The 70,537-nt window shown below is 52.2% G+C and overlaps 1 protein-coding gene and 2 pseudogenes across 1 annotated transcript; all 3 read right to left on the bottom strand.

Annotated features, from left to right (window-relative positions):
- Nucleotides 1-405: 405 nt before the first annotated feature.
- Nucleotides 406-28,050, bottom strand: ITGA3 (integrin subunit alpha 3). The gene is made up of 26 exons (XM_070394931.1): nt 27,416-28,050; nt 20,297-20,424; nt 19,897-19,976; nt 17,720-17,969; nt 15,285-15,371; nt 14,720-14,927; nt 14,067-14,263; nt 12,384-12,472; nt 12,123-12,259; nt 11,870-11,956; nt 10,623-10,690; nt 10,401-10,537; nt 9,702-9,851; nt 9,501-9,598; nt 9,024-9,171; nt 8,721-8,789; nt 8,049-8,128; nt 7,858-7,935; nt 7,235-7,337; nt 6,900-7,082; nt 6,596-6,718; nt 5,779-5,892; nt 4,822-4,920; nt 1,739-1,864; nt 1,231-1,371; nt 406-494 (listed from the first exon to the last, which is right to left on the bottom strand). Exons 1-25 carry the CDS (start codon nt 27,619-27,621, stop codon nt 1,261-1,263), a joined length of 3,156 nt encoding a protein of 1,051 aa, XP_070251032.1. The 5' UTR covers nt 27,622-28,050; the 3' UTR covers nt 406-494; nt 1,231-1,260.
- A 23,524-nt stretch (nt 28,051-51,574) lies between these two features.
- LOC138995025 (transmembrane protein 230-like) lies at nt 51,575-54,038 on the bottom strand (annotated as a pseudogene).
- LOC138994539 (glucosamine-6-phosphate isomerase 1-like) lies at nt 52,393-53,357 on the bottom strand (annotated as a pseudogene).
- Nucleotides 54,039-70,537: the final 16,499 nt, after the last annotated feature.

Raw genomic sequence — 70,537 nt, forward strand, 5'->3', positions numbered from 1 at the left:
GCCCTTGGGCTTGGTTTTGGCATCGGCAAAGGCCGGCACACGCATGTCCACGCACCCTCTGTGGTGCACAAGCACAGTCCACAAGCAGTGGGACCCACGCGTGTCCAGGGCACGGGGCTGCAGTGTGCTCGGCGTAGCAAAGCCCACGGCCCCAGCCCTCCTGCGTGGAGAAGCCCGTGGTCAGATGGCATGTGCATGCGCTCAAGGAGGTGTGTGTGCCCGAACCCACTGGTGCCAGCCACAGGCCGTGGCCCCTGCAGACTGTCGGGGCATAACTTAACTTATGACAAAAAGAAGAAGGGGACACCAGGGGCGCAGGGGCGGGATCAGGGAGGGCGTCAGTAGTATTGATCCCATGTCTGCCAGCTGGTCACCCAGTGCTTCTTGGTGGGCAGGGTGCCCCCTGGAGGTGGGTAGCGTTCCTCCTCCCGGATCCGCACGGCGTGGTACTTGGGCATGATCTGGTAATAGCGGGTCCGCTTAAAGAAGTCACACTGGAGTTGGGGGGAGGAGAGGAAGGACATCAGCGACCTGTGGGAAGACGAGCCCAGCCCTTTCCTCCCCCACCCAGAGGTCCTCAAAGCCAGGACCCCCGATCCAAACCAAACACACACCAATTCTCTGCACCGAGACCAGGAGGACAAGGTTCCCCACCGTCCCCAGAGGAAGGAGGAGCGAAGGAAGGCCGAGAGGAGAGGGAGAGGCAGATGGAGGTAGGGGCGGCCGCCGAGGTTGCTGATGGGAGGGCTAGGTAGGGTGGGGATCTATCCTGACCACAATGTGGGGAGGGGTCAGGGGTCACTCTGGTGGGGGTTCCCAGGAGGGACAGTGCTGGTTCCCAGGAGGAAGGACTCTACGAGCCCCCTCCTTCTCTGGAGGTGGAAATGGGGGTGTAGAAGCATCTGGAAATTTGCCTTGTGAGCTACAGAGATGAGGCCTCGCCTTGGTCTTGACCCTTTTCCAATCCCTAGAAAGCATGGGAGGGTTTTATGGCTAACTCTGGGGTCCCAAGTCCTCGACGGGCTCAGTGGGGAGGCTGGTGAGGGAAGACACCACGAGCTCTCCCGGGGCGTGGCAGGGAGGCCGACAGAGTGGCCTGCTCTTTGGGGTGGCGCTGGGGACAGAGTGAGGTACAGAGAGGCCCCATGAAGGAAGAGGAGCAGATAGGACAGAGTCAGAGGCCCCAGCCAGCTGGGGGGCTCAGGGAAGAGGGCCCAGAGGCCAAGTTACCCGGGTGGGGTGGGGGCGGGGGCTGCCCCCTCAGTAGTCTTCGGTCAGCCTCTCTGTCTCTGACGGCTGGCTCTTCATCTCGGCCTTCTGCCTCTTAGCTTCATACAGGGCGCGAGTGCGGGCTCGCTTGAAGAAGCCGCACTGCGGAGGGGAGGGGTGGGAGGGGCGGTCAGGGAGAGCTGGGGGTCCTTGCCAGCAGCACTCTTGGATGGATGGGGGCTTAGGACTGGAGAGCCTGGAGGCCTGGGTTCCAGCCCCGGCGGGGTGGTGTGGCCAGAAGCCAGAGTTCCTGGGTTCCCCTTTCCAGCCTGCAGGTCCCCCCATTAACCCAGGTCGGAGCATCCTCGTGGGTGAGGTGAGGATGGGCAGGGGGTGAGACTGAAAGCTGGGGAGAAGGCGGGAGGACATGGGAGAAGGTGGGGGTGCGATGGAAGTGAGGGATGGGGTGAAGGGAGAGTGGCTGAGGGTCTGCTGGCAGGCGGTCCCGGAGGCCAGCTGGGGTCCTAACCTTCCATAGCAGGAGGATGATGAGCCCCAGCAGCAGCAGCCCGGCCCCCACGGCCACAAGCACCAGCCACAGCTCGATATCGGTTGGCAGCTCCTCCATCAGCTCGGAGTCAATGTCCACGGAGAACTGGAGGGGGGAAAGGGGCTCAGGCCTGTGCACCCCCCTTAGACCCCATGCTCCTGCTTCCCCCCCGCAGCTTGGTCCCTGACCCTGCTGTTTGACCTACTGCCAGTAGGGGGCGCTCGGGGGCTGGAAAAGGCCCCTGAGAGCAGCCGATTCAGCCATGATCTGGTTTCTCCAAAGGCACAGCCTCAGATCTGGGAAGCAGCCTAGAACTTGGGTTTGTGATACACACATCCTGGCTTGGGTACCAGCTCCATCCCTGACGAGCTGTGTGACCTTGGACAGGTAAGCTCTCTGAGTCTCCATTTCATGGTCTCTGATCAGGGGATCATAATGCCTGCCTCACAGAGTGGCCAAAAGCATGTGTTCTGGAGCCAGACTCTCTAGAGCAGTGGTCGGCAAACTCATTAGTCAACAGAGCCAAATATCAACAGTACAACGATTGAAATTTCTTTTGAGGGCCAAATTTTTTAAACTTAAACTATATAGGTAGGTACACTATTATTAACTTAAGGCTTAGGAAGAGCCACACTCAAGGGGCCAAAGAGCCGCATGTGGCTTGCGAGCCGCAGTTTGCCGACCACTGCTCTAGAGGGTTCAAGTCTCAACTGTGCTATTCACTAGCTGTGTGACCTCGGGTAAGTCGCTTAACCTCTCTGTTCATCTGTAAAATGGGGACTGGATAATAATACCTACCTAATAGGTTGCTGGGAGGATTGAATGCATTTAATGTGAATAAACTGCTTTGAACAATACTTGGTACACAGTAAGCAATCCATAAATATTTACAAAACAATAAAGAATGCATAGCAGATAGTACCATTCTTTTTCTTCCCCTACAATGGAGATACACACACACACACACACATATATATGAAGTATATATTATTATATTACATGTAACAATATATGACATATATTGTGATACAAAATTACATTATATATTAAATATATTTCACATATAACTAGGAAGTTTTTTTCTGGTTATACATGATTATTTCTTTAAAAATTATTTTATTATTTTTTAAACTACAGATGCTACAAAGAAAGCCAAAAGCTCCTTATAATTTTACTCCTGAGAAATAACCATCTCCAACATTTTAGTGACTCTCTTTCCATATTTCAGTGCGTATGTTAAATATGTGTACTTTTTTCTCCCACATAAATGGGATCTATATGGACTGTACACACTCTTTTGCGACCTGCTTCCCTTTTCACTTAATACCATCACCCTTTGATGCCATGAATAAAGATCACCCTGGTCTCTTCTGATAACTGCATCGTCATTGGAAAAACGTGCCATAATTTATTGAACCAATCCACTGAAAGACACGTAGATGTTTCCAATTTCATGTCATTATAAACGCTTTAAAAGAGCCCCATATATTTATGTTCACATACTTATCCTATTAGCTCCTTAAGTCTGTGCTGGGCAAAGGAGATGTGCATTTTAAGTTGTAATAGATATTGACAAACTCATCTCCAAAAAGAATCCATCCATTTAGACTCCAATCCAAAGCATTTCCTTCCGGCGCATCAGCACCACATAGCATTACTCTTCCTCATATTTTCTCATCTGATAGGATAACAGTCTTATTGCTGCTATTTTTATTTCTTTACTATTGAGTTAAACATTTGTATTTTACAATATGTACACTGTCTGTTTATTTTATGTTGCTCTTTACACATTAACTATATATGTCAACACTTCGTCATATGTGCCATAGACTTTTTTAAAAAGCAATATATCTCTGGCCCTTTTCGTTTCCTTACCAGCTCTTGTGCTGGACAGGTAGGCTTCATTTGAATGTGCTTCATGTTACTGGACTTTGAAGATATTGCATTTTTTTTACAAGCTGAAGGTTTGTGGCAACCCTGCATTAAGCAAGTCTATCGGCGCCATTTTTCCAATAGAATATGGTTAGCATTTTTCAGCAGTAAAGTGTATACATTGTGTTTTTTGATACAATGCTATTGCACACTTAATAGGCTACAGGATAGTGTAAACATAACTTTTATATGCACTGGGAAACCAAAAAAAATTCATTGTATTGTGAATAAAAAAATTCTGTGTATTGTGATATTCACTTTACTGAGGTGGTCTGGAACCAAACCTACCATAGCTCCAAGGTATGCCTGTATATAAATTTAAAGTTTCATGTAGTCAAATTTGTCAAATTTTCCCTTTGTGACTTCTGGGTTTACTAAAATAACTCCCTCTCCACATAATTAAAAATTATCATTATTCTTTTTCTAAATTTTCTCTGGTATATTAGGCTTTATTTTCTATTTTAAATGTTTAGTCTAACTCAAACGTATATTTTTATTTATGGTGTGAGGTAGGGGTTTGTCTTTAACTTCCAAGTGTGCTCTTCCAACATGACTTAACAATCCACCTTTCTCTACTGATTAAAAATGCCATCTGTATAATAAAATACATTTCTGTGCTGTTCCATCCATCTTTCTATCCCTTCTTCCAGTACCTTAATATATTTTAAGAAATGTACCATAACATATTTAACCAACCCTCCATTCGTCTCCTATATGTATTTCCTACATATCTCCATTTATATCCTTTTCACAATTTATTAGAAACTTTGTCATATTTACTCTTCCAGGTATAACTCAGAATTAAGTCTGGGAACCTTTTTCCCAAGTTTGCTTGGAGATGGGACATCCTCGTGGAGATGTTGTGTGAACCAAGTAAGGTCAAGCAGAGGTTCTCAACCACGGCTGCCCATTAAAATCACGGGGTGGTGGGGTTTTTAAAGGAACCACTGCCGGGTCCCACCTCCACAGACTCAGATCTCATTGCTCAGGGCTGTGGTCTAGACATAAGAAGTCCTCCAGAGGATCCCAGTGTGCTGCCAGGACTGAGGACCACATAGCTAACATGTGTGAAAGTGCTCTGAGAAGATGCCCTGTGCTCCAGGCTCTGGCCAGGCAACATGCTCACTCACCCGCACAGTCTTGTTCTCCATGTTGATGGTGGGGACACTGGTTCGGAGGAACAGGGTAGCCCAGCTCGTTACCCTGACTCGGTCAAAGTCTCTGTAATCCTGCAGGGAAAATGGGTGGGTTAAAAGAATCAGATGAGCCTCCCTCCTGACCCTAAGCTTCCGCCCCCCCCCCCCCCAGGGTACCCTCTCACCACACAGCATCCTTAAGCAGCACCCAAAGGACCTGACAGCCAGGCCTCCCCCCACACAAATGCACATCATTCATTCATTTGTGCATCGGATCCTGTGCTGGATGCTGAGAACAACGGAGACAATGAAGGCCACAGTCTAGGTCAGGTCTGTGGCCTAAGTCTGGCCTGCCACCTGCTTTTGTAAGTAAAGTATCTGGGGCACACAGACATGCCGAATCATTGACTGTGGTCTACGGCAGCTTTGTGCTACATGGAGGAACTGTGTAGCTGCAAAAGAAACTGTATGGCTCACAAAACTGCAAAGATTTATAATCTCGGAGGACAGATCATTTTCAGCTGGAAAGACCTCACTGGTGGTGAAGCATCTGAGGGGGACTTTTAAGGGTGAATAGGAGTTTACATCCAGAGATAAAAGAGGGGGAGCTGGCATTCTAGAGGCAAGGAGTAGCATGTCAAAGGCATGGAGGTGGGAAAGTCGTGGGCACATGACGGAACAATGGACACATGAGAGAAGGTCATTTTGGCTGGAGACAAACATGTCATGTCCACATACAGGCACAGAAACTAACACGGACACAGCACACAATGACAGGTGTCCAACCTGTCCTGTATAAAACATGACGCTGTCCTTGACACACACGCGCACACACGCACACACATGCACACACATGCATGAGGCCTTGCTGTGACCTTGGCCTCACCCTCTCCCTGTTGTTCTCCCCACCCAGGTAGGTGGCAGGGGAGACCTCCAGACCCAGGCACTGACCTCAATGAAGGTGCTGTTCCACACTCGAGCCCGCACTGTCACGTTGGTGAGGACAGGGACATCAGGAATGGGGCACTCCAGCCACACACAGCGGGTGTGGGCACTGCCACAGCTCTGAGGTAGGCAGGGAACACAGGGCACGAGACAGGCTGGGTGTCCAGAGTCTTTATGCTTCGCCCCTTACTTTTGACTCCTCCCCTGCCCATGGCTGACCCAAAGGGCCCTGACCTCAGCCCTTCACGCATGCATACCCTCACCCTCCATATTTACCAGTATATGTTTAAGACATATTCTTTGGGTCAACCACTTATAGATGCCAGGGACATGGATAACATGAAATCTGGTATCTGCTCATGGAAATGGGGCCCAGTCTACAACATCCCTTTCCCAGCCTCCTCCCACACTGATACTGTCCCCACCTCGGATACTGCCTCCACCTCCACCCAGCTAGGCCTCTACTTCCTTCCAGTTCTCTTCCTGTCTCCCTTTGGACAGGGCACCCTACTCCGCCTTCCCCATTCCAGCCCTAATGTCCAAGGCTGAGCAGCTATATCACCCCAACAGGTTGGGGGTCCTGGGACTAGAGCCAGTGTCTCTTCCTTTGGTCCATTGTAATGACTGTTCCCCCAAGGGCAAGTGCAGTGAGGTGCCCTCTGGGGGCAGCAGGTGAGTCCAACTGCTCTGACTAGGGGCTCCTGAGGACATGGGTTATGTCACCTCATCAGACTGGGGTCTCCTGGTGAACAGTCCCTATTCCCCTTGTTCCACAAGCCCCCTGGATGTGTGGCCACAACCCTCTCCAACCCTGGCCACTCACCAATACGGTCTCAGACTTGGCTTTTTTGGCAGCAGCCAGAGGAACAGGTGGGGGGCCCTGGACTCCCCCCGGGTCCAGCTGTCGCCGCCTGCGCTGTGGTGATGGCGGTCTGTCCTCAGGGACCTGAAGAAGGAACAGGAGCTTTGCTGGGAGGAAGGAATGAGCAGAGGTGAGGAGAGGAAGAAAGCGCAGGGGGAGAGGCAGGATCCCTAAGAGTGTGAGGGGAGGGGTGGGAAGACGCTGGCTTTTCTGCCCTGCAGCATGCAAATGAGATGCAAATGAAAGATCCCTGCGGTGTTCTTACTGAGAGAGTGAGGTTGAGAGGGTTGACAAGGTCTCCTGGTGGTTGGCAGGTCCAGGACCCGTTGCCTCGGATGGTGATCTCCGTGGGGTACAGCAGCCACTTGCCATTGGCGACTTCATAGGGCCACTCCAGCCCTAGGACCAGGGTCCCCAGGACTGCCAGCCCTTCGCCCACTGGGCCCACCTGTGGGCACAAAGGGTGTCAAGATTACTATCTCCTAGAAAACCACCTCCATCTCACCAACCCCACCCTCACAGCCTGAGATCCCAGACAGAAAGAGCTGCCCCATCGCCCTTCCCAGAAGCCTCCGGCCCAGGGTCCTAGAGTCCCCTTACCTGGAACTCATACTTGAGAGGGCTCCCCACGTCCTCCACAGTTTTCATGCCAGACTCGCCCATCACCGTTCCCCCAAAGTAGCTTTGTAGCCGTTGACTCACCCTAGTGGTAAGAAAGATGCTGGAGTCACGGGAGGCAGGAGGGGCTCTGGCAGAGGGGGTGGGCACCCAAGTTGGTTAACTCCCTCGGACATTAGGCAGATCTAAGATAAATTCCAGTCCGGCCATAGCTGTGCGGCCTCAAGCAAGTTATTGACCCTTTTTGAGCCTCAGTTTCCTCATCTGTAAAGTGGAGTTAATAACTGTTGCTATATCATGGGCTGTTGTGAAAAGCCAATGAGATGATGTATAGAACATCCCTAGCACAATGAGCTGTCAAGAGATGGTACCAACGCCTTATTCCCCAGAGTTGCTGATTCCTCCACTGCTGCTGGCTTTGCAGGAGGAATAATAACCACCACAACAATGACAGAGGTTGTTGTGAAGGGGAGGGATGATCCAGGGGATGGAAAGGCCTCGGGAAACCAGGCCAAGAGAGGTGTGTCAGAGAAGCTTGGAGACACCTTGAGGACAGGGAGGCCCTAGCTCAGGAAGAGAAGACTGGGGGCCATGGTAGTACCTACATGCTAAGCGAGGCCTGGAGAGTGTAGTCCACCAGCAGAGTCAGGGTCATGGGCAACAGGTTGTCCTGGTGACTTGACCTTGGAAGGAAGTGCGGGGAGTGGGTAAGGAGATATGTCAGCTGAGGCTGGGGCTGGGGGAGGTCCCAGGACCCCTTAACCCCAACACAGACTGGCTTTGCAAGGTCACTTACGTGGAGAGCTGCAGCTGCGCCTGGAATTCCCTTGTGTGCAGGGTCACCCCAATGACCTCGAAGGCGATGAGCAGCTCCATCTGCCATGATGGCCAGGGAGGCAGAGAGGGGTGTTTGGGGCCACGCAGGGGTGCTGCCCTGGGGCGGGGGCTCAATACTATGCTAGATCGGTTCTCCGGCCTCTTCGTCCCCCTATCCTGGGTGAGGGCTCTCCACCTCCCCACCCATCTCCACTCTTGTACCTTCCCAGTCACATCTCCGCTTCCCCTTTCCTCTTCTCTGTCAGTGACAACTCGGCTACTTTTGAGCTACATGACCTTAAGTCAGTTATTGAAACTCTCTAAGCCTGTGTTTCCGTTCTGTAAAACAGCATCTGCCACCTCAGAAGGCTGTAAGAATTAATCATATAGAAGAAGCAAAGTGTTGGGCTTGGGGCTTGGGGCCTGGCCCACGGGAGGTGCTCCGCCAAACTGGTTTCCTCACCCCCACCTCCTCTCGCTTTGTGCACACTCACTAGTGGCTCCACTTTTCTCAGTCCCTGGATCTCTCCGCACCCCTTACTTGATCTCCTCCTCCCCCACGCTGGCCCTTTGCTTCAAGGAAGGCCAGGATGCAGGCAGGCAGAAGCGAGAAGAATAGGGAGTTGCCTTGGAGAATGCGGCCAGGGCTTACCCTCTGGTTCCGTTTGAAGGGGTTCCCCAGCTCACAAAGGATGGTCTCGTTGGCCTGGCAGGTTCCAGACTAAGGAAAGAAGATAATGAGGTCTGGGTGGTCAGAGGAGGGCTGGTCCCGCCCCGTCCCTGTATCACAGGGTCTGAAGCCCTAGAGGCATGAGAACAGGGTTCCCTTAGCAACAGAGATGCCGCAGGCACCCGAGGAGGCCCAGCCCAGAGAAGAGGGGACACATGACAACACGTGTAAATGACATGCATCTAAGGATGCAAATACATGATGGAGCCTGGGCTGGGCACTCACAGGGCGCACTGAGGACAGCAGCAGGGCGGGGGGCACCGCCAGGGTGAGCAGCGCCTCATGGGCGTCTTCCCCAGCCCGCTCCCTGCTTGGGGTGTTGGTCACGTTGATGCTCAGGAACAGTTTCCGGAGGTCTTTGCTGTACTGGAGCCTGAAAAGGGAGGAGCCTTAGACTGAGCCCAAAGCCCGCCCCGGCCCCGCCCCGCCCCATTAGGCCCCGCCCCGCCCCATTAGGCCCCGCCCCTCTGGTCTACTAGCTCTAGAAAGCCCCTACTCCGGACAGCCAGGCCCCGCCCTCTAGTCTCGCCAGGTGAAAAAAGGCCAGTGAAGGTCAGTTACACATCCTACCTGGACAATTAAAGTCCAGCCTCTCAGCCCCGCCTCCCTCTGAGGCCCCACCCCTGGGATCTCCGCCCCTCAATCCCGGTAGCTAATGAAGGCCACCCCACCCTTGGCCAATAGGTGTGGCCCAGGGTGCACCTGCTCAGCCGCTGCCCCTGCTCCGACACGAAGGCCGCCTGCATCTGCAGGTTGCTGTCGCACTTGTTGTCCTGCCCGCACTCCTTCTGGAAGTGGACCTGGGGGGACAGAGGCGTGAGCAGCGCAGGACCCACCGAGGCGCCTTCTCGTCCCACAGCCCATAGCCCTTCCGGCCCTGCTCTGCCCGCCGGCCTCACCCACCTCCGTGTGGTTCTCCAGAGCCTGTGCCTGGTTGAGGACCGGGTAGGCGTCCAAGGACCGCAAGCCCAGCCGGGGTTGGTCAGGCAAACGCAAAGGTAACGAGTAGTTCATGGAGATGACGATGGGGCGTAGTTTGTCGCGGATGTTGTCCTGGGAAGGAGGGCGAGCTGAGCCCAGCTCTGCACCGCCCTCCCTGCTGAGTTGAATCCTGACACCACCCGGAGTCCCCAGGGAGGAGCGTGGGCCCCCCTCCACCTGGGAAGGCCCCCCAGGAAGGCTGAACCTCCTCTTATCTTATAACCAAATTGATCCCCTTCCTACCACCTTGATCCACAGGTGAGAAGGGGTGCAGAGATAGCTCTGGGGAGGTGTGAGCCTCCCTTCATCCCTGGGCTCCACAGTTGAGGTCTCCCTTTCACCCCAAGGTCCCAGAGGGTGGCTGAGTTTGCCCCCCACTCACAGACCCATTTCCCCAGAGCCAAGCTGAGCCAGGAGTCTCAGCCCTCACTCTTCTCAGGTCTCCATCTCTCCTCTACCACATGCTGGGGGCTGTGTACTGTACCCCCGAAGACCCATGGGTTTCCAGGCAACCTCCCCCACCTCTGTCTCTGGGGAGACCCCAGTCCCTCGCCCTTGGCCTGGGGAGGGGTGCTGGCTACCTCTTTGAGGGACGTGGCCCTCCCCTGGCGCCTCCCTCACCATCAGGAGCAGCTCTAGGTTCTGGCAGCGCCTCTCGGGCATGGAGAAGAAGCCATGGAGGACAGCTGACTGGCTCTGCGCAAAGCGAAGCCGGGGTGGGCGGCGGTCCCGGTCTGCCTCCAACGTATAGGCCAGGGCTGCAGGTGGAGGGCCAGGTGGTCAGCAAGTGACCCGGTGAGCATGCCCCCCCCCCCCCCGCTCACCTTGCACCCCAGCACTCACTGATGTTTCTCCTGTAGTTGGGGTTCCCGGCACTCTGGTTGTAAGCAAAGCACAGCTCCACCTGCACACTGTTGGGGGAGGCGGGGACGTACAGGAGGGCCGGGTCACAGCGGGACCCAGATATCCAGCCCTCGCTCTTACTCCCTTTACCGGGCAAGGGGAAACTGGGCCCTTCGGGGGAGAGGCAGGGGCAACCCGGGGAGTCCACATAGCTGGTCTGGGGTGTCCCTGGCTCCTTCCCTCCCCACTCCCATTAGAGCCATAGAAAACAGGGATAGAGGTCCCCAATGGGGAAACTGAGGCTGAGAGCAGAAGGGGTTGCCTGAAGTTGTGGCCCAGCCAGTCTTATTCAGGATCCCTAGTCCAGATCTCCTTCTTTTTTTAAACCAATTTTTTAAAATATTTTTATTGATTTCAGAGAGGAAGGAAGAGGGAGAGAGAGATAGAAACATCAATGATGAGAGAGAATCATGGATTGGCTGCCTCCTACATGCCCCCCACTGGGGATCGAGCCCACAACCTGGGCATGTGCCCTTGACCAGAATCAAACCCGGGACCCTTCAGTCCGCAGGCCAATGCTCTATCCACTGAGCCAAACTGGCTAGGGCCAGATCTTCTATGCCCCGCTCCCCCTGCTCTGTCTCCCTCTGCCTTCTGACCCAATTTCCTCCCTCACACAAAGACCTTGGGGCCATCCGCACCATGGTCACCATCCTAGCAGCTAACATATTTTGAGCATTTAGGGTGCACAGGGTACCATGCTAAGGGCTTTTTGTACATTATCTCATTTAACGATCACTACAATCCTGCGAATTGGTTATTACTAACTTTGCTTTATAGGCCAGGAATCGGAGACTCAGAAAGATGAATCATTTGCTGAAGGTGGCTCTCTCCTTCCCCACCTCCATCCAACTAGGTGTTCCCCTTGTCCCTCCTCCCCGGGATCTCACTCCCACCCCCACTCCCTCCCCCCTCCGTACCACTGCAGTGGGCATAGCTGGAATCTGAAGCAGGCAGTCCAGAGCTCCCACTCCTAACCCCCATGCCTACTGCCCCGCACCCCAATGCAAGGAATTTTGCTTTTTAATGAGGTTGGGTAGGCTGGGCAAGCTTACCCCAAGAATCAACCCTCTACTGGTGGTTTATCAGGAGTTGGGGGGGGATGTGGGGGGGTGGGAGCCAGGGCCCTCCTGGCTTGCCCATATATAAGGAGGGAGGGTGGGCAGAGCGGGGACTGTGAGTCTCACCAGGAGGTGGCTGTGCAGAGCGCGGGGTCCAGCACGGACGGCCTGGCCACCAAGGTCCTGTGGAGGATGTTGATGACGGGCCTGGCCCTGCATAGCAAACACCCAGACATCAGCACCCCACCTGCCTCAGGCCAGGCCAGGCTGGGGCTCAAGCTTGGGTGGCCCTGGTGATGAAGGCAGATGGACGGAGAAAGGGCTCCCTGCAGGCAGGGTGGGAGGAGAGAGGCCCCTATTCACCGTCGCCTTGGCTCACCGCAGCAGCACGACGCGGTCCGACAGGCTCCCCACGAGCAGGTCTGGGTAGAAGTTCTCATCCACATCCATCTTCCCACTCAGGGAGTAGCCGAAGGAGGCCAGGCCAGGGAGTCCCAGCTGCTCTCCGCGGATGACCTGGGGGCAGGGGGAAGCCCTGAAGACAAGCTCTAGGGTAGGATCTGGGGAGAGGGGCCCAGAGGGGGTAAGAAGAGGGTGGACAAGCCAAGGAGGGAAGGCCCCGGACCCTGTCCATTCATACCTGCTGGGGCTGTTGCAGGAGCCCCCTGGAGCTGCTGTGGTAGATGTATACCGTGCCCAAGCCCTCAAACGGAGCTCCCACAGCAATGTCTGGGGAGGAGAGGCAGAGTGAGGTCACCCTGGGGACTGTGGGCCCCCTGTGGCCCCAATCCTGTGCTCCAGCCACAGAGCCCAGCATGGCCTTGACCCCACCCTGCCAGGCAGTACTCAAATCACCAGGAAACAGCTCTGTGGCTCAGGATTGAAACTGGGACCGACGGGCACCCAGCTGCCTCCTTGTGTATGTGGGGAAGAAGGTCCAGGAGAGGGAAGTGACCTACCCAGTCAGACAGCTAGTTAGTGTCTCAGACAGGCCCACCCTCCCGATTCCTGCCAGCGGCTGCTGTTTATTTCCCCTTATTACAGTGCCTTCCATCTCCCCCACCAACCTCCCCTCCAGACACCTGCTTCTCCTAATGTCCTTTGCCAGCAGGGTCACAAAAGCCGGGGCTCCCCATGGCTGACTGTGCCAGGTAGGTATCAAGCCACTCATTTTGTTCAATCCTCACAAGGGTGCTGGCTGTCGGTACCACTGTCCCCACTTTATAGATGAGGAAACAGACTCAGAAAACCCAACGTCACACAGCTGATGAGTAGAGAAGAGGATCCTGGAGGCCATGCCTCTCTAGCGTGAGGGAGGGGGGGGCCTGGGATTTTAGTCACAGCACTACAGTGTTAAATGTTCAAGTGTCCAGACTTGTAAAATTCCAACCATTATTTCTACGCATAAATCCAAACTGCTTCAGCTTCTTAAACTTGACTCAACTCTGAGTTTGCTGCCTTTGATCTGATAAGGCCTCCGTACACAGAATGCCAAGCTTGTTGGAGAAGTATGTGGAGGAAGAACAAGTGGGTCCTAAGTGGAAACCGGGTGACTCCCGTATCAGTAAGGGCTTTGGGCTGCATCAGCTGAACTCTCTGTCACCTGTTTGGACTATTTGGAGGCTCCTTTGCCTTCCGTTTGGTTTTCAGCTATATTCTGGGAAACTGAGGATGCCAGAGAAGGGACTTTCAGATACACCAGGTGCTCCCATGGCAACCAGGAGAACAGCCAGGTCTGATCGGTCCCTACGTGCTGCAGAGTTCCGGTGACATCCTCTATATCCAGGGCTCCCACCTTTTCCGGGCTCTTAACATCCCCCTCCTGAGACACTGCATTCTTGATTTTAACACCCCAGCCTTGCTCACCCCCATCCGTCCCACATCTCCTTCCAGGGTCCAGGGACCAGGGCACCAAGTTATCATATCTGATCCCTGCCCCCACACCTTCTCTGGACACCCCTCTATCATTACCCAAATATAAAGCCTGGCTTTCAACACCATCCACCTCACCCCCACGCTACCTCTCTAGCCTCATCTCTGAAACAACCCCCCACACCTGCTAGACCTGGGGACCTCAGGCAGGTGTCCTATCTCATATTGTACCCCTCGGCTCCCTTCCACGGTGCACACTCAGCCCAGCCCTCGATGCCCAGCAGTATGTTCACTCCTCGCCTGTGGTGGCTCCCTCTACACATCCCCTCTAGCGCTGCTGTAAGCTCCCAGGCCTGGGCCCCATCTCCTCTCCTCTTCGGGCCCTGCCAAGCTTGGTATGCAGCTGGCACTCAGTCAGTGGGGGCGCTGGCGCGGGTGTGCTGGCTCATACCTTGGAATCCATCCTGGTTGATGTCACCAATGCTGGCCACGGAGAAGCCAAAGGCGGAGCCACTGGGGCCGTGAAGGAGGAGGGAGGGCTGGGTCGGGAAGGAGGTGCCTGCCTGGTTCATGAAGACATAGACGGCACCCCCTACCTCTTCCTTCTGCTCAAAGTAGTAGGGGGCACCCACCAGGAGGTCCTGCCACCTGCACAGAAGAGAAGGAGGGGGACATGGGAGTGTGAGGCCAGCCATCAAGATGCAGCATAACTGTGGTTTAGCAGGCATAACTGTGCCAGGGCACACAGCTGTACAAGTGGCATCTCTGGCTATGCGTCGTGGGAAAGCCAAGGAAATGCCAACATGACCCCATCTAATAGAAAACACATGCGAGGAAGACATGCATGCACAGATCACACCCAAACAGCCCACATGCGCTAGAGCCAGAGAAATGACCGGCATAGACACGGAGAAGCAGGTGTCATGCAACTGACATGCAAATGCCTAGAATCCCAGAAAGTCTGATTGCAAATCAACAGACAAGAGTAATTTGCAAATCCCTGCAACAGCGTGCGAACAAACGCAAGCCTCCCTGTCTCTGCCTGGGCGAGCCTGCTCCCCTCACCATTCTCCCTGGCCCCAGAGGACGTCCCTGGATTCTCACCCATCATTGTTCAGGTCTGCCAGGGCAATGGCGCTGCCAAAATAGGAGCCCACCTGTGTGCCCTCCAGCACCTGCCTCCTCCGCAGGTCTCCGCCTACCTCCTGGCTCAGCAAGAAGACAGCACCCATATGTCGGTGCCGCGGGGCACCCGTCACAATGGTGATGTCTGTAGGGTGCAGGATGGCACTGCCCACCTGCACCGTGTACCCTGGGATGGGGGAAGGTGGTCAATCAAGGCCCCAGGTAAACTTTGTTGCCTTCTACTCTGGATGCACCCCCGAGGTCACCCTCCACTATCTTCTATTCCTCTATTCTACGCTGGGCAAGGAAGTGGCTTCTGGATGCCCACCCCCTGTCCAGTCTGCCTACTGGACTGTGAGCCCCATGAGGGTAGGGGCTTTGCATCGTGGCGCTCAATAAGCGCTAGTTGAACTAAATGCCACTAGTTACATCCGTACCCTGGCCTCACCCTTCCACCAGGCACCAAAGGTGAGAGGGCCAGTGTGCCAGGGGCTGAGCCCCTCCCCTCCTCTCCCACCCTTTGGGCCACCACGACTGGACTCACCAATATAGAGGTTTCCTTGGTCCTCCTGGTCCTTGTAACTGTATTCGGATAAATCCCACTCCTTCCGCTGAATCATGTAGCTGTTTCCTTCAGGAGGATTTGGGGAGAGGAGTGTAAGTCACCACCCCTTCCTCCACCATGTCCAGGCCCCCTCCCCAGAGAAGGGTAATAATGACCTCTTAAAATATTTGTGCGCACTTTGCCAGGTGCAAATCATGTCCTCTTTATCTTAACAATTCTGTGAAGTAGTCTGGCTGGTGGAGGTCAGTGGTTGAGCATTGACCTATGAACTAGGACAGTGATGGCGAACCTTTTGAGCTCGGCGTGTCAGCATTTTGAAAAACCCTAACTTAACTCTGGTGCCGTGTCACATATAGAAATTTTTTGATATCTGCCATCATAGTAAAACAAAGACTTATATTTTTGATATTTATTTTATATACTTAAATGCCATTTAACAAAGAAAAATCAACCAAAAAAATGTCAAAGGTTCGCCATCACTGAACTAGGAGGTCAGGGTCCGATTCCCAGTCAGGGCATATGCCCAGGTTTCGGGCTTGATCCCCAGGAGTAGGGGGCATGCAGGAGGCAGCCGGTCAATGATTCTCTCTCATTGATGTTTCTATCTTTCTCTCTCTCTCTCCCTTCATCTCTCTGAAATCGATAAAAACATATTAAAATAAAAGCAGCCCTAGCTGGTTTGGCTCAGTGGATAGAGCATCGGCCCATGGGCTGAAGGTCCTGGGTTTGCTTCCAGTGAAGGGCACATGCCTTGGTGGCAGGCTCGATCTCTGGCCTTGGTCGGGGTGCATGCAGGAGGCAACCAAGCGATGTCTCTCTCTCATATTGATGTTTCTCTTTCTCTCCATCTCCCTTCCACTGTCTCTAAAAATCATGGAAAAAGTATCCTCGGGTGAGGATTAACAACAACAGCAAAATAGAATGATGGACGCCCCCCCCCCCCCCCCCCCCCCATTTTGCAGATGAGAAAAGTGAGGCTTAGGCATGAGGAGCTAGTTGTAGAGACACGACTGGAATCTGGTCATCCAGGCTCGTGGCGACTAGATGACACGTCCCCCACTCTGGACACTGATGCCAGACTTCATGCCATTATCTCCTCCTAGTCTTGTCCCCAAACTGGGGCTGCCCACCGGGCCCCTGCTCCCCGGGGCTACTGCTGGAGAGTACCTGCGCTCCACCAAGGTTCTAAAGGACCGGGGTGGGGGTAGGGGGCGGGGGCAGAACCACAGGAATGAGCAGAGGCCTCAGTTCAGGTGAGCACAGAGCTGTGACTAAGACGCAGGCCAAGGGCCAAGGTTCTGGGCTCCCTCTGCCTGTTGATTCTACAACAACAGGGCACAGGAAGAGGAGATGGGTCGCTGCTGCTACAACCTGTGTGGCGGAGAAAAGCAGAGATGCAGGGGGTGTGGGCCGTGAGGCGTGTGCGCCCCGGTAGTTACAAGCATGGGTCTTGGTACAAGGATATACTCTGCAGCTCCCAAAAGATTGACCTATATGTCTTGACATAAAAAAAAAAAAAAAATGCCCCCTGTTTATTGAAAAGTGAAAAGAGGAAGTAGTAGAACAGCCTGTTTAGTGTGAATCTGTTTGTGTGTGTACTACAGGTACCTCTATAGTCTAAAATAAGTCTAGAGCAGTGGTTCTCAACCTTCCTAATGCCGCGACCCTTTAATACAGTTCCTCATGTTGTGGCGACCCCCAACCATAAAATTATTTTCATTGCTACTTCATCACTGTAATTTTGCTACTGTTATGAATCGTGATGTGAATATCTGATATGCAGGATGTATTTTCATTGTTACAAATTGAACATAATTAAAGCATAGTGATTAATCACAAAAACAATATGTAATTATATATGTGTTTTCCGATGGTCTTAGGCGACTCCTGTGAAAGGGTCGTTCGACACACAGGTTGAGAACCGCTGGTCTAGAGGGTCCACAAGATGGAGTGTACACTGGGAAACGGGACAAGGGAGATGGGTGATGGCAGGGAGGAGAGGAGGGGCACTTTTACTCTTTATTTTACCAAACCCTACTGTACCGTTTAGTAGCTGTACCTGGAGCATGTTGTGCTTTTTAAATCAGTTTTTAAGTGGCTACACTAGACGCAGATGGACCTGCATTCTAATTCAGGTTTCATAGCCTGCTGTCGGCTTGAGCCATTTACTTCACTTCTCTGAGGCTCAGTTTTCTGTAAAATGGGTATAACAATACTTGCCTCATAGAGTATCTGAAGGTTAATTAGGATAATATGTGTAAGTGCTTTCAAATAGTAGGGTTTGTGGTGGTTGCTGATACTGGCAAAGGGGGTCTGTCTCCTCTGCCCCATAGTGTGGAGGGGCTCGGCCAGCTGTCCCAGTGGCTAACTGGGGCGGGTGGTCTCTGCTCCTCCCCTGGCCCTAGGGTCCTCACCTTTCCAGTTGTAGGCACCGGGAGCGCCGAAGTACACGGTGTTCTTGGTGAAGCCTCCGCTGGTGCCCAGCTGGCACATGCCCGTATCCAGGTAGTCAGTGTTGCTGTTGCACATCTCGTTGTGGTAGGTTTGCCAGTCGTCGCTGTGGTCCAGCTTTAGGTTGTTGCCCCGCACGTAGCACTTGCCTACCATGCGCCACTGCTCCTCCGACCCCGACCACAGCACCTGGGTGTAGCGGTGGGCACAGACCTGGGGACCCCACCCCAGCACACAGCCTGAGCCCGCAGCAGGGACTCAGGGCCCGCTGTCCCTCGGCCCTGTGCACCTCTGGCTTTGGGGAGAGGAGCTGAAAGGGGCCTCCTAGGGATGCCTGGACCCGCATCTCCTTTCCAGAATTCAGAAATCTGCTCTGAAGGTTGGAAACACTCTTGGGAAGGCCAGAAGGTACTGGATTTGAGAGTGGCTCAGAGATTCTGGCAAAAGGAAAGGGGGAAGGGATGAGGGAATGTGGGTTCAAGCTCTCAGGTCTTAAAGGAGCTAGATCGCCAGCAGATTAAGGGACTTGCTTCTCTGCTGTCCCCAAATGACCCTGCCGTCCCCAAATGACCCTGCCCTCTTAATAAAAGGACAACTAACAACAACAGCAGCAGCAGCAGCAGCTGAAACGGAGTGCTTCCTACATGCCAGACACAATCGCAAGCTCTTCACACACTAAGCCTTTTAAGCCTCTAACAACACTATGGAGTAGGGACAATCACTTTCTCCATTTTAGAGGCACAGAGAGTAAGTCTCTGTCTAAGATCTTACGTCTCGAGAGAGGCTGTCTGGCTCTGAAGTCTAAGCTGTTACGCACCAGGCCCCGCTGCCTCTCTCTCGTAGCCTCTCCCAGCACACGGCATCAATTAGAATAGGATGCCTGCAAAACAGCCAGGGGCCAGGCAAAAACCCCGCACCAGGCCTCGTTCGTGGTGGCTTACTTTCTGTGTCCCTTCCAGCTGTGAGCTTCACTCCCACTGGCCCAGCCTGACCTGTCACCACCAAGTTCCTGGTGCTGGCACAGTGCCTGGCACACAATAGGTGCTCGCTAAAAACTTGTTGAAGGAACAGATAGATGGGTGAGCAGACAACACTGAAGGACCCAGTATCTAGAACGGCCTTAAGTGGGTCCTAGCCCCACACCGTCCATAACAGAGGTCTGCATAAGGTGTTTGAGTGAAGTGATGCAAACCCGGAGCTTAAAACAGTGTTCAAATGCGGAGAGCGCGGCAGTGATGGGTCTGGAGGTGATGATTGGTTGAAAGGGGGCACACTTTCTAGAATGCGGTGAATACGCTATGTCTTTAATGGACGTTGGGAACACAGGTGTATAATTTTCAAAACTCAAGGCCACTTACAATCTGTACATTTTGCATCAGTTTCTAAAATCTCTCTCTCTGGGACTCAGAAACTGAGAGCCCCAGGGGCCAGCACTGAAGAATGTGGGCAGGATGCCCGGCTGGCGTGGCTCAGTGGTTGAGCATTGACCTATGAACCAGGAGGTCACGGTTAGATTCCCGGTCAGGGCATATGCCCTGGTTTCGGGCTCGATCCCCAGTGTGGGGCGTGCAGGAGGCAGCTGACCAATGAATCTCTCTCATCATTGATGTTTCTATCTCTCTCTCCCTCTCCCTTCCTCTCTGAAATCAATAAAAATCTATTTCTTTTAAAAAAGAATGGGGCAGGAGGTGACAGCTGATAAGAGGGAGCGGGCCCTCAGACCCAAACCAAGTGAGCTGAGGTCAGCAGGATTGTCCCTCTTCCGACAGCCAGCCAGCCTCCCCGGAAGGAGCAAGACCAGGCCACACGGCCTGAGGGCCTATCTGCCCTTTTCTCTTTGCTGTTCCTGTAGCTGTTCCCACGAAGGGTGAGCAACCCAGGGGGTAGCAGGGGTGGGGCAGGGAGGAAGTGTGATTCAGACAGGACCCAGGCCATGCTGGGTCTTGGGAGAATGCCAGACCCTCCTTCCCCCCCCCCTCCCCCATAAATGCAGGGTTGAGACACAGAGAGCCATAGACGTAGTCATTTGCAAAGCCCCTGCTCATGCACCAAGGACCCCCTCTGTCCTCTGATTTCTCTGCAGCTCCGGGGAGATGAAGGAGAGGGCTGAAGCAGGGAACCGACTGGAGTGGCCACTTACCAGGACTCTGCCTGCAGGGCCCTGGCTGGCCACAGTCACCCCAAGCCACATGTCCTCGATTTTGTGATGGTCAGGGTCATCTGTGGGCATGGGAGGGATCATGGGTCAGGGCACCCCATCCTCCCAGTGCCCAGAGCTTCCAGAGGGCAAGGGTTGGTCCCTCTCGGATCCTCCACTCCAGCAGGGCAGCCGCCCCTCCTCCCTCCTCCAGCCCCCACAGTCCGAGCTCCACAAATCCCATATGGTCCCATTCTCCTCTAAGACTCCCTCTTCCCAGCTGGACAAGAAGTGACTAGAAATTGCTCAGGTGAGCCTTCATCTCCTCCAGGTCATTTCTCCCTTTGCTACCCTCTCCACCAGGCTCCTGACCCAGCACTGATCCCCAGCCCCTTCCCCTCACTTTTCTCTGTGATGTCCATCCTCTCACAGTCGTTCTTGTGAGCACTGAGTGGGCACAGGTACACAGCACCGGTCCGGTTGGTATAGCCATCAGACATGGCGAGGTCACGGGGAGCACCAACCAGGAGCCTGTGGGGCAAGGAGGGAGGGGGCCTGGGCTCAGACTCCCCAAAGCCCACTTCAAACAGCTTGCTGTTTAACATGCATTTACTGAGCATCTGCTCTGCCAGGCTGTGTGCCGGGCTCTGGGGTCAGGAGATAAATGGATCCCAGCCCCTGACCTCCAGGAGCACGTACGTAGGAGAAGGCAGGCAGGAAGCAGACCTCTGCAGTCAGCGCCTCATGAGAGGAAAGCAGGTTGCAAACCAGCCCCGATTCTGCATGAGGGGCAGCCAGGGAGAGGGGACCTGGTCTGAGTCTGAGAATGATGACCAGGCCGCCAGGTGAGGAAGGGGAGGAAGGGCACTTCAGGCATATGTGTGGCATGGGCCCGGGGCCAGGAAGCATGAGCTAGCAGGATGACTCAGGTATCTGCAGGGTCCTGGCCCAGCTGGAATCCAGGAACCTGGGGAGAGACAAGAGTGCAGGGTGCAAAGGGCCTTGGGGAGCCACGGAGGGATATTGAGCAAGGTCAGATCTGGGAGTCACATGGTCAGATCTGAGAGTCACATGGTCAGATCTGGAGTGACATGGTCAGATCTGGGTTTTGGAAGGAATGCTTTGGCCTCTGAGATGAAGGTAGACCAAAAGAGAGCAAGCCTGGAGGGATCCTGGCACAGGGCTCAACTTCCAGGAGGACCTGGGAGAAAACGTGTAAGAGGTGGCGTGGGGTCTGTTGTTGGGGCCCTGGGTCCTTCCACTCGAAGCCATCTGAGGACTTAGATCTAGGAGGAGTGGACCCCTAAGGAATCTGAGTGATGCTTACACCCCCACCCCCACTGCCACCTTAAGACAGGCACACGGGTATTGGGTGGGACTGGGTACTCGACATTTTGGACATTCTGTCCCCAGGGCAGTGTTCTTGGAAAGTGGGAATGAGAGTGGACATGGGTCCCTAGCCTGCCCATCTTTAGGGACATTGACTACAAGTTCCAACAAGAATGCTTAAGATCCCAGCCACCCCTCCCTCCCAGAGAGGTGACTAGAGGACAGAAAGGCAGGGGATTCGCCTCGGAATCATATCTCAAGAGTCCTTGGACCACCAGCATCAGAAATCCCTGGGATATGTGTTCAAAAGGCAAATTCCTCAGCCCATCACAGACCACCTGAATTGAATAGGAATATTCAAACCTGCATGTTTAACATGTACCCCAAGTATTGTACACCCAGTCTGAGAACCCAGTTCTACCACTCCTTACTCTCCCCGCATCATCGCATCATCTCTCTGTAGCCCCTGGACCTTCAGCCAGGACCGCCTCTTTGATTCTCATGGACCCAGCCTCTTGGGTGGCAGGCACCTCCTAGGAGCCCCTCCGTTGGGCCCCAGCAATACTAGCGCCCTGAGGCTCCCAGCTCAGAACTCAGGCTCTGGGCCTCCTGCCAGAGTCTGGAGGTGCCATACCCCGCCTGCAGCTCTTGCCTGGAACCTGTGAGTGAAGGTTTCAGGGAGTGGGCAGGGCGGGGCCTAGGCATGCCAGGACTTGGGTGCCTCTGCCCACTGGGTGTCAGGAATGCACGGCCTGGAGGTGCTGGGAAGGGGGTGGGGCCCCTGCCTGCACCTTACACCTTAGCTCAGACCTCACCCTGGGGAAGTGTTAGGCGGTGCTAGGCAGAAAGGCTGGCAGGGGGCCAAGTGTGGCAGCCAGGCCCAGTTAGTCACCCTCTGTCTAAGCTCAGGAGGTGCCTGACCACCCATGGACACCCACCCCTAGGGAGCCTGACAGCTGAGAGAGGGAAGCCTTTCGAAAGGAGCATTCCAGCTTGGGAGCCTAAGGGTCCGGTTGTAAGGTCTGTTCTGCTTCAAGGGGCAATTTCCTTTCCCTTTCTGAGCCTTGAGTGCCTCATCTGTGAAATGGGGACAGCAGCTGTCCCAACAATCTCCAGGGTTGTTGGGGGAACCAATGGGTTCTCCCTTCGAAAGGACTTTCTGACTATGAAGCCATGGTCGGTGTGAACAGTGTCCTTCTGATTATTGAGACACCAGGACTGGCCCCAGCACACCCAGGCACCCGGGAGTTTCTGTTCCACCAGGTTAGCGAGCCTGGAGCTGAGGACACATAGCAGACGAGTCCAGTTATTTAGAGGGAGCAGAGGATTGTGCACAGCAGCACTTCCAATGCCTAAGGAGACCAGGCAACCACTAAGGTGGGGGTGGGGCCCTGGCAGCTGGAGTCATTCCAGGGTCGGAGCTCAGAGTTGGTTGGTGGAGGCTGGGGTCATGCTACAGTGACCCTGAAGGGGTGGGTCCAGGCCTCCGTGGGCGAGAGGAGGACAGGCTGCCTCCCAGGACTGCAATGCCATGGAAGTGTTGCTGCTCCTGCTGCTGCTTCCCAAGATGTCTGAGGGAGGGAGCTGAGGGTCCCCTCCTCTTAGCCTCCTGGGGAACCAGGCAGGCAGAGCTGGGCACAAAGGCAACTGAACTGAAATAAATCCCCTTACCATCTATACCCTCCCCGGCCTTGCCCCAACCAGTCTCGTGCATACTGATGGGCGGCAGGGCAATGCCAGGCCCACATCCCCAGCCCCACCCTCCCCAGAGATTCCACAGGGAGCCCCCACTCCCACCCCCTGGAGTATTTTTAGCTCCAACTTGGCTTGTTCAGAGGCCCTTTAAGGCCCTCTGGCTCCCAGCCCAGGATCCAATGGGTCTACAGTCAGAGGACTGCGAGTGGATGGAGGAAGGTGGTGTGCAGAGGGTCAGATCCAGCTGCCTCCAGCCACAGCCAGATGTGGGAGCACCCAGAGGGTGGGAGAGACCTTACTGACATGCAAATGTATTACACGTTAATATGCAAATGAGCACTCTGCTGCCTGCTGTTGGATCTGGTCCAGATCTGAGAATCCAAAAGCTGAGCCCTTCTGGACCACCACTGAGCCCACCCTCCCAGCGGCAGTCAGAAGGAAGGAGGCTAGGAGGGAGGCTTTGCCCAGCCCCTGGAGCAAGAAGAGATCAGATCAAACCTCTCCTGGAGTCTGGGCTGGGGTTGGTGGGCAGGGAGCCCCTCCGGGAGGTAGGGGAATGGGTAAGATGACCTCTTAAAGGCTTTCAAAGAGCTGCCTCCTCACCCTCTCCTGTGGCTCCAGCCAGACAGCCCCTCCTGGCCCCTGGGGAACCCCCTGAGCCCCAAGTTCTGGAAAAGCACTTCCTCACTCCTGCCTCTCACTTTGACAGTTCAAGGCTAATGCAACAGCCAAGTAGAAAGTAGTAGAATGGGAGGGGACTGGGGTATGAGGCCCAGGGGTGTCAGGGCACCAGGCTGGCTCACCCCAAAGAGAAGAAGGCCCCCCTGGGATACTGGAGTGTGGGGTGATGCTCAGAGAAACAGGCTCCTCCCCTCAGGGGGGGGGCGCTGGGTGGCTCCAGTGGAGAGGGCCAGAGGGTCCAGCACTCAGGCTAATGGGCCCCCATGCCTTACTCCTCAGGGCGCCCTTCCACCTCAGGGCTAGAAGCTGGTTGGGGAGGGGGCTGCCCCAGCTCTGAGCCCACAGTGGGGTGGCAGCAGTTCTCAGATGCCTGGATCCCAGCTCTGTGCCAACTCTGCTGCCGGAATTAGCCATCTCCCAGAGGCCGGTCCTGTGGTGGCTGAGACTGCAGCCCTCTCTGTCCTCCCCTTACTTCTTACGCTGCCCAGCCAGCCCCCTCTCCTCTCTGGTGACTCAGCCCTAGAACCAGAGCAACAAGCGGGAGGAAGGGATAGAATGAGGGAGGACGGGAGAAAGAGACGTAGGCCCGAGCCTCCAATAAAAGGGAACAAGCCCGGTTTTCTCATTTCTTCTCCCTCTCTCTTGCTCCTTAGTATTTTTTCCATATTTGATCCCTGAGGGCATTCTTCATGTCATCTAACCTCAATTCCTCTTGCTGCAGCGGACATCCTTTCCCCTTTGTTTAGCTCTGACCGAGCCCCTCTCTTTTTCTACAGGATCGGGCTTCCCCTGCCTCCCACCCCATTGGAAGCTCCTAGGCCCGGACTGGTCAGTGGACAGAACCAGAGCAAAGGACACTAGGCCACATGCAGCCTTCTGCCTGCAGCGGCAGCCTGCTTTGCCCGTTTCCTTTGGCACGAGCCTTGGAGGCTGCCAGGTGGCTGTTCTGCCCGGGAAACATGTTTGAGGAGAGCACAGCAGGTAATCCTGGTTCCTGCCTCCCTCGGGGATGACCTCATCTTCCAGGAGGCCCAGCCACCCTCACCCCAGGCTTCCCAGAAACCTTCATTGCCTGGCAAGGGCGAGAGGGAGAGAGGGCCCCGGAGGTATCTCCCACAAGGTCAGGCCAGATCAGGACACTGGATTCCCAGGAGGCAATGAAGAGCAGGTGCTAAGGGCGGGGAGCCAATGGCCATCTCCCTGAGGAACAGTCCCTCTGTCTCCCCAGGGGTCCTCATGCACCTCACCAAGAAGCCCAAAGCCACCGGGTCCCTGCCCCACTCCTCACCCCTCAGGTCCAGCGACTGAGAAATTGGGGCCTGGGTTGGGGTGAGCCTCTTACGTTGTGGGCAGGGAACCCCAGCCCAGAGGTGGAGCTGATGGGGAACAAAGAGGGTCCACACCTGGGTTCTTAACCATTTCTGGAATAAGGCCTTCTTTGAGAATATGATGAACGCTACGCTCTCCCAGCTCCCACCCCCAGAACAACACACAAACACACATGATTTTACATGTGCTTTCGGGGATCTCTGCCCCTCTGGAAAACCTCCTGTGAGCCCCAAATGAAGAGTCTGTTCAGGACCATGGACCCTTTCCCTTTTCCAAAGGGACCCTGAGGCGAACAGAAGAGAAGACTGTGACTTGATTGCTGGTTCCCCTGAGCTGCGCACGCAGGCAGCTGTTCACATCTGGCTACACAGCTGGCTACCGCCAAGCCCAGCTGGGCCAGCTGGCTCTCCCAAAGGGCCAAGAAGCAGAAGTCAGTGAGACCAGGAGATGAGCCAGGATCTAGAACCACCCCTGGGGAAGACTGAGTGGCCCAGAAGTCTATCTAGAACTACCTGCTTCTGAGGTCCATTAGTTTTAGAACCTCTGGGCTCTTGTCAGGCCTAATGCCACCTCTAGCTGCCCAGGAAAAAAAAAAAAAAAGTAGAACTTCTCTGCTCAGCCATCTTGGGTGAGGCCCATGGATAGTGAGGGTGTATCCAGGTCCTGGCAGGAGCCCTCAGCTGCAGAGCATTTGACACACATTCTCTCATGGAAGCCCCACTCTTACCCCATGAAGAAGGTGTGTGGTTCCCCTTCCCCTGACATGGGAGGAAAAGCAGGCCCCGGTATGAGTGACAGATGCGAGACAGGTCATTGTCAATGGAACTCTGAAGCTTCTCTCTCCACAATGCCGAGTGGCCTCTTCTAGGGCAACAGAGGCAGGAAGGAGCAATACAGATCCAGGTCCAACCCAACTCCTCTTTGGGGAAAACTGGCCCAGAGAAGGGAAATATCTTGCTCAAGGTCACCTAGCAAAGGGGGGGAGGGTGCTAATGAATCCTTTATTGACTCCAGCTTCCCATTATTTCCTCTTGCTTCTCTGATCTTCTCTTTACACGATGCTGCCTTAGCATGGAAAGCCTTTTTCCGGATCGGGGCAGAAAGAGCACCAATTTTAGAAACTTGTGTTGACGGTCACTTAGAGTGTCCAAAAGATGGAGGCCTGGCCAAGGCCGGGCCGCAGCCGCTGGGGCAGGGCTGCGAAGGCTGTGGTGACCTTAGCCTCTGCAGAAGCGACGTGGAATTAGGCCAGTTCAGGTAGGCAGACTGGGCAGGGGCTGGGCCAGGAGGGCAGGAGCCAAGTTTGGACTTTGACATTCCTCAAGTTTCTACCGGCCTCGGCCGGAGTTGGAAGAGGTTTCAACACACCCTTTTTATGACCACGTCTTCTCGCTCAGAAGGGTCAGACGCCAGGTGGGGGCAGAGGTCTGGTAGGTGACCCCACTCAAAGTGACAGGGCCTGCCTGACCTGTCCTAACTACCTTCCCTCCTGGGACAGCCTCACCCTCCCACCCCCCTTCCCTTTAAGAACATCTGAAACCTGGACATGCCCCTCAGGGCATGAGTGTGTGGTGAGCGTGGAGGAGGGGCACAGAGCGCAGGATGCAGCCTCGGTCCCCTCTGTCCCTTATGCCTAGCTCTTCCCTTCCTTCTTGCAGCTGGTAGGGAAGGAGAACAGAAGGAACAGAAAAACACCATTTCCCTCTTCAAACCAAACAAACACTCTCAGGGTTAAAGACTCAACATGAATCTGTGGAATGCAGGAAAGATGTCTGCTGGGAGGGTGTCACTGCTGGCCTGGAGGTGAGGGGGCAGGAGACCCAGCGGGATTTGGGACAGCTCCTCCTCTCTCTTCTACTCCCCCACCCTCAAGGGATCAGAGGGAGGCCCCTGGACAGCTCCAAGCACCCAGATTCATCACCTCAACCTCCAGCTGCGGAGAGGCCGGGAACCCCTCCAGTCTGTCTCTGCAGAGGGTGCGGCTGGCGTGGCCGCAGACTTAATGGGAGGTGTCAAGGGAGAGAGCTTAAATGCATGTGCCCATAGGTCTTCCCCAGGAACTGGGTGAGGGAGATCCAATAGGCGTCTATCCTGCAGTTTTCCCAGCTCCCATCCCTGGAGAATAAGGGGCATACGGTGTACTAGGTACTCAATTCACAGAAGGGAAGGGGCTCAGGGAAGCGGAACTCCAATGCTGCTCTCCAGAGAGGTTTAAAGGGCTGAGGGGCTGCGTCTAGACAGGTTCTGGCTGGGTCAGCACTTGCCAATGATGACTGCCCCACCCCCCCATCCCCATCCCACGCCTAATCCCTTCACTTCCCGCCAAATCTCGGCAGCAGGAGGGCTGCCCAGGTCCCCACCCGCTTAATCTCTGCTCACAGTCGCCGGAGGCCCATGGGCCAGGACTCCGACTCAAGTCCGGATCCGCACCGCACCCTGCACTCGCACACACTCTCTCGCCCACTGCACCCCCGCCGGCCTCACTCACAGGTTGCGCTGCTGCGGCTCCGTCTGCCGATGGAGGGCGACCGAGTAGCCGAAGAGGCTGCCCGGGTTCCCGGCCTCCTTCACCACCAGGAATCGGGTGTCCAGGTTGAAGGCGGAGGCGACGCGACCGCCGGCGGCCACAATCAAGGCGAGCGCGCAGAGCGTCGGGCGCAGGACAGGGCTGGCGAGGCGGGGGCTGGGTCCCATGGAGGCGAGCGGGAGCGGGCACCCGGGCGAGAGCGCGTGAGGACGCGGAGCTGGGCGTGCGGACCTGTTCACCTGCCCGCGCACCACCGCAAAACCCTCGGCCCGCCGCGTCCTTCAGCCCCGCAGCGCTGATCGGTTTCACATCCGCTCCGGGTCCGCGCTCTCAGGTGCGCTCCGAGGTCCGCGGGTCTATTCTCCGGCCAGCCCGGCGTCTGGTCGCCGCGCCCCCACCCCGGACACCCTGCCCAGCAGCTCGTCCTGGCCGCGCCCCCTTGGCCGCACGGTCGACTTCGATCCCGGCTCGGTGACCGATCTGGGCTGGCAGACTTGTAGACCGCAAGGAAGCCGGGAGGGAGGGGTGCTTCCGCGCGCCCCGCCTTCCCACGCCCAGCGCCGCACCTCCCCACCTTGCGCGCCCAGCCGCGCTCCCTCTCCTTCCGGGGAAAGAGAAAAGGTCCGCTCTCCGCCGCCGCCTCTTAAAGGGGCAGCACCGCCCCGCCCTCCTCATCCTGCCCGGGACGGCTCCGCCCTCTCCCCCCAAACACCTGTCGAGAGCCCCCAAAGGCTTGGATTCTCCCTCCCCGTGCCTTGCTTCTCCCCAGGAGCGTCGCCTTTCGATCAAGATGGATTGGGCGGGCGGGGCCGGGGGTGGGATCTGTCCTGCCGGTTTTGCTGCCGCAGCTACTGCTGTGGCAAAGGCCGTTCCAGGCGTGGCCGCCTCGGCCAGCCCTGCGGGAGAGCCTGGCGAACCGAGCTCCGCGCGCCGCGGGCTGCAAAGTTCGCCTCGCCGCCGTGTGCTGGGCGTCCCTGCGAGGCGGCTGGCGGTCTCTGGGCGTCCTTCCTCGCACGCAGCCCCTTCGCTGTCCTCGTGGAGATTTGTTTTTTCTCTTGCCCGCCCGCCCCCATCCACCCTGAGCCCAGCTGGGCATGGTCCCTCAGCAAAGCCAGACAGTAGTAAATAACCAAGCGGCCGTAGTAGTTAGCAACAAGTCAGCCTTTTCCCCAAGAGGCTGCGCCTTCTGATAACCCTTGGAAGCCCATGGATGGGGAAATGATTCTCTTCTCTTAAGAGTGCCCTGCGTGGCCAGGGGGCTGGACCCAGACTGCACCCATTTTCACCCACCCCTGCCTTCAGATACCAGCCCAGCACAATCCCAAAGTTCCCTTCTCCCACCCAGGCGCAGACTGTTTGGAGACTAGGCGGGGATGCCAGCCCCCACAGGTGTGTAATGGGTGGTGCCCGTTGGCATTAGGTGGGCGGGGCCTAAAGGTTATCCGCAGAAAAATCAACCAACTGAAAGGGAACTTCAGAGGTCACTGTGTACTTTATTAAGTCTGACTCAGGTTTCCCTCCTTGCAGCACAAAACTAAAGGAGCTTTATTATCTTGGCTCAGGAGTTCAGCCCGCAGCACTCACAACCTTCAAGTTCGGTTTAGTACTCCTATCTCTGAGCGTTTAGAGTGATAAGAAAACTACCATATGGTAAGTCCTTATGCACCCAGAACTGTGCCAAGGGCTTTACAGATATTATTAAGTTAAACCCTCACAACAGCTGATGAGGGGTTGTCGCTGATTCGGGAGGAGAGAACTGAGGTGCAGGGACGTAAAGCCACGTGGTGAAGGCCACGCACACAGCTCGGATTTTAATCCTGTGTTACCCGACCCCAGAGCCTCTCTTGACCACTTACGCCAGTGGTTCTCAACCTTCCTAATGCCGCGACCCTTTAATACAGTTCCTCATGTTGTGGTGACCCCCAACCATAAAATTATTTTCGTTGCTACTTCATAACTGTAATTTTGCTACTGTTATGAATCGTAATGTAAATATCTGATGTGCAGGATGTATTTAGGCGACCCCTGTGAAAGGAACGTTCAACCTCCAAAGGGGTCGCGACCCACAGGTTGAGAACCGCTGACTTACCCTAATAATTCACATTTGTATAATACCCAGGGCAGATCTAGTTTTGGTGAGGCCTGCAGCTTGTACAATTTGGAGCCCTCTTTAAGGAGAAGGACGAGGAATTAGGGGTACAAAATTAGATTCAGAGCCCGGGAGGGGCTCAAGCCTAACGTTACAGCTGATGAAACATTTCACACGAAGACTCTCATTTCCTCCTCCTGGCCTCCCTGGGAAGTCAGGATTATCATCCTCATCTGATTTATAAGGGAACGTAAATGTCCAAGATCACACAACTCACGGGAGGCGGTTAGGACTGGCAGCCACTGGCCACAGCTGTGTCTTTAAGAGACAAACTCCAGGCAGATGTTGGTCAGACAGCCAGATATGCCTAAACAGAAGCAGCTGCGATAACAGTGCTGTCTGTGGTTTTGGGGAGTGGACACTCACCCATCCCTGTCTGTCCTTAGGACAGCGTTTGTTCCAGAGCCACGCAGCCCCTCTCCATGGTCCACCTGCGGCCCAGAGCCCCCGGGGCTCGGAGATTGGAAGTCAAGGAACAGGAAGTGGACTTGGCTGGAAGTTGAACTTATCTTGCTCTCCTTACGATGGCGGCTGGCTCCTCCACCTTCTTCCAGGAGAAGAGGAGGCAGCCAGGGCCAGGAGCTCAGGGGCCAGGTGGACACTCCGTGTGGCCAGGGGTCCTGCCTATTTGAAAGCGCTGCGATGACACGGAAGGGCTGCATGCCCAGCGTTATCTCTTTGGCCATCCCCAACAGGAATGACCAGCATGTCCGATCCCAGGGCTGGGGGCAGGAAAGGGATGACGGATGGTTTTTCCACTCCAGGGGAGTGTCCAGAGGGAGTGTGGGAGCAGGAGCAGGGCGCCTGCTGGGGGAAGGCCCAGGCTAAGGAATGTGGGGGAGTGTCAGGCAGATCTGGGGGCGGTGGGAGGGTGAAGGGAGACCTGGAGACTGGAAGGCCTCTGGGCTGGAGAGTTCACGCCAAATACCCAAAATGCTCTGGTTTTGGTGACAGCATCCACAGCCTCATCCCATCCTCAGTTGACTTCATCAACTCTTCCCCATGGAGAAGGGGCTCACCTAGAATGTAGGCACAGAGAGAGACAGAGGCACAGGAATACCATGTGTAATGAGGCATCTGGGTCCAGTTTTTTTAAAAAATATATTTTTTATTGATTTCAGAGAGGAAGAGAGAGATAGAAACATCAGTGATGAGAGAGAATCATTGATTGACTGCCTCCTGCATGCCCCACACTGGGGATTGAGCCTGCAACCCGGGCATATGCCCTTGACCAGAATCGAACCCAGGACCCTTCAGTCCACAGGCCGACGCCCTATCCACTGAGCCAAACCTGCTAGGGCTTGGTACAGTTTTGTGTGTTTTTTAAAATATATTTTATTGATTTTTTACAGAGAGGAAGGGAGAGGGATAGAGAGTTAGAAACATCAATGAGAGAGAAACATCGATCAGCTGCCTCCCGCACACCCCCTACTAGAGATGTGCCCACAACCAAGGTGCATGCCCTTGACCGGAATCGAACCTGGGACCCTTCAGTCCGCAGGCTGATGTTCTATCCACTGAGCCAAAATAGTTAGGGCTTGGTACAGCTTTTGATGTTTGATTGCTGACAGCTCTTAAGCTGTCACCTCTCCTGCTTCCCCTTGTGTCCCACACCTGGACCAGCTGACGAGAAAGCCTGGGCACAGACTGCACTCCCTGCTTTGGCATCCACGGGAGGTTTGAACCATGCAAGCCCTGAGCTTCCCACACAAATACTCACCCTGACCTCACTCCCAACCACAATAAAAATCCTGGGCCAATCTCCTTTCTTGGCTCTCTCCAGCCATATAAGACCTGCTCCCCCGAGACCTCAGTTACGTAAATAAAACTGTCATACTCTCTTGGGGTGTGTGTGGCGTCATCAGTCCTGGGATCCATCTACCTCTGCAGTGACCACAACATGCCACTGTGGATTCTGCTGTAGGGCCAGGGAGGCTCCCTGGAGGAGGAGTATCTGGACAAGGGACGAGGAAAGGACTGGCAAGAGGGAGCTCCGAGTGGAGAAAACAGAAGAGTTGGGGCCTTGCTTGGGGTGAAGTTTTCCAGTTGCAACAGTGACATCAAAACTTTATAAAAGCACCTTTCTTTTTTTTTTTTTAAATATATTTTATTGATTTTTTACAGAGAGGAAGGGAGAGGGATAGAGAGCCAGAAACATCGATGAGAGAGAAACATCGATCAGCTGCCTCCCGCACCCCGCCCCCCCCCACTGGGGATGTGCCCGCAACCAAGGCACATGCCCTTGACCAGAATCGAACCCGGGACCCTTCAGTCCGCAGGCTGACACTCTATCCACTGAGCCAAACCGGCTAGGGCAAAGCACCTTTCATTTACGCAGTGTTTGCTGTGTTCACACCAGCCTTCCTCTGCCTGACCCCCGCCCCCCCCACCCCCACACACACACCATCTCGCTCTCTCCTTGTCCACTTGTCTCCTGAGGCTCCCAGACCACACCACTTGCTCACTCACTCCTCACAGGAAGGTCAGGCCGTGGACATGATGTACAAGGCAGTTAGTGGGCAGATAGTGATGGAGTGGAATTGGGGTGCCACTGGCATTGAATGCAGGCTACCTTCTGCCTTCTCACCTTGGGCAAGTTACTTTTCCCTCTAGGCCTCAGTTTCCCCGGATCTATGAAAGGAAAGGGCTGGAGAAAGTTTTTCCTTATTTCTCTACTGGTCTCCTTCGTGTCCCAAGGCTCCTAATATTTGTCGGACTAAGTGGAACACAGAACTGCTATTGAACTAAGACTCAGGTCTCTATCTCTGACTTGAACTGAAAATGCAAATCCTGAGGAGAGGGGGAGGAGCTGCGAAGCTTGAATGCTTGAATGGGTTTATCAGATTTCCTTTCTCCAGTGACCCAGTTACAGGCCTGGGGTGGGTGGGGCAGGCGCCTCGTCCTGACAACTTCCCTGGCTCAGAATCTGTCAACCTCATTCACTGACAACCTACTATGTACAGGCACAGAGCTGGGGACCTCCGGGGCTGCCAGAGATGAACCAGAGCATGCGCCAGAGGCTGCAGCTTTCTCATGGCCTCACATTCTGAAAGCTCTCAAATTTAAAGAGGCTAAACCCACATTATGTTGTATTTCAGGGCTGGTGCCTGGGGGCAATGGGTGGTGTTAGAAAGAACATTTTGGCTACAGCATGAAGCTGGCATTGTCAAGAGAGACTGAGCTAGCAGGAAGGGGCTGCTGTAATAATTTGGGCAAGGGGTGAGGGGCAGAGAAGGGAGAGAGTGTGAGAAGGCCCAGGGTATGGGGTGGGGGGACCAGAGGGGTTCTGAGAATAAATAGGCAGTGACCCAAAGAGGGGCCTGGTGTGCTGGCCCCAAACACCAGTAACCTTCCCTGCCAGCCAATACTACTTCTCCCACCTCCCCACCCCCAACCCTGTCTTTCTAGTTCCTCCAACACTCTCCGTGGTCCCCTCACTGCCTTGCTGCCCTGGCTGGGAGATGAGAACTCTGGTGGGCTCTTCAGCATTCTCTCTCTCAAGCCAAGGTGGCCCCTTCAAGGTTGGGAGGCCATGTGATCACCCCATCTGAGCTGAGTCACCACCCCCAGGGGCCTTGTCATTTCTGGGGGAGATGCCTTCTTACTGGCAGGGTTCTGTGCTCAGGTGGGAAGTCTGGGCAGGGGCTGCATCCATGCCTCCTGCTCCTACTAACTCCCTAGAGACCCTCCTGGGGGTGGAGGACCACGTGTGGTTGTCAGTGAAATGCTCCTACATGTATGTTGATTGGAACTTGTGTCTGTGCACATGGCCCATCACGCATTCACATGTGTTTGCCTATGTGTCTCTGAATGTTTTATGTACATTTGGATCCTGAAAGGGAACTGATATTTATCCATGTGTGTTAGCATTCTCCTACCTGCTGATGACACCCGCCCAAGCTCCTCCAGGCTCCAGCCTTGATGTTCCGCTCTCGCCAGCCACCTGGCTGGCCACCCACAGGCCCCTCAGACTCTGAGCGTCCAGAAGGGGCTCCGCATCTCCTCCTTGTCCCCACAGCTGACTCTCCTGGAACAGCCTCTGAATCAGCACCTTGTCTCCAGCAGGATTCCACAAACACACCTCGTCCACCTGGAAAATACCCACTTGTTCTTTTTTAAAAATATATACATACATATCCTATACAATAAAAGTGTAATATGCAAATCAGCTGAACGGAGGAATGACAGGTTGGCGGGGGGTGGGGCTGGTGAGCAGGCGGCGCCAGGTCAGCCAAGGCGCATGCCAGCAGGCAGAGGGAGGGGACAGTGATGGGGGTGGGGGTGGGGCCGGCTGCTCACCAGCCAGCACTGTGCCCGGATCACCCACCCAATACTTCCCGCAGAGGGAGGCCAGACTGCGGCTTAGGCCCACTTCCCGCAGAGGGAGGCCAGACTGCGGCTTAGGCCCGCTCCAGGAGCGGGCCTAAGCCATCAGTAGGACATCCCCTGAGGACTCCTGGACTGCGAGAGGGCACAGGCTGGGCTGAGGGACCCCCCCCCCCCCCCACCCACCGGCAGTGCATGAATTTTCGTGCACCAGGCTTCTAATATATATATATATATATATACACACATTGCTTTGTATTGATTTTTAGAGAGAAAGGGAGAGGGAGGGAGAGAGAGATAGAAACATCGATGAGAGAATCATTGATTGGCTGCCTCCTGCATGAGCGGGGATTGAGCCCATAACCCAGGCATGTGCCCTGACCGGGAATTGAACCATGACCTCCCGGTTCATAGGTCGACGTTCAACCACTGAGCCACGACAGCTGGGCAATACCCACTGGTTCTTCAACATCTTTCCTGAGTTTTCACTTTCCTCCTTCACCCCTGGACCCTATATCACCCACACTCCACCCACCCTGCATGTAGTCCCTCTTGAATCTCCCAGGCCTTGCACTGGCTTGCAGCTGGGCTTCTAGTGTGATTGTCGCCTGCCAGGGCTGTGACCTTGTGCAAGTCCCTTCACCTCTCTCTGCTTCCGTGTCCTCACTGTAAATTGGACATAAAGATACCAGACTCACAGGCCTGCTGAAAAAGTAGTCATGCTCCTTGTTGCTTACACCTGTGTTTCCAGCACCCTCCCACACAGTAGGTCTTCAACCACTGTGTGTCCAGCACACTGTGTTCAGTTGGCCACAGACTCTTCATGGCTCTAAAAAAGGGAACTCAGTGGAGGTGAGGGAACGGCCAGCTCTGTGTTGTAAATAGCCTCTTGCTCCCGTCCCCTCCCCCACCGTGGGATCCTGTTGGGACAAATGTCTTGGCTCAGTGGGCTGAAAAGGAAAGTCAGAATTCTGAGGCATGAATCGCTGTGCCCACTGACTCACTTCCTCCTCCCCACCCGCTCCGGACGGGCCCGGGCCCTGAGTAACACAGGTTGTAGCTTCCGCCCAGCCTTCGCCCCTCATCCCGGCGCCCACAGCCCCTCATGTGGACCTCACCCCTCCAGGTCCAGCAGCAGAAGGTGAATGGAATCAGTTACTGCTGATGTGAAACCTGCGTTCAAGCTGAGGAGTATATCCCAGGGCAGACGGGGAGGCACCGGCCCCGCTCTCTGATGGGCACGGCAGTGCCCCCTTCTGGAACTTGACCTGAAGGGCAGCAGAAGACCCCCCTCCTTTCCTGATCACAGAAATCCTCATGGTTGGCCAACCCTCCAAAGCTTAAGGCTTCCCATTGAAACACATGGGCTCCCTGGGAGGGGCTGGGAGAGTATTATAGCGTCTCCCACAGAAACCAGGGCCCTGGGGTATGAACGACTCAGGAAGATGTAGAGGTGAGGGCAGGGCGGGGAAGGGTGCTGAAGGAAGAGTGGGGACAAAGAATGATTTAGAGGAGGTGGGTGGCCCGGGCAGGGGTTCTAGACCAGCCTCAGGCGCTGCCCTCTCCAGCTGTTAGCACGATGGGTGCCATGAGGAAGATGTCACTGTCCTGCCAACATACCCCCAGGTCTTGGCCTTGACCCTCTGGGGGTCCCCTTCCCCACCTTGTCCCGGCCCTCACCGGTTCCTCTGAGGAAAGGAGTCAGATGGGGCTCGGCAGGGGGGGACGCGGGAAGGTGTGGGCCACCCCTTTAGTGGCAGAACTGCTCTGGGAAGCCCAGGGCAGGCATAGTAGGAAGGCAGAGTGAGGGTGCAGCCCGCCTCCACTGCCACTCCTGAGAAGGGAACTGCGGGGACGGGGGGTGGGGGGCGGACAGCCAGATACACTGAGGGCACCAGGGGGCAGGGAGATGCCAGGACAGCGGGGCAGCAGGCACAGCTCGGCTGGCTGTACAGGATGCCACCTTCCCAGGCTCCCTGGGTCTCTCGGCAGGTGCTTTCTGCTCCAGGGTAACCCTGTCTCTCACCCGGATAGAGCACTTGTCACGATTGGCCAGATGCCACTTACTAGCTCTACAAAGTTGCTTACGCGCTCAGTGCCTCAGTTTCCCTACCTGTAAAACAGTTAGAAATTGCACCCTAATCATAGAGTCATTGTGGAGAGTCGATGAGAAGCGGCACGGTGCCTGCCGCATAGCGACAGCTCGATCAATGTTACTTTTTATTGGAATGGGGGTGGGAGTAGCAGCAGCTACAGAGGGAGCCTCCACAGCCCCGTTTTCCAGGAAAAGCGAGCTCAGACCCCTCTTTCCACCCTGCCAATAGCTCCCACTACAGTGCGCTGCTTGGCGTGGAGGTCAGGGCTATGCGTCAAATTGAATCTGGTTCTTGGAAAAACTGATGAGGTTCGCCAAGGGTTCCCTTCGGTCCCACTCGCTGATACAGACATGGGCACGTCTATACCAGGGAAATGGACACCCAAGAGCTATGGGGGGCGGTATCAGCATCTGGGGAATTCTATCATCTCACCCTCATCACAAGCCTCCTCCGAGGTTCAGACCGGGACCCGACACAGGAATGGGGAGACAGGGGAGGGTGGGAATCCTGGAAAACTCCCTGGAGGAGGAGAAAGGGAAGCGCTAGACTGAGCAAAGGGGTAACAGCTAATACTGGGAGTCTCACTGGGTCAGGCCTTTCGTGTAAAGCATGTCTTTTATTCTTCATGACAAGCCTGTGAGGTCGGTCTCTTACCCCCTTTTCCAGCAGCGGAAACAAAGGCCCAGACTGGCAGTGACATGCCCGAGGTCACACAGCTGGTGGGGGGAGTGGGATTCGCATCCGGGTATGCTGGGCTCCAGGGAGAGGACCCAGCTGAGAGGCAGCTAACACTGAGGATGGTGGGGAATTCCAGTCCCCGGCCAGCTGCCCACTCATCCAGGGAGGCTGTGGGTGGAGCGGAAACAGCTACCAGAAGCCAGGGGCACGTGGCAAACAAGGGTGCCAGGAAACGAACCCTACCCAAGGCCCTTCCTCCCGGCCCGCCCTGTGCCCCTGGCCGGCCGCTGGCCGCCTCCCATTCCCAGCGCTCCCTCCGAGGGAACAGAGACGTCCCTGGGGCCCAGAGGATGGCCCTGTGTGGGGGAGGAACCAGGAGTGTCTTAAAGGCCAGGAGGACCCTGCCAGGCCTAAGCCCCTGTCCCCGAGGAGAGAGACAGGGCAGGGTTCCAGGGTTCTTGTTCTGTTGGCCTCAGACGGAGCTCAGACAGGGGCCTGGCACAGAGAAGGCACTTAGTGAACGCGTGTCGAATGGAGATGCAGCAGGCGTGGCATCAGCACTGCCAGGCAGGAGGTGGAGAGAGAGGCCTGGTCCTGACATGATCTCTGCCACCTGTGACCCCGGAGGAGTCACCCAGCCGCCCCATCCATCAGATGGAGTTCTTACCCTGGAATGTACGCCACCGCTTGGGTCCCTTCCAGCCCCAACAATGCAGTTCTATTAATTCTTCTACTCGCTCGCTAACTTGTTATTTCAGCGAAACACATGGTAGAGCTCAGTCAATATATTTTGGTACCAAGGAAAAAGTGAGAGGGAGCGGTGGTGAAAAGCAAAGGTTGATGGGAGGGTAGTGCTTTGTTAAGAGGGACTCAGACGGCCTCGGTTCAAATGTTCCCTCCATTACTTGCTAACTGTGTAACCTTGGGCAAGTTACTTAACCGTGTGGTACCTCAACTTCCTCATCTGTAAAATGGGGGTAATCGGAGTGCATACCATGTGGCTAATATAAGAATTAAATGAGATAATACAAATAGCGTGCTTAGGAAACTGTTTGGTACATAGGAAGCTAGTATTATTCCTTAGAGGAGAGTGGATTTCATCTGGCAAAGATGGATGGTGTGGGGGTGAGGGTGGGGGCGTCAGAACAAGGCAAGTCTAAGAATCAGCAAGAGGCCAGTCCAGGTAAATTGGGAAAAGGCAAGTTGGGGGGCAGATGCTGAAAGACCTTGACCAGGCTAAAATGATCTTGTCAGTTGGCATTTCCCAGTTGGTGTTCCATGAGATGCTACTGGATATTTTGTAAACATACGAGGGGAGCTGAGGGGGAGGACTGAACATCCATATGCAAAAAAAAAAAGTTGGATCCCTACCTCAGATCATATACAAAAATTTACTCAAAATGGATCTAAACACAAGTGCTAAACCTTTACAATTCCTGGAAGAAAACAGAAGGCTGATTCTTTGTGAACTTGGATTTGGCAATGGATTCTTAGATATAACACTAAATGCATAGCAACAAAAGAAATAATAGATAAACTGGATGCTGTGTTCTGAATGTTTGTGTCCACCCCAAATTCCAATACCCAAGGTAATGGCTTTAAGAGGTGGGGCCTTTGGGAGGGCAAGGTTCTCATGATTGGGATGAGTGTTGTCATAAAAGAGGCCCCCAGAACTCCTTAGCCCCTTCATCACGTGAGGATAGAACAGGAAGTCTGAGGCCCAGAAGAAGGCTCTCACCAACCATGCAGGCACCCTGATCTTGACTTCCAGCCTCCAGAACTGAGAAACATACATTTCTGTTGTTTATAAGCTACTAGAGGCCTGGCGCACGAAACTCGTGTGCAGGTACGGTCCCTAGGCCTAGCCTGCGATCAGGGCCATCTTCTCCAGCTGCTGGCAGCCGGCCCTACCCACCACCACCACCTACCCGGGTTCCTGGTTTGCCATTGGGTGATGAAGCCTGACGGCTGAGGTGGGGGTGGGGGTGGGGGTGGGGGGAGGGACTGAGAGGTTGGCCTGTCCTGCCCACTTGTGGCCCTGCCCCTGCTGTGGGTTGCCCTCTGTGTGTGGGGTGACCAGCAGGGTGGGGGGCCTTGGCCTGGCACCGCCTGTATCCCCCGCCACCCCCTCCCAGGTCCCCGTTCGCTGTGGGGCGATGGGAGCCTGCTGGCTGGGGAAAGGGACCAAGAGGTGGTCAGTGCACCTCATAGTGACTGGTCAAGTGGTTGTTCTGGTTGTTCTGCTGTTATGGTCGCTGAGCTTTTATTATATAGGATAATTTTTATAGCAGTCTGAATGAATGAAGACACTGAAACTTTTTTAAAAAACATTTGTGCTTCAAAGGACACCTTCAAAAAAGCTCACAGATAACCCATAGGAAAGAATAAAATGCTTACAGGTCCTATATCATATAAGGAATTTGCACCTAAAATATATAAAGAACTCTTACAATTCAATAATAAAAAGACAAACAACCCAGTTTAAAAATGGACAAAGGAATCTGCATAGACATTTTTCCAAAGAAGACATACAAATGGCCAATAAGTGCCCTAGCTGGTTTAGCTCAGTGCATAGAGTGTCAGCCTGAGGACTGAAGGGTCCTGGGTTCGATTCCAGTCAAGGGCACATGCCTGGGTTGTGGGCTCCATCCCTAATGGGGGGCGTGCAGGAGGCAGCCAATCAATGATTCTCTCTCATCATTGATGTTTCTATCTCTCTCTCCCTCTCCCTTCCTCTCTGAAATCAATAAAAATATATTAAAAAACAAATGGCCAATAAGCACATGAAAAATGTTCAACTAGTCGTTACGGAAGTGCAAGTCAAAACCACAGGGAGAGCCAAAACCGGTTTGGCTCAGTGGATAGAGCGTCGGCCTGTGGACTGAAAGATCCCAGGTTCGATTCCGGTCAAGGGCATGTACCTGGGTTGCGGGCACATCCCCAGTAGGAGATGTGCAGGAGGCAGCTGATCGATGTTTCTAACTCTCTATCTCTCTCCCTTCCGCTCTGTAAAAAATCAATAAAATATATTTAAAAAAAAAAAAACAACACAGGGAGATACCCCTTCACACCCGCAAGGATGGCTAGAACCAAAAACTCAGATATGTGTTGGTGAAGACATGGAAAAATTGAAGCCCTCATTCACTGTTGGAGGAAATGTAAAATGATGCAATTGCTTCAAAAAATAGTCTGGAATTTCCTCAAATCGTTAAACATAGAGTTACTGTCTGACCCAGCAATTCCACTCCCAGGTGTATACCCAAAAGAATGAAAACATGTAACCACACAGAAACTTGGACATGAATATTTATAGCAGCATTATTTATAATAGCTCAAAAGGAAAACCAACCAGTCCATGAACTGATGAATGGATGAGCAAAATGTACAGATTCGCACAATAGACTATTATTTGGGCATAAAACAAAATAAAGTACTAAAACACATGACAATATGGATGAACCGTGAAAGAACCCATTCACAAGAGGCTGCATATAGTATGATTCCATTCACATGAAATGTCTAGGACAGGCAAATATAAACAGAAAGTCGATTAGTAGTTGCCTGGGTTGAAAGAGAGAAATGAAGGGGCACAGGTTAGAAGTGATAGCTAAAGGGTATAGGTTTTTTTTTTGTGGGGGGGGGGTGGGGTGGTGAAAATGTACTAAAATTGATTGCAGTGATGGCTGCATAACTCTGAATATACTAACAACCACAGAATTGTACGCTGTAAACGAGTGAGTTGTATGGTATGTGAATGATATCTAATAAAGCTGTGAAAAAAATGCAAGGGGAGGGGTGTGGGTTTATCGTCAGGTTCATTTGGGAAAGGCTGGGTTACGGGGGTGGGGGTGGGGGGGTGGGCGGGGATTGTTTGGGGACTTCTCTGGTCCAACATGCATTGGCAAACTCCTGGAGAGGATGAGAGCAGTATTTCCCCAAACTTGGCCCATAGTTTGACCACAGAACCATCTTCAGATCCCTCACAAAACACTCTTCACAGAGCATAATTCGGCAAGTTTGGCTGCAAGCCAGGGGGAGCCACTGAAGGTCCAAGCAGAGGAAGGGCCTGGCCCGAGCTGCACTTGGAAGGAAGACAGGCTGCTGTCCTGGGGAGAATGAAAGGGGGGAGAGTCGCCTAGCAGCTGGGTGCCAGCAAGGTGGTTCAAAAAGCATTTGAATAGACATTTCTCCGAAGAAGACATACAAATGGTCAATGGGCCCTTGAAAAGATGATCAACATCATTAGTCGCCGGGGGTGGGGGTGGGGGGGGTTGGGGGTTGGAGGGAGCAAATCAAAACCACCAGGAGATCACTTCATACTCACTAGGTGTGCAGACAGGGATGGCCGGGCCGAGGTCTGGACATGGACTTGGGGGGACCACCCTGCTCCCTCTCTCCACATTTTCTGGAAGGGGTGCTTCCCTCACTCCCTGGGCTCCATGACCCAAGGCCCAGGAACTCCCAGCCTCGATCCCTGGCGCAGACAGGAGCCCTGACCACCCGGGTGCTTCCGGAGAGGATGCTAGGGAATTCATCCATCAGAACTATGTTTATGTCCCTCTTCCTGGAAGTGGGATGGGCACCAGCCTGCCCAGGCGGGAGGGGGGGGGGGGTGGCACCAGACCTGGGGGCCCGTGAGAACCAAGTGGGGAGGGTAACCGTGGGTGGGAGCAGGTTGGCCTGATCCGGCCAGGCAGGTTGAAGCAGGAGTCTGTGCATTATTTTCCACACGTCCTTCCTCCCCCGGTCCATGAGAACCTGGGGAACTCGGCCTTTAAGTCTTACGTCTTAGTCATAATGGTTCACCTTTATTGAGTACTTTACGCTCTGCTTTTTCCCATGCTACGTGTCCTGCGTGTATCGTCTCATCTGATCCTTAGAACAATCCTATGAAGTAGGTGCCATTATTAGTCCCACTTTACAGATGAGGAAACTGAGTCCCGGAGGACTTCAATAACTTGCCCTGGTATTACACAACGGGACAGTGACCCAAGGGACTCTCCTGAAATGAGGTGAATTATCCAGCTGCAGACCAGGGAGCGGGGGTGGAAAAGTGGGCCCGCCCGCCTTCTTCCAGCCCCAACTCTAGCTTCCTGGCTCCACGGGCTCGCCCAAGGCCCGAGGAGTGGGCGCAGGGGCCACTTCAGCCATCCCCTCTGCAGCAGGCGCTGGTGGCTCCCTCAAACTCCCAGCTTCCTGGAGTGGGAGCTGTTCAGACTTCTTTCAACAGAGAGCCTTGTTGTCTCCATCAGAGGCTGTGGGAGAAGGACAATCAGGGAAGCCGAGGGCGGTGTGTCCCCGCCAGGCTCCTGGTGGGGCAGGGAAGGGGACCCCCAGGAGTTTTGGGGGACCCACCCAGAGCTGAGCCCTTTCAGACAGGGTGACAGCCGGTGGACAGGGCTCCAGGGAGGGCACAGAAGAGCAGGTTGAGGGCCACTGTTAACTTTCCAAAAGCCAGACAGGTTTTGTTTCGATCCCCATACCAAGTAAAGGGGTCCCGGAAGGCCCAAAAGACAAGGCTTGGGGTCCCCGGGCTGCACTGACAGTAGAGGCGGGGGTGGGGTGGGGGGCCGCAGTGGTGCTGCCCTGAGTAATGAAGAAGTGGTGTTCCTGTGGCCAGACCTGGCCGAGGGCCCAGCGGGCTGGACCCCAAGGTCTTTGATGCTGATCCCAGCTCGGAAGCAGAGTGACGGACTTCATGGCCTCCTCCCCGCCCCCCCAGTCCCCCTCCTATCTCTCCACAAGCCTCCGTGGCTGCAGGAAAGAGCTGTGTGTGGAGGGGTGGGTACCATTCACTCCCCAAATATTTACGGACTGTGTTCCTAGCGCTGGGCCTGGAGCCAAGGCCCTCGGGTCAGGCCCTGGCTGTGTCCATTACTCTTGTCTCACTCAGGCAAGCAGGCCCTGGACACAGGGAGGGGAGGCGGGAGGAGGCAGGGGCCTGGCTCCCCCTGCGTGGGGGATGGGCGACACAGAACAGTAGCTGCTGCCTGCGGCTCCCTCCCACAGCCCACCCGCCTGGCAGGAGTCTGGCTGCATCCCAAAGGCTCAAGCCTGCTCACCCAGGAGAGATTGGGAAGCTGGGGGCAAGGAGGGGGCCTCCCAGGCTCCCAGGCTGGGGGTGGGAGCCATCACTCCTGTCCGCCTTCCCCTGGCTCAGATAATCCAGCCCCCCAAGAGCTGGACTCCCCCAGGGCCAGGCTGGGTCAGACAAGCTGCAGCCTGCCTCACATCCTGGGCGGGAAGATGTCCCTGGAGGCAGAGCCGACAGGAAAAAATAATCAAGGAGCTTGACAGGGTGGGGGTGCTGCCCTGGGCCTGTCATTCCCTCGCAGACAAGCAGCCACTTCCCAGAGCATGCTGTCGGACGTCCCAGGCACAGCAACCCTCAGACACCCCTCCCCCCCCCCCCCCCCCCCAGAACCACCCCGGGCACAGAGAGGCTGGGGCAGCCCCAGAAAGTTAAGATACCATTCTGGGCAGCGCACAGGGCCCACCGCCCTGCGTAGCTCCCTCCTGCTGGGCCGGTACACCAGGGTTAGCGCGGCCTGACCCCTCCCCGGCCTTCTGGAGCTGCCTCCCTTGCCCCCTCTTCTGCCTCCATCACCTCACTTCTGCCCCCAGGTCCTGTCGCCCTCTGTCTCTCTGAACCCTTTCTCCTTGTCTTTCATCTCTGGACAGGCTGGGGCAGGAAGGAATCCAGGTGCTGCCCCCCTCGAAGGGGTTTGGGGTGGGGGAGGGAAGAAGGGGTGAGAGCCTTCCAGGCCCCACTACCCTCCCACCCCACCCCTGTGCCCTACAAGCAAACTGCGTCTCTCTCCCTCTTGGTGTGGTGTAAGTAGCTAAGCTCGCACTTCAGCCTCTCCCAACCAGGTAAACATCTGCTCCCCTTTCTCCCAAGGCCACCCTGGCCCCACAGCCGCCCCTGAGGACAGTGGGGGAGCTGCCCCACCTCCTCCCGCAGCGCCTCCATTCTGCTCACAGCAGTGTGGGGAGGGGCTGTGGGCCTGAGACTCCAGGCCTGGGGATGGGGTGGGTGGGGATGTAAAGGGCTCCAGTAAGGGATAGGCCCGCTGCCCAGTCATGGCCTCTCCTTTCCCAGGCCTGGGCTTCCCTGGCTGGGACTGGTCCGGGGAGTAGGCAGGTCCTTCCACACCTTTAGGGGCTCCCAGCCACGGCAGCAAGGGCAGGTCCACCCTAGAACGGGGTGTGTGGCGGGAAGTGTGGCTACCGTAGGAGGGCAGAGCACTTCTTCCCAGCTCTAAGCCCCATCTTTTCCCCCCTCTTTCCCCAGTTTCTGGAAAATCCTCCCCCCTCCTGAGCTCAGGACTCCCTCCCTCCCTCCCTCCCTCCTTCCCTCCCTCCCTCCCTCCCTCCCTCCCTCCCTTCAGAGGTCTTCCAGGTGGAGCTGACCTCTCTCTGGTTGAGTCATGATGCGGGTGAGCACCCACCCAGCACAAAACCCACCCTGGGCACCTCCGGGGAAACCCAGAGGAGCCCCCACCCCTGCAGCTCAGGCGTCAGTCAGGATGAAGTGGGGAAGAGGCAGAACAAAACCGCGCAGGGTGGCCTGTGTTCAGGGTGGGTGGGGGGTGGGGATGAAGACGGGGACAGCCTCCCAGATGAAGGCGTCCGGATGGCTTGCTAGGGGAGGTAGAGTTTGGAGAGGGGCCTTGTTGAAGAGGGTCCTGTCTCTCTTGGCGTCTATGTCCACCCCGGTGGCCCCTCACCCCCACACCTGAAGCCTCCTTAGCCACTGGGGGCAAAGATGCTCCCCCAGGGCACTGCCCCTGCTCCGAAGCCCCCACCTCCTCCAGCTGCTTCCCAGCTGTGCACCTGGGTGTGTGATGGAGCCTCATCTGTGCAACGGAGAGACCGAACCCCTGCCTCTCGCGGTGTTCCTGCTGATGGGCTGGGTCCTGCTGCGGACAACTCCCTGAGAGGGGAGACCCCACAGAGCGTGCCCCCCCGCAGAGGTTGGGGGTTCCAATTTGTGAGGGAAAATGCGACATTGCAGGTAAATGTCCCTCTCCCCCAGTGGCCCCGGGGAAGCTGAAGACCCCTGGCCTTCAGTCTCCTCCAAGCTCCCGCTCCTCAGGGCCAGCTCTCTCCCCGGGGCCGGCAGCCTGCATTTAACTTCTTGTCTCTTTGGGGATCAGAGTCTTTCCACCCGAGGAGAGGCCTGGAGTGCGGCTTGAGAAAGTGTCCCTCCTTCCAGCCTTTGACTATGAGTGAGTGTCCTCGGCCTCCCCCAGCGGCCTTGGCCTTTGGCCACATGTCCGGTGCCTGGCTGAGAGGGGCTGGGGTTCCGCAGCCCCACCCCAGCCCAAGAAGGGGCTCCGGGGAGTTCACTGAGGGGGTGGCCCTACTCCGCGTCTCATCTCCCGCTCACTTTACATGAAACCCAAGGGTCGGTCACCCAGGACCTTGAATTCTCCAAATTCCAGGCTCCCCCTTCCCCTCTTGCATTCAAACCATCCCTGGGTTTTAAGCTTAATTCCCCCCCCCCAACCCCCTCCCCTGCACCACCCCCGCTGCCCTGAGGGTCCTGGGCGCTCCCCTCTCCCTCGGATTCCAGCTTTTGCTGAAGTCTCCTAGTCTCTGCCTCTCACCTGCAGGCTGTTGGCCCTGCGCTGGGTCAGCCCAGGTGTGGAATGCAGCCCCCCTTCCTTCAATTCCTCCCTAAACACCATCCACTCAATGCACTGAGCCTGGAGGATCATTCCTGAGAGATGGGGGTGATGGAGGAGGGAGGCGGCCTCCTGGATATGAGATACCACTGATCTTCAAGCACACAGTGGCCCGTGCTCTCCCAGCCAGGTTTTTATCTCACCCTGGTTGCCCGCCACCTTGCCATCTAGTTGCTTCTCAGACCCCCTCTCTCTGTGTGTGTCTCTTCTCCACACCCCGCCACCGTTTCACAGCTTCCTTCAAGAACTCTCTCCTGAAACCCAGAGTGCTCCCGGGCTACTAGCCGAGCCTCGCTTCTCTTCATTTCATGTCCAGAGAGAACCAGCAAAGTGTGTTCCCAGGCAGAGTGCTCTCCCTCTCACCACAGTGAATGGGAGTCTTTTCTTCCCGCTCCACTTAGATGGAACACGGAGTCCCCAACGAGACAATGACTCCCCAAGGGCCTTCCAGAGTGAGGAACAAAGCAGGAATAGGAACCTGGGCCTTTTAACCGCCTGCTTAAGAGCTGTGAGACTCGGGGCAAGTGAATGAGTCTGTCTGGCCTGTCATGTTATTTTGTTTAACGTGAATGTTTTGTTGAAGTGCCACCTACAGACAGAAAAGTGGGTGGGTTTTCACAAAAGGAACACATTTGTGTAACCAGACCCAGATAGAAAAGGACAGTATTTCCAGTCCCCCCCACCCCCTTGTGCCTCCTCCCAATCTCTATTTTCCCAAAAAGGAACTACCATCTTGACTTCTACCACCATAGAGTAGTTTTGCCTGCTTTTGAGCTTTCTATCAACAGAACCATACAATATGTGTTCATTTGTTTGTTCAACATTAAGCTTGTGCGATTCTCTTTTAAAAAAAATATTTTTATTGATTTCAGAGAAGAAGGGAGAGGGAGAGAGATAGAAACATTAATGATGAGAGCGAATCATTGATTGGCTGCCTCCTGCATGCCCCACACTGGGTATTGAGTCCACAACCCGGGCATGTGCCCTGACTAGGAATTGAACCGTGACCTCCAGGTTCATAGGTAGACACTCAGCCACTGAGCTATGCCAGCTGGGCATGAGATTCTCTTTCATATGTTCAATGTTAAGCTTGTGAGGTTCATCTGTGTTGTTTCTTGTAGCTGCTGTCTGCGCCTTCCTGATGCTGTAGTAGAGTATACCAACATATGAATGTACCGCCGTTTATTTAGCTCTTCTGCTGCTGATGGACATCTGTTTTTTTCAGTTTGGGGCTGCTGACAATAGTGCTGTGGTGAGCATGCTTGTGTGTGTCTTAGGAGCATACTGTCTGCTTTCCTGTTGGACACATGCCCAGACATGGGATTGCTGGGGCATGGGGATCGGATATGTTCAGCTTTAGTTGATGTTTTCCAAAGTAAGTTGTGCCAACTTACATTCCCACCAGCTGGGTACAAGAGTGCTCCACGCTTCACATCCCTGCCAATGGTTAGCAGTGCCTGTCTTTTTCATTTTAGCTCATTACAGGTTTTGCATTTCCTTGGTGACTGATGACATCACACACCTGGCCATATGTTTGCAGGTCATTTGGAAAGCCTTCTTTGTGAGGTGCCTGTTCAAGTCCTTCCCCTGTTTTCTGTTGGGTTGTCCATCTTGTCCATGCTATTGATCTATAGTGTTCTTTATATATTCCAGACACAAGCCCTTTGCATTGCTAATATCTTTACCAACTGTGTATCTTGCCTTTTACTTTCTTAATGGTGACTTTTGAAAAGCAGAAGTTCTTAGTTTTTTGTTGTTGTTGTTGTTTAGAGAGAGAAACATTGATTTGTTGTTCCACTTACCCAGGCATTCATTGGTTGACTTCTGTATGTGCCCTGACCGGGGATTAAACCCACAACCTTGATGTATCGGGACCATGCTCTCATCAACTCAACTACCTGGCCAGGGCCAGAAGTTCTTAATTTTAATGGAGAATAATTCATCATGTGTGTGTTTTCTTTATGGTTAGTACTTTTTTTGTCTGTTTAAGAAATCTTTGCTTACCTCAAAGCCATGAAGATATTCTGTTTTCTTCTAGTTGTTCATCATTTATATTTAGATCGAAATTTGTCTGAAATTTATTTCTGGTATGGTATGAAGTAGGGATCAAGATAACTATTTTCTGGTCCTAGCTGGTTTGGCTCAGTGGATAGAGTGTTGGCCTGCAGACTGAAGTGTCCCAGGTTCAATGCCAGTCATGGGCACATGCCTGAGTTGTGGGCTTGATCCCCAGTGGGGGTTGTGCAGGAGGCAGCCAATCAATGATTCTCTCTGATTATTGATGTTTCTATCTCTTTCTTCTTCTCTGAAATTAATAAAAATATATTTTTTAAATGGTAACTATTTTCTGTATGAATAGCCAAGTGACCCAGCATCATTTATTGAAAAAAAATTATTTTTCCTAGTGCAGCATAGCAGTATAACCTGTGTCAAAAATCAAGAGGCCATGTTTGTGTGGATCTGTTTCGGGGCTCTCTATTTTGTTCTACTGGTCTGTCTTTGCACTAATACTGTGCTGTCTTAATACCTAATGCTAGAAATCCTCCAGTCTTGCTCTTCTTCAAGAGTGTCTTGGCTATTCTTGGTCTTTTGCATTTCCATATCAAATTTAGAATTTGTCAATTGTCACGACAAACTCTGACAAATTTGTAAATATGTCAAAATTTAGAATTTATCAACCTGTCAGTACACACATATACACACACATGTTTCTGCTAGAATTTTGGCTGGGATTGTATTGAATCTATAGGTTGATTTGGGGAGGATTAACATCTTTACAATATTGAATCTCCCAATCCATGAACATGGTATATTCTCTTTATTATGTAGATATTTAATATTATCTCTCAAGAATGTTTTGTAGTTTTCTGTGTATTGTGTGATCTTGCACTTTTTTTGGTTAAAGTTATTTCTGGATAAGTATTTGATTTTTTTTTTTTTTTTTTTTTTTTTTAAACATATTTTATTGATTTTTTACAGAGAGGAAGGGAGAGAGATAGAGAGCTAGAAACATCGATGAGAGAGAAACATCGATCAGCTGCCTCCTGCACATCCCCTACTGGGGATATGCCCGCAACCCAGTCACATGCCCTTGACCGGAATCGAACCCGGGACCTTTCAGTCCGCAGGCCGACGCTCCATCCACCGAGCCAAACCGGTTTTGGCAATAACTTTAGTTATCATGGCTATTCTGGGCAGAATTCTTACTGCAGAGGCAATGTTTACTACAATACATATTTTTTCAAATAAGATATTTGTGATAATTGTTTATCACTAGAAAGGAAACCACTGTTTTTAAACTTTGTTCTCATTAAATAGAAGAGTAAAAGCAGTGAGTAGAGTGCTCATTGAATGGAATATAACAAAAATTTATTTTGAAGAAATAGAAAGTTCTTAACCCTTTTCAGTCCAGCGTCGAGGCTGACTCGACAGACCAGTTTCAAAAGATACCACACTTGAAATGTTTTAAAGAATAAACTCTTTGATTGAACATACTTAATAATATAACCAGTGAATTTTTGGTTTAAACTTTAAAATAAGAACAATAAAAAGTTCAACATTCAATCCCGTCAATTAATTTGGACCAGACTGTTTGAATTCCAAAAATAAAATTGGACCGCAAAAGGTTAAATGCTTTGAGAGTTTCTTTAAGAGCTTTAATTTGGGTCTAGTGACACTATTCATATAAAGAAATTTAAGTTTTGTAATGCAATTCTGTTACAATAGTAACTCACTGAAAAATGTTTTATGAAAAACATTTGTTATACATTCTTCCATTTAGTTTAGAATGTAAAACTTCTTTAAATCTACAATTTAAAATATATGTTAACTTGTACAAAATTACTTGACCTAAAATAATATTTTAAAACAGCCTTCCTTCTGGTACTACTAGCCAGAAGTGCTATAGACTAGGATGCCCTAGGAAAAGATCAGCTAAGAATGTAACCTTACTCAGGCCAGTTATTTAATAGAAATCTCCCAGTAATAACAATAGTCAGCCTCCAGCAGAAGTTGGTCACACTTGTGATTTCCTCTACCCACCGCAGACCACATTGCCTAATAGTTATAGGTACTAAAGTTCAACAGAAACCAACATCAAAAGAGGAAACAGCTAGGAGACACTAAACATTTATAAAATTATTGGGGGCGGGAGGGAGGATGAAGATAGAGACCTATGCTAAATTAAACCATCATAGATTTGAATTATAAAGTTACCTTATAGCCAAGAGTTTGGATTTTATTACTGATTGTTTTAATATTTTTTTCATTTTTGAGTTTCAACCTAGATTGGAATAGCCATGGCTTTTCCACTTCAAAAAAATATCAACTATGAGAAAATGCCCTGTCCAAGGGAAGTGATCAGAAATACCAGGAAAGCCCCCAAAAGTGACTAGAGACTCATTCAGAGTGGGCAGATCCGCTTATGCTGGAAGGCACACAGAGAAGATAAATTGTTCCTTTTAGGCGCCCTCTTCACAGCATTTCTAGTATTGCACTTACTTCATTCCACCTTAGTTTTTAATATCTGTCTTACCTTAATCTCTTAACAAGTTAAAAGCCTCTTGAGTGCAGGCAATGCCATAGTTGTAGACACTGGGGACATGCTTAAAATATATATATATGATTGATTTCAGAGAGGAAGGGAGAAGGAGAGATAGAAACATCAATGATGAGAGAACTGCATGTCCCCTACTGGGAATCGAGCCTGCAACCCAGGTGTACCCTTGACTGGAATCGAACCTGGCACCTTTCAGTCCGCAGGCTGACACTCTATTCACTGAGCCAAATCAGCTAGGCCAGGAACATACTTTTTGAATGAATCTTTTTTTTTTTTTTTTACAGGCAGTTTCCTTACACCAATTCAGTAGAGGGAGGCAGTTGTCATCATGTACAGTATTTGATATTTTTATGGTATATAAATGGTGTTGTCTTTTTAATTCCTTTCCTTATTTGTGCATTGGTAGTATATTGAAGATCATTTGATTTCCTATACAGACCTTTGACCTAGTGACCTTGCTAAATTCACTTAGTTATTCTTTTTTAAAAAATATTTTGACATTTTACTTTTGAACATAAATCACCCTTTGCAAGCTAGGGAACAGAATCAAACTAAGACAGTCTAGTCCAGCCGTGGGCAAACTACGGCCCGCGGGCCGGATCCGGCCCGTTTGAAATGAATAAAACTAAAAAAAAAAAAAAAAAAAGACCGTACCCTTTTATGTAATGATGTTTACTTTGAATTTATATTAGTTCACACAAACACTCCATCCATGCTTTTGTTCCGGCCCTCCGGTCCAGTTTAAGAACCCATTGTGGCCCTCGAGTCAAAAAGTTTGCCCACCCCTGCTCTAGTCCCTAGGGATCCAGGCCAAATCTTTTGATCTTCAGCAGAATGACATCAGTCCAAGGTGCTAACAATGTGGTCATAAATTATAAATAACCACTTATCTACATTTGCCTTTAAAAACAGCCAAAAATCTCGTCCTTAAAGGTATGACACACAGAACATCTTAATCTGTAAATGATAGAATTACCTAAATTTTGTGGTGCCCAACCTATTGGTGAACCAGATCAGATTTTGAAAATTTGCTCTGAGGTTTAAAAAAAATTCCTGATTGCTCTTAGTAAGAAAGCAAGTAAAACATAGTACAGATGTATCTACATTAATATGTGATTTTTGTCAAGATCTTCCACTAGCCAACTAGCACAAGAAGCAGGCATGTCAAGCTCGTGAGTTTGACATGCTTGACTTAGAGCATAGGGGAGAAGATATTTAGATATTTTCAAAGTAAATTACTTAGTAATGAGAAATTTGATGTACTGCATTCTTCCATTTGTCACCAGAACAAATTGACAATAAAGACTATTTAAAAGAAATGCTCAACCCTAAAATGCTCAGCACTTCTAATTAACATTGCTATTCTTCCATGGTACGGGCTCATGTGATAGAACTTGTCAGCTTTTTGTCAGGGCCAGGAGATGAAAAACAGAGCATGCCCTAATTAGCTGATTGTAAGCTCAGTTAACATCTTTAGGATGATGGACTAATAAAATCTGGCCATTGTTCTGTTAAATTACAGAAAACCACAGAATTCCTTAGCCCTTAGCCACAGTTTCTGCTCAATATCTTGAAGTTGAGCTCAGAACCATCTGACTCAGCTGCTCAGGGCTGAGGTGAGTGCTAGTCATCAAGGTCTGGAATGTCACTCACTGTAGGAGTCACCCTGGTAACTTTTGGATGCATAGTAGGCGAGTGCAGGTGGTAAAATCCTGGCAGGAACACCAGGATGCCAATGAACAGGACAGGAGCGGCTGGTCTGCTCCCTTTGAAATACAGTGGAACCTTGGTTCTTGAACTAAATTCATTTGGGAAGGCTGTTCGAGAAGCGACTCGTTCGAAAACCGAATTATTTCTTCCCACCAGAAATAATGTAAATTGAATTAATCTGTTGCAGACCCCCAAATGATTCCCTGCTTTAACTTTTCTCTTTTTTTTCTGCTTTAACTTTTATATATAAGAGCCCAGTGACCGGAACGGCGGGATGACCAGAACGACCAGAATGACTGATGGCGATGACGCACACTGTGGCAGCCAACCAGCCTGATCCAGGCCCCAATCAGCCTCCCCGCCCCGCCCTCCACCCCCCCATCTGGGGCAGGACCAGCCAGCCAACCTCCCACGGCCCCTCTCCCCACCGGCTGGGCCAGCCGGACCCCACCTGTGCACAAATTCGTGCACCGGGCCTCTAGTATACAATACATGTCTAATGTACTGTTTACTCTATAAATTAACACTTCTTAAATTTATCGATCCACCCCCTACTAGCCTTAAACAAATTTTTCATATATCGCTGCCTCTGAAATGCTACCACCAGCTACCTGCTTTTTGTTTATCCGAATCAATAACAATTTTTCTACCTATTCAACTGCTTTGTGAGCACTTTCACACCCTTAGCAACATTAGCACCATTGATGGCCTCTTTATGTTTTAAAATTGTGCTAATTGTTGATTTTTTGCCAGCAACAAAAGCGTTCTCTCCTTTGTTTGTTGCCTGAGATACACTTTTTGTCCTGCTGAGGTATCAGCATGAAAGGGTTGTCAGGTTCAAAAACCAAAGTTTTGTTCCACAACCGAGACATTTTTCCCATGAGCCACTTGGTTGAGAGCCGAATTGTTCGAGGTAGGAGGCTTTTGAGAACTGAGATTTGACCGCACTTGACAGTCTTCACTTTCAGCTCCAGGGTGGCATCCCCATCGCACACAAACATGGTGCGAGGATGCTCCTGGAAGGTAGACACGGTCCACGTATGGTTCACGCCCTCCTCGATGGCGTTGTACAGAGCAAAAGCCTTGGGAGCCTTGTAATCCTTACGATAAGGATTATCACCTCTTGCATCCGTGACAGCGCCCATGCCAGGGCCATTGCGGCATCTTGGAGAGATCTCCATTGAAGAACCTAGCACTGGTCAGTATGGTGTCCTCCACACGGGTCCTGGATGCCAGACTGGCGCCCGGCTCAGTGAAAGCAATGTGTCAGGGCCGATGCCTCCAACAAACAGCTCAGTCCCACCTGCAGCCTCGATCTTGTCCTCAGAAGCGTCGCTCTGGCCTGCAGGTCAGCTGCATGCCCACCCAGGATGTGGTGTTTCCTGGGTGGGTGTCAGTGTGCTGGAGGAAGCTGTTCCACAGGAAGGATGGTGACTCTCTCGAGGAAGTACTCCTCCGTGTTGAAGGTCTTCCCATAATTGAAGGACAGGTCTCTGTTCTCAGAGTACTTGATTCACAATCAATGGGGTGCTCCAGGGGGCAGCCCCAGGATGAAGTACTTGTCAGGTCTTGGGTTAAACTGGACGATGCGGTTCCTGATGTGTTTGGCGGCCCCCTCGCTGGCCTAAGAACAGTGGTCCAGGATGATGAGCTTCTGATGGCAGATACCTCCCTCAGCAGCTGCAGCAATGCCATGGGTCACATGGCTGAGGGTGAAACCCTTTGCAGATATAACCTGCCGGCAGGAGGGAACCTATGATGATGAGAAAGGTGCCAATCAGACAGCACTGTAGCCCTGGCCAGTGTTGGTGGAGCGTCATCCCAGGCATCCAAAGGTCACAGCTGGATTCTGGTCCGGGCACATGCCTGAGGCGCAGGCTCAACCCCCAGTAGGAGGCATGCTGGAGGTAGCTGATGGATGTTTCTCCCTCATCCATGTTTCTCTCTCTCTCTAAAACATCAATAAAAACATTTCTTTTAAAACACACACAGCACTGTAGCAAGCACCGTGGCTTTATATGGGATCTTAGGAGGGCTTTTCTTAAACTGAAGGTCAACGTAGCCATCATCTGTGTTGGAGAGCCTTGAGTATTTCATTTAAAAAAAAATATTTTCTTGATTTTACAGAGAGGAAAGGAGAGGGATAGAGAGTTGGAAACACCAATTAGCTGCCTTCTGCATACCCCCTACCGAGGATAGAGCCCACAACCAAGGTACATGCCCTTGACCAGAATCGAACCCGGGACCCTTTAGTCCACGGGCTGACGTTCTATCCACTGCGCCAAACCGGTCAGGGCGAGTATTTAATTTTATTTCTGGGGATTCCAGTAGCCAGGTTGGTATGAGATGGCCTATAACACATTGACACAGCTGACATAGCCACACTAAGTCACCCGTGTGCTGACAGCTCGCTCATGGTTGGAAAAACAGATGTCCCATCACCTAACTGCCACCCACCCTACCCTGCCCAGACAAGCTCAGCACCGGAAAGCCACTCATTTGTTCGAATCGTTTATATCTTTTTTGGATTTTCTCTGTGTACCTTTATGCCATCTAAGTACGGACAGTTTTATTTCTTCCTTTCCAATTCTCTTAATGTTTTGTTCTGGCCTTAGTGCTCTGTCTGGGGCTTCCATGGTAGGGCTGGACAGATGTGATCGAGAGATCCCTGTCCAGCTCCTGATCTCGGTCTAGCCTAGGGAATCCGTGGGTAGCTCCCTTTGGCTGGAGGCCAGCAGTCTATTCCTGCCATTTCTCAGGGGCCCTGAGACTCAGATCGAGATAATGACTAACTTCAGGTCACATAGCAAGTTAGTGGCTGAGTCAGAATTCGAACTCAAGCTTCCTGGAGGCCAGCCCTTCTTCAGCCACCTCTCTATGGTCAGGACTTGGGAGGTGGCCAGAGGGCAAAGCAATGTGCCCGTATGTGTTTTAGGAACAAGACAGCTTTGTCCACATACTGGGCCCAAGATCCACAGTTGCTATGTAAAGAAGGTGGGCAGACAGCCCCTCCTGCGGCCAGAGAAGAAGGGGGCTCAGGGCTCATGGAGGTGGGAGGCAGGTGGAGGAGCTGGCCCCCGCTTCTCACCCTGTGCCATTTGGAAGAAGGCTTTGGGAAACTTTCTCCACGTAGGACCCAGACCACCAGCCTGTGAGGGCCTTAGAGGTCAAGGTCTTGGACCCCAGGACCTCAGGGCTCCAGGGGGTGGGAGGAGCCCATGGCCAGAGAGGGCAAATCTGGACTCGTGCGCGATGCACGGGACGGTGATGCCAAACTGGGGGCAGACCAAACCCAGAGTTCTTGGATGCCTAGAATAGAGACAAAAGTCCTGGCCGAGAACCCTGGCCTGGTCCCCCCACTTCCTACCACAAATTCTAGGGGTGACAGAGAGGAGAGGGCTCAGAGAGCAAAGAGAAGATGGAGGGGAAAGAAGAACAGAACAGACCAGGAAAGGAAAGAGTAGGGATTTAGACATGAGTCTGAAGTACAACGGCCTGGGCGGTCCATGGAGGGAACTGAGTCGATGGCCTGGGTCTGAACTAGGGAGAAACCAGCCAATTGAGAGCAGCACTCTCCTCTTTGGCCACCCCTCCCCCACTGGGGGGAATGTCTGGAATGTGATGAGCTGATAAGATGGGACTCCTACTCCACCTGGCACAGAGCGCTGGTGGGTTGCTTTGCCACCCCCCTTATTGGAAGAGATGGGGGCCGGTATGAGGAAGTCTTCAGTGGCCATAGCCTAATGGAGGACTTCATGGAAGGTCGGAGGGAGGGGTGCTCCTCTTGCAGGGCCAGCGGGCCAGCTGCCAGGGCCATGGTCATGGCCAGATGCTTCCCTGCCAGCTGTACTGTGAGTCAGAAGGCACGGGCCTGGGTTGAGGGAAGGTGTTCCTGGTTGCCAGCGAAGCTGGGACAGGAGGAGAGGGGAGAGGGAAGGAAGGCAGAGATAGGGCTCCATGGCTGCTGGCCAAGGGAACCATCTAGCCGGCCCTGCTAAAGAGTGACCCCAGTCGGTGCTGCCCCCCTGCTGGGTCTGGAGTCGGTGCATAAGAAGCGGACTGTGGTCCTCGTTGAGGTGGGTCCACGGGGTCCTCTGGTTCAACCCAAGGCAGTTACTTGGGCAAATGGACACTCTCAGGTGTGCCCTTAGCGTCCAGCTTCCCCTTGCCACCCTCCTTCCGGTGGCTCCGTGGGGCTTCCCTCTGCAGACCTTGAAGCCTTCGCAGAGCTGCTTTCCCTCACCTCCTCTGAGAGCTCCAGCCACGTTTGTTGAGACCCACAACCTACCAGCCACCGTGCCAGGTCCTGGGGCTTTGATGAGCAAGGCGGCATACCTGCCCTCCTGAGGTTATATCAACACTGGCCCTGGGAGCTCAGAGGAAGGGGAGGGGGAGGAGCGAGGCTTGAGGAAGGCAGGAGGGGTACAGCAACCTCAAGCTGGGACCTGGGTCTGCACCAGGTGCCCACTGTCTGCTCCGTGGATGATCATTTCTGAGGCAGGTTGCCAGAATAAAGGGAAAGGAGAAGTGGCAGGGGGGTGGGGGTGGGGGAACTGGTGGTTTGAGGTTGGGCCTGTTTGGAGGAGCAACAGAGATAGAGAAAACCTCAGCCCCAGGGACGACTATGCAGCTACACTTGTGACCTGCTGTGGGCAACCTGAAACCGGATGGGAGGAGATCTAACCTGGCTCTCACTCCAGAACAGAGGACAAGGGGCACCACCCCACGTGGCTGCAGTGGGAACAGGCCCAGGCAGCAGGCCTGCCCCACCAACATTGATCAGCGGTTACAGACCCTGGCCTGGGCCCATGACTGGCAGCTGGGTAGAGAGTTGTGCTAAGGGCCACTTTTGTTTCCTCCTCACACCCAGCACAATGCCTGCTGGCGCATATTAGGAGTCCAAAGTGCTTGGGGAATAAAAACCATGAATGAATAAATGATGAATAAACAAAATCATCAGCCAACCTGAGTTCCCAACAGCCGGAGTTCCCATCTGTTAGGAATGGGCAGGCCTGCCACCTGGTGGCAATGGAGATAACTGCAGCCCACAGTTAGGACCCCGTTATCACCCTTCTCCCCAGGGCCAAGCCCCTGGATTGTAACCATTAAGACGGATCCCCAAGAAGCAGTGGCACATCTATACAACGGAATAGCACTTGGCCATCAAAGGGAACAAAATCTTACCATTTACAATAGCATGGATGAATCTAAAGGGTACTGCTGTTCAGTCAGACAAATACAAATACCACATTATTTTTACTTACATGTGGAATCTAAAGAACAAAACAAACAAACAAACAAAATAGAAAGAGACTCATAGATACAGAGAACAGACCGATGGTTGCTAGACGGAGGCCTATTAGGGGGCGGGGTAAAAAAAGTGAAGAGCATAAGAAAAACGTATTTGTAAATACAAAGTAGTCATGGGGATGTAAATTATAGCATAGGGAATATAGTCGATAGTATTGAAATAACTATGTAGAGTGCCAGGCAGGTACTGGAAAATTTTGGAGGAATCATTTGGTAAAGTATAAGGTTGTCTAACCACTACGCTGTACCCCTGAAACTAATACAAAATAATACTGAATATTAAAAAAAAAGACTAGTCCAGGGGCTGCCTTCACCCCCACCCCCACCCCCACTTGTCTCTAGGCTAGCCATGGGCAAACTACGGCCCGCGGGCCGGATCTGAAATGAATAAAACTAAAAAAAAAAAGACCGTACCCTTTTATGTAATGATGTTTACTTTGAATTTATATTAGTTCACACAAACACTCCATCCATGCTTTTGTTCCGGCCCTCCGGTCCAGTTTAAGAACCCATTGTGGCCCTCGAGTCAAAAAGTTTGCCCACCCCTGCTCTAGGCCATACCATCTGATTTTCCAGCACATTCAGGCAGTTTTCTTTTATTTTTTAAAACCTCCAAGGAAAAGATACCTCCCTCACCTTTGCTCCTTGAAAATCCTACCTTTGGTCTCGCCTTTTAAGTTTTTCTCTTTGGGCAGAGCAGCGGGGGCCAGAGCCTGCAGGACCAGAGCTGCTGGTGTGGGTTTGAAGGTGAAGGTGAAGGTGAGGTGATGGGAAGCATGGAAGGTCCTTGAGCTGGGGCACAGCTACAGAGGCAGGACAGGCTGAGGGAGGCTGGTGCAGGACGCTGAGGCCTGGGCAGGTAGGGCAGTGAGGTGGGGAGGGACGGCGATTGAGAGGTATCTGGGAGGCAGGATCAGTAACACTTGGGGGATTGACTGATTGTGGCTGATGAGAAGGTAGTGAGCTGAGTAACTAACTGGTGGTGCTGTTGCTGAGAAGGGGAGCCGTGGAGGAGAATGTTTAGGGCTGAAGGTGGCAAGTTCAATTTTCAACAGATAGTGTTTGAGCTGCCTGTCGATGTCCACGTTAGGACATCCAGAAAAGCACTGGGATTGCCAGCCCTGGGCTCAGCGGAAGGTCTGTGCCGGAGCTGTGGATTTAAAGGCCACAGGAGGGCAGCGATTGTGCAGGAAACACGTGAACTGCAAGCAGGGCCCAGGGCATCCTGGGAAGCCCCGGCTGAGGGCAAGTGCTGGAGCAGAAGCAGGAATCAGACCTGGTCCCTGTCTTTGAGAAACTCCCTGTCCAACCAACCAGTACGAGAGACAGCTCAGTCGATCATCCTATATAATAAAGAGTTAATATGCTAATTAGACTGAACAGCAGAACGACCGTCTGGATGACCTTCCGGATGAATCCAGGGCTGCAAGGGCCAAGGCAGCCAGGGCTACAAGGGCTAAGACCCTTGCACGAATTTTGTGCATCGGACCTCTAGTCTCCATATAATATGGTAAGTGATAAAATGGATGCATGTTTGTTTGGCTCCAGGGATCTGGCCAAAAACAATTTAGCGGAATGCACTTTGGCTCCCCGCCAAGGGAGTAATGGACGGCTGAGGAAGCTTTTGCCTGCACAGCATCTATTCCCTCTTCTGGTAAGAGCCACGTCTCCAGGCTCTCAACTTGTGTTTGAGGGAGCGGCTCCCTCCAGCCTCCCTCGCTGGAGTGAGTGCAGGACCCAGGCTCAGCCATCCCTTTAGACACAGCATATAGTTCAGGGACAGGCGTGTGACCCAAGGGCACCGGCTGAGACGCGCCCCCAGGCCTGTCTGGGGACATGCTTTCCTGGCTGAGACTGCTGGGTGAGCAGCATGTCAGCACAGGCTGGGGAGGTGGGGGCCCAGGAAGCAGACGGAGACAGAGTGGACCTGGTGACATCATTTGAATTCTGTGAAGTGAGCCAGGAGCCCTGGATTTCATCAGGCAATGAAACCCCTCACCCACCGTGATGTACTTTCAGAGGGCCAACCTGGGACACAGCCATACCAGACACTCACCCAAAAATAATATAGCTGTTGCCCTAGCCGGTTTGGCTCGGTGGATAGAGCATCGGCCTGCGGACTGAAGGGTCCCAGGTTCGATTCTGGTCAGGGGCATGTACCTGGGTTGCAGGCACATCCCCAGTGGTGGGTGTGCAGGAGGCAGCTGATCCATGTTTCTCTCTCATCAATGTTTCTGGATCTCTATCTCTCTCCCTTCCTCTCTGTAAAAAAAAATCAATAAAATATATTTAAAAAAAATAATATAGCTGTTTCACGATTTTAACATGGAAATGTGAAGACAGGTACTTATTTGAAATTATATACTATTCTCTATTACTTTTCTGGTCCATAAATGCTGCCACATAAACAAAAGAACAATAAGAGGCCATTAGTACTAATGGATGGTAGGACTAATTAAACAAATATATGTGTGAGGAAAATATAACAATATCTTTGTGACATCTCTTTTTTTGTCCTCTGATATGATTTTATACATTTATTTTAACTCTCTTTTTAAATTTATTTTTAATTATAGCTCATATGCAACATTATATATTCATTTTAGATGCACTTTATAGTGACTCTACATGTTTTAACTCAAAATTCTTTATTGGATATTTAAATTCTGTGAGCTATATTATTTTGTGTTCTTAAGATACAAAAATATAAGACTATTAAAAAAGAGAGCACAAATCAAACAGATATTATCCATATTTAATTTTAAAAAAGAGCACTGACCGGTTTCTTTCTGTCCCATGACATGGAAGGATAATTGGACTCTATTTTCTATCCTAATAATACTCTGAACTGCCGACAGCCTTAGAACAGCCTGCTTTCCTCTTTTTTAAAAATAGGGTTTTATTGATGTTTAGAGAAAGAGAGAGAGGAAGGGAGAGGGATAGAAACATCGATAACAGAGAAACATCATCTGTCCAGTGGCCTTCTGCACGCACCCCCACTGGGGACTGAGCCCGCAGCCCAGGCATGTGTCCCGGCCAGGAATCTAACTGGCGACCTTTCAGTTCCTGGGTTGACACTCAACCCCTGAGCTGCACCAGCCAGGCCGGCCTGCTTTCCTTTTATGCAGACAGTCAACTGACCATTCATTCTGACCTACAGCTCTGCTCTTGTCAAGCCCACGTGATCCTGGTTCCTGTGTCAGTCCAGTGCGATGACATCGAACTAAATAGCCTTTGGACAAAAACGTGTGAGCGTGGAATACTTGGGAGTTTAGTTGCGGCAACAGCAGGTCTTCAGACTTGTGGGAATCAGAGCTCTTCGAACATCTCTGGCCACCTTGGCTACAGGCCAGCTGCTGATCCATCTGGCCCTTTGCATCTAGAAGTTCATGGTGTAGCCATCATGATGGCTAGAACGCCCATCATTTTAAATGCTAGGATGTCATCAGAAGTTTAACTTCTTTCTCAGGGAAAATGGTTTTAAAGCCCAGAGGTAGCTTGAACTGGTTTTGAAATGGAAGTTGGAATCTGAGGGTTAATTTTATGTGTCAGCTGACTTGGGTCATGGGGTGCGCGTTTGATTGGCTAAACATTATTCCGGGTATGTCTGGGAGGGATTTCCTGAATGAGATTAACATTTGGATAGGTAGACTGAGGAAAGCAGATTGCCCTCCCCAGTGTGGGGGGGTGGAAAGTGGGGTGGGGGAGGGGGCTCATCCAGTCCTCTGGAGGCCTGGGTATCAGACCTGAACTAGAACTTATACCATGGGCTCTCCTGGGTCTCAGGTCTTGGGTGTCAGGTCTTGAAACTATCCCATCCAATTGGTTCTGTTTCTCTGGAAAACCCAGACTAACATAGATTTAAAATAAAATAGTTTTAGTAAAGAAATTAAGTCTTATTTAGCTTGGCTGTCCTTTTCTGTTAACTTTTTTTGAGTTCTGAAACAGTCTTATTTCCAAAATATGTCTTCTTTCTTTTTTCTGCACGAGTCTGTCACAGGCTACACATGACATTGAACAAATCAGATGTCAGCCCATCCTTTTCCAGGCTCCTTCTGGCCTCTCCAAAGATCATCAAAGAGTTTTGGGAGAACAGCATATGCATTCCTGTTTGATGATACCGCCCATCTTTCATGTACTTCCACATTAGAGAAGGGCAATCTTTTGATCTCGCTCTTTAAAAATATGACTTTACAGCAGGTCAACATTTGACATCGCTGCCAGGGACAGCAGCACCTATGGTCACCCTGTAGGCACATGGCCGAGGAGGACTTCCTTCCCTTCATAGAAAGTCGATAATCTCGCTGAGCGCTTCTGCACATTTTGAGGAAACTGGAAAGTGACTGAAAACAATCATTACAAAAGCCTTCGTGTCACGGATAAGCAAGGCGTCTCCATTTAGCCGCACGGTGCACAGGATGTGCAGGTCATTTAGCCGATAAGATCGTTTCTGTTTGTTCATAAGAAGTTTATGGACTGAAGGGAATTTGCTAAAATTTGCATTTGTCCTGTCTGCTGAATCTGCGTCCTAGGTGAGCAAGGTTGATTTGCATCTGGATAAGATCTCAACAACCTGTGTTTTTAGTTTTATTACTTTTTAAAATTGACTTTTAGAGGGAGGGAGGGAGAGAGAGAAACATCCATTGGTTGTTCCACTTACGTGTGCATCCATTGGTTGATTCTTCGATGTGCCCTGACCGGGAATCGAACCCTTCCCTCTCCCCAGCCGGGGTTTAACACCCTGTGCAGTGTTTGCTGTGGATGTGTGAAAATCTTCACAGAAACCAAGATGACTATTTGAAACTCCATTTTTGTGTGTGTTTTTTCAAAATCGAAGTACCTAAGAGCTGGGGAGAACATCTTGTTGCCATGACTTGGACTTGATAGACTGTCAGTAGCATGACTGTTGGTTAGAAGTAACAAGAGTGCGCTCTGCACTGTCGGAGGCCACGACATGTGTCATAAAAACTCCCTCCTTTGTTCTCCCACAGGACACTGTAGCCGCGGCCTGTGAATCACACAGTGTGACTTCACTCGGTTTCATAGAGCGATCCAGGGGACCATATGGTGACACGTGCTTCCTCGTACGGTTCGCCCAGGCTACCTCAGCTGTCACTGTCTTGGACTGAGGATTGGTGGCGTTTGGGGCGATAAAAAAACACCTTTTGATTGAACAAGAAGTGCCTGCCTGTCTCCCCTGAGATTCCCTCTACGTGCAGCTCCAGCACCCTTCAGAGCCCCCTGGTCACTGTGGCCAAGCCCCAAGTCTTTCCTGCGTATAGTGCAGGCCTCTGCTTTGGTTCTTTACTGCCCCAGCCCAGCGCCGTGGGCCCTTTCACTGCCATTCAGATAACAGTCATTTTGCCCTTTTGTCCTTGTGATGTCGTTGGGACCGTCTTATATTGTGATCCTTCTCACTTGCATGAACTGAGCTCTTAGAAAACATGCTCACAATATTCACGTTAGAAACTGGACTAGCACCATCTCAAACCACAGGCCAGGTCAGGGCGGACTGTTAAGGCTCGAATCGCAGTCACTGAGGTTGCTCGTGTAGGTCTGTCGCCCGCGGTGACACGGTAACAGTGGGCCGCATGGCACCGCTGACAGCATCAGCAGTCCTGTCCGCGTTTGGTTGTATTTACACCTGTGTGTTTCTCTTGCTCTTTTCTTTTTTGTTATAAATTGAAAATGGTATTGTATTTTTAATTTCAGTTTTCACATGTTCATTGCTAGCATACAGAAGTACAATTGATTTTTTAAAATTTTTTTTCAATTATAGTTGGCAGACAATATTATATTAGTTTCAGGTGTATGACACAGTGTTAGACATTTAGTTAACTTATGAAGTGATCACTCTGGTAAGTCTAGTACCCATCTGATACCATTCAGTTATTATAATATTGTTGACTATATTTCCTAGGCTGTACTTTATATCCTGTGGCTGTTTTGATAACTGGGAATTAGTACATCTTAATCCCTTCCCCTTTTTTATCGATTCCCCCAAACTCCCTCCCATCTGGCAACCAACAAAAAGCTTTCTCTATCTATGACTTTGTTTCTGTTTTGTTTGTTCATTTATTTTGTTTTCTAGAATCCACATATAAGTGAGATCATATGGTATTTGTCTTTCTCTGTCCGACTTATTTCACTTAGCATGATACCCTCTAGGTTTATCCATGTTGTTTCAGATGGCAAGATTTCATTCTTTTTCTTTTTTTTAAATATATTTTTATTGATTTCAGAGAGGACGGGAGAAGGAGAGAGAGAGAGAAACATCAATGATGAGAGAGAATCATTGATCGGCTGCCTCCTGCATGCCTCCTACTGGGGATCAAGTGCGCAACCCGGGCATGTTCCCTTGACCAGAATTAAACCTGGGACCCTTCAGTCCGCAGGCTGATGCTCTATCCACTGAGCCAAACCAGCTAGGGCTACACTCCCCATTTTTAGATGACTGGTAACATACCATAACATTTCTCTCCATCTTGGGTTTTTTTTTTTCATGTTGTTTTTGTTTGGTGTGTTTTTTGCTTAACAATATATCTTGGAGAGAGTAAGCTTCCTAAGTCAAGATAGGAATGACATCAGACTGTTACATCTCTGCTCAAAAGTATGCAGGGGCCCCTCATCTCACTTAGAGTAAAATTCGGGATCTTTATAATATCCCCCAAGACCCTACACATCCCCCTGCCCCTGCCACATCACCTCTCTAATTCATCTTCCAGCATCTCCCTCACTCTTTCTCCAGCCACACAGGCCTCCTTGCTGTTCTTCAAACACATTAGTAAATCTTACCCACGAGAAATTCAAACTCAGTTACTAAGGAAGGAGTGTTGAAGCCTCCAACTATGAAAGTGTTTATTTCCCGTAGTTCAAATACTTTTTGCTTCAGATATTTTGACATTCTTATTAGGTACACATACATAAACAATTTGTAGGCCTTCTTGGGAAACGAAATCCTTTATAATTATATAAGCCCCTCTTTATCCCTGATATTTTTCCTTGTTCTAAAGCAGTGGTTCTCAACCTGTGGGTCGAGACCCCTTTGGCGATCGAACGACCCTTTCACAGGGGTCGCCTAAGACCATCCTGCATATCAGATATTTACATGACGATTCAAAACAGTAGCAACATTACAGTTATGCAGTAGCAACGAACATAATTTTATGGTTGGGTCACAACATGAGGAACTGTATTTAAAGGGCCAGAAGGTTGAGAACCACTGACTTTAGAATCTAAAGTCTGCTTTGTCTGAAGTTAATGTAATTACTCCATCTTTTGATTCGTGTCAGCATGGCATATATTTCTCCATTCCTTTGTTTTTAATCTATTGTATCTTTGTAGTTAAAGGGGGTTCCATGTAAACAGCATGGAGGTGGCTTGTTTGGTTTTGCCTCTGCTCTGTCGGTCACTGTCCTTTCACTGGCACATTCACACCACTCACGTTTAAATGATTACTGACACCACTGAATTAGTATCCACCACATCTGTGGCTATTTTCTATTCGTTGCATTTGTTTCCTATTTCTTTTTTCTGTCCCCTCTCTTTCTACATTCTCTGGCTTTAGTTGAACATTTTACATGATTCCATGTTCTCTTCTCCCTTCTCACACCAAGCACAGTGGGGCCTTGGCTTACGAGTGTCCCGACTAACGAGTTTTTTGAGATACCAGCTGTCTCTCGGCTGATTTTTTGCATTGAGTTGATAGAGTAATTTGAGTTAACAAGATCCTTAATGAGATCCTTAACGAGCTCGGTCTCGGAATGAATTAAACTCGTAAGTCAAGGCCCCACTGTACTGTTTACTTCTCTTCCTATAGTGCCCTTGGCGGTCTGGATCCGCCTCCTGCTTCCACAGTGTTTGGACGGAACAGACCCAGGGACGATACCCCTTCTTCCAGCCTCTGACCTCTCTCCAGCCTCTTATCCAGTCACCACCTTCCGAACCACCTCCAAAACCACCTCCGAGACCAAACAACACACCAGGGTTTTTCCTGCCTTAACTCCTGATTGCCGAACCACCATGAGCTCCCAAATTCGTCGGAATTATCCCACCGAGGAGGAGGCTGCGGTCAACCGCCTGGCCAACCTGCATCTGCGGGTGCCCACACCTACCTCTCTCGGGGCTTCTACTTCCACGGTGACGACGTGGCTCCCGAGGGCGTGGGCCGCTTCTTCTGCGAGTTGGTGGAGAAGACGCCGAGGGCGCTGAGCGTCTTTTAAAGGACGTGCTGAAGCCAAGGTGAGCGGGCAACACTCAGGAGCCATGGAAGCCGCCCTGGCCTTGGAGAGGAGCCTGACCCAGGCCCTTTGGGAGCTGCAGGCCCTGGTTCTGCCTGCACAGACCCTCAGCTCTGTGACTTCCTGCAGAACCACTTCCTGGGTGAGGAGGTGATGCTCATCAAGAAGATGGGCGACACCTGACTCACCTCCACAGGCTGCCGGCCCCAGGCTGGGCTGGGCGAGTATCTCTTCCAAAGGCTCCCCCTCAAGCACAACCTGGAGCCTGTGGAGCCCAGTGGCCTTTGAGGGGCCCCTCGGTCTCCCCCTGGTGCCTGGCTCTTACCTGAGCCTCTCCCAGAACTACTAGCCATTCTTTTAACCACCCTGGAGCCCTCTGCATTGGACCAGATGGAAGCAATAAAACTTTCTGCAGAAAAAAAAATGTTTTTAAAGTATTTTTAGTGGTTGCCTCAGAGTTGTGATGTATCTTTAAACTGATCTAAAGTCATTTTCAAATAACACCATTCTGTTTTATGGCTAGTACAGGTGCCTTATAACAGAGTGTCCCCTACTCCTCCCTCCTTATAGCCTTGCTGTAATTTATTTCACTTATCCATAAGCTATTCACGTATCCAGTATGTTGTTCTATCATTATATGAACGGTTTTCTATTAGACCAATTAAGAATAAAAAATAAGATATTTTATTTTGCCTTTATTTATTCATTCTCTGATGTTTTTCTTTTCTTTATATGGAACTGAGTTTTGTTTTGTTTTTTTATGTCATTTTCCTTCTCTTTGAAGAACTTTTTTAAAAATATATATTTTATTGATTTTTTACAGAGAGGAAAGGAGAGGGATACAGAGTTAGAAACATCGATGAGAGAGAAACATCAATTCAGCTGCCTCTTGCACGCCCCCTACTGGGGATGTGCCCGCAACCCAGGTACATGCCCTTGACCGGAATCGAACCTGGGACCCTTCAGTCCGCAGGGCCGATGCTCTATCCACTGAGCCAAACCAGTCAGGGCTGAAGAACTTTTTAACAACAATTTTTCCCAGGCAGGTCTACTAGCAACAAATTCCCTCAGGTTTTTTATTCATGTTCACTTTTAAAGGATAATTTCACTGGATACAGAATTCAATGTTGTTGTTGTTTTTCCTTCAATACTTTAAAAAATTCACGTTGTTCCTGCTTGCATGGTTTCTGCGGAGTCTGATGCAATTCTTATATTTGTTCCTCTCTATATAAGGTGGCTCTTGCCCCTCTGGCTTCATTCAAGATTTCCCCTTTTCTTTGCTTTCCTACATTTTGAATAAATTCTAACCTCCCCCTCTCTGACCCCAAGGACACCCCCTCTATGATCTCCTTGCTGGCTGCCTCTGGCCTCCCTGGGGACCTTCAGCCTGGACCTCTCCTCTACTCCTCCACCTGTCACCCCACTCTTCCCTCCCTTCCTTCCTGCTTGGCTTACACTCTCCTAGAAACCACATGAGCAACCTTTGCTAATGTCCGTTCCTCCCTGGCCTGCCAAGCAAACTGCCACCCGGGTCAACCCAACTGTCTGTCCACAGCTGACCACTGAGCCCGACTGGAGAGCAGCCCACCACCTGGTGTGGCCTCTACCATGCCTCCTGGGGTCACTACCACCGCAGAGTCCTCCACCACAGAAAGGGCCGTCCGCCCCAGAGATTCATCCATGCCCCCTGGTATGTCCTCTTCCTGGTCCCCATGGCAGCAGGCTTGCCCGCCTTTCCCCATTCTCCTTGAACCTCTGGCCCTACCTGCTCCTCTCTCCGCAGCTCTGAACTTCACACCTGCTTTATGAACCCACCCAGGAATCTCCTAACATCAGGAACGATTCTATTTACTCTGACACGTTCCAAACATCCCAAACACACAGAGAGCACTCATGTGTCCAGTACCCAACTCGGTCAAATTACCTTCTGCCCCAGACCTGCAAACGAACCTGCTCACCCCATAGAGGGTAACAGTCAGAATGCCCAGGTTCAAATCTCAAGTCTACCGTTTACTTATGTGCTCTGTGCCTCAGTTTCCCCTTCTGTCAAGACAGAAAGGAGAGTGCCCACGCCATAGGCTGTGAGGAGTGAATGAACTCATCTGTGGAGAATGTTTCGAGCTGCCCCTGGCACATAGTGAGTGCCCACTGAAAGCCAGTATTGATGGTCTCATCTTCCCTCCTGACTCAACAGAAGGAGAGAATCTGCTGCAAGGCTAACTCTGGGTGGCTTCCAGATCCTTCCCCTCCCACCTATGGAGGGATGGCCCCCTTGATGAACCCCTCCCTCCTGGCTGCTGTCATTGACATCTAAACAGGCTTGCTCCCATTTAAAACACACACACACCCCTCTCAACATGCCAAATGCCCTCCAGGCACCGCCCTCTCTGCTCCCTGGGGCCTTGCCTGCACTTGTTCTGCCTTTTCCTCTCCTCCCACTCCCTCCCACTCGCCCCTCAGTCAGTGTAAACAACCTCCCAGCTTGCCCTCCGCCTCACCTGCTCTTCCCCATGCCACCAAATGCCTCCTTGAGTTGCCATCCAGTGAGCCAGTTGTCTTCATTCTGCTCAGACCACATGTCCACACAGGATTTGACCTTGCTGACTACTCCCTCCTTTTAAAAACATATATTTTTAAATTTATTTCAGAGAGGAAGGGAGAGGGGGAGAGAGATAGAAACATCAATGATGAGAGAGAATCATCGATTGGCTGCCTCCTGCACGCCCACACTGGGAATCTAGCCCACAACCAGGCATGTGCCTGACCAGGAATCGAACCGTGACCTCCTGGTTCGTAGGTAGACACTCAACCACTGAGTCATGCTGGCCGGTCCCTCCTTCTTGAAACACTCACCCAGCCCCCTCTCCAACACAGGGCCACCTCTCCGCACTGCCTCACTCCTCTCTGGCTGCTCTCTCACAGGTGCTGGCCCGGGACCCTCCTTGGCCCTCTGTTCTCTCCCTCCCTTCCGGGGCCATCTCACCCACACCCATGGCTTCACTTACCACAGGATGAACCTGACCCCCAAGGTACATCTCCAATCCCAGCTTCTGTACTGATCTTTCAGATCCATGGAGCCAGCTTCTGCTGGACAGCTCCTCCCAGATGTTTCAAAGACACAAGAACGCAAACACCATCAAAACTGAGCTTCTGGCACAACCACTATTTGGCAGTATCTTCTAAAGTTGAACACACGCACACCCCATGGCCCACAATCCCACTCTTAGGTGCCCGACAGCAGTGTGTACATACGTATGTGTGCCAAAAACCATGTACAAGGATGCTGACGGCAATATTCATGGTACCCCCAACAGGAAACTACCCCAATGCCCATCAGCGGTAGAACAGGTAAGTAGGTGGTGGAATATTCATATGATGGAAGACCCATAGACGGCTCTGAAGGTGAATGATCTACAAACATATTCAACGACATAGATAAAGGTCACAAACACGATGTTGAGCAAAAGAAGCTAGACATGAGCGAGCACGTGCTGCACACTTTCATTCACAAAAGTCACGACATGGACCCACGGAGCCAGGAGTTAAGACTGTCTGCCCTTGGGGAGCAGTAACTGGAGGGAGCAGGTGGGGCTCTGAGCGCTGGTAACACTGTTTCTCAACCCGATACTCACCCTGGGTGCAGGCACACAGCTGCGCTTGGCTCATGCAAACCCGCTGATGATGATTTCTCACTTCTCTTCATGGATGTTATACTCGAATGAAAAGTTAGGAAAACAAAACAGGACACGTCTTCCCCATCCAGCACCCTCTCCCCGCAGTGTTCCCTCTCGGAGCAGGTTCCAGCTTTCCACTCAGTTGCCCAAATCAGAAGTTGGGGTTATTCTCAGCTGTTCCCCTCTCCTCATTACTAACATCCAAGTGCCATCGCCAGACCACCTTCTATCTCTCAAATTCACTCCCCCGCCCCCTCTCCACACACACACTGCCTTCTCCTTAACCCACACCCAATTCCCCTCCTGCTTGGCCTTCTCTGCAGTGTGTAAGCCTCTCAGCCTCCAGTCTTGTCCCCTCTGGTTCATCCCCACACAGCAGCTAGAGGGACCCTTCTAGAATGCCTCGTTTATTTGGCCTGTGTTAGCCTTTGAGTTTGACATGCTTGCTCCAGATGACAAAGCCCATTTTCCTGCTCGTGGGTTCCAGGCCACTCCAGCTTTACCCCTGGCCACCCGCCCCCCCCCCCCCCCCCCGCCAAGTTATACCCCAGGCAGTCCCAGAAGCCTTTGCACCTGTGGCTGGAAACTCTCTCCTCCCTCTCATCCCCGCTTTTTAAAAAATATATGTATTTTTATTGATTTCAGAGAGGAAGGGAGAGGGAAAAAGAGATAGAAACATCAGTGATGAGAGAAAATCATTGATCGGCTGCCTCCTGCATGCCCCACACCAGGGATCAAGCCTGCAACCCGGGCATATGCCCTGGCCGGGAATCAAACCATGACTTCCCGGTTCATCGGTCCACGCTCAACCATTGAGCCACGCCGGCTGGGCCCTCACCCCTGCTTTTCCTAGCCAAGTCCAGTCCGGCCTTCAGGTCTCAGCTCAGATAGCCTCCTACCGCCGAGAAGGGTTGGAGGCCCCCTTCGGCTGTCACAGGAGTGTGTGCCACCCCATCTGAGCACTTTGACCTCGAGCTCCATGGGGGGGGGGGGCACGTTGTGTCTGCCTTGCTCATCACTCCATCCTTAGCACCCAGCACAGTAGAGGCTCAGAAAGTATGTGTCGAGTGGATGAAGGCCCCCAGAAGGATGCCCAGGCTGCAAAGGCCTGGAGGCCTGGATGTACCTCCAAGGGAGCTGGCAAGAAAGTGGAGGGGGTTCTCCTGGGAGACAGAAGTCCCGGAATTTAGAATCATAGAGCAGCACAGCTTGAAGGGACCTCAGGGGACATGTTGGTTTACAGATGAGAAACCTAAGGGAAGGAGCCACTGGCAAGACAGGGATGGGCGGGAGAAGGGAGGGGTGGCAGCTGCAGAGGAAGGCAAGGTCATGGTGAAAGGTGAACATTTGGTGCTGATACGGCTCCTGAAATAAGTTAAGGTCATAGTCCTTCTGGGAAGTGCAAGGGCCCACTTCCCAGGTCCCCCCAGTGGAGCTGGCCTCTGGCCGCCTCACACTGACCACTAGATGGCGCCAGATCCCCAGGAAACGGAGAGAGCAAGGGCTGGTCAGTCGTTCATCCTCCGTCCTGAGCTCCTCCCCGGCACTCTGTGAGCCCAGTTGTGGGGGCCGTGCCCAGGTGGCATGACACTTGGCCTCTAGGAAACAGCTCACTTCAACAGGGTACCTTTTCTCACGCCAGGTAGAGGTGG

The sequence above is a fragment of the Myotis yumanensis genome, unplaced genomic scaffold, assembly GCF_028538775.1.
Source record: "Myotis yumanensis isolate MYYU_CA2020_CCGP unplaced genomic scaffold, mMyoYum1.0.hap1 SCAF_16, whole genome shotgun sequence".
NCBI lineage: Eukaryota > Metazoa > Chordata > Mammalia > Chiroptera > Vespertilionidae > Myotis > Myotis yumanensis.

Excerpts from the sequence above, each read along its gene's own strand:
- ITGA3 (XM_070394931.1), bottom strand. The coding sequence starts at position 27,621 with ATGGGACCCAGCCCCCGCCTCGCCAGCCCTGTCCTGCGCCCGACGCTC. Across the intron at positions 15,372-17,719 it reads CGGTGCCTACAACTGGAAAG|GAAACAGCTACATGATTCAG; the intron begins GTGAGGACCCTA and ends ATCCTCCTGAAG. Across the intron at positions 11,957-12,122 it reads GACCGCGTCGTGCTGCTGCG|GGCCAGGCCCGTCATCAACA; the intron begins GTGAGCCAAGGC and ends TTTGCTATGCAG.